General features: G+C 42.3%; 1 long non-coding RNA gene across 1 annotated transcript; it reads right to left on the bottom strand.

The window, feature by feature from the left end:
• Positions 1-26,509: 26,509 nt before the first annotated feature.
• LOC135978181 (uncharacterized) lies at positions 26,510-55,999 on the bottom strand. The gene is made up of 4 exons (XR_010595598.1): positions 55,593-55,999; positions 33,902-34,024; positions 31,763-31,866; positions 26,510-28,918 (listed from the first exon to the last, which is right to left on the bottom strand). It is a non-coding gene; the product is annotated as an uncharacterized LOC135978181 (long non-coding RNA).
• Between the last annotated feature and the right edge of the window lie 16,090 nt (positions 56,000-72,089).

Genomic DNA, 72,089 nt, shown 5'->3' with positions numbered 1-72,089 from the left:
GCTGGGCTTGGTTAGCCCAGGTTCCTGGGGCGGCGAGTTATATGGGCCCATGGTGCCAGTGAGCCATGAAATTCAGGGCCCAGGGGCCCGGCTCCACCAATGTTCGGGGCCTGGTCTCTCCCCCAGCCCCACCTGCTGCCACTGCGTGCCTGCCCCAGAGTGTTCCTGCTTGTCCTGGGCAGTGGGCAGGGAGCCACCACCTGCGGAGGGAGGAGGCGCACATGTGATGGCAGCCCTCCCCCCACCCGGCACCTACCACAGGGGAGGCGAAGGGGCTTCCTGGACATGAAAGCAGCCCGGCCCCTAGGAGCATGTGCGGTGACTGTGCCGGGTGAGTATGCTGCCGGGGGGGAGAGGGCTGGGGGACTGTGGAGTCCTCCTCCTCTCTGGCCCCAGCCCCGGGGCAGCCTGCCTGTGCCCCAAACTCCTCATCACAGCCCCACCCCAGCGCCTGTATGCCCAGCCAGAGACCTCACCCCCCATCGCACCCCAACCCTCTGCCTAGCCCTGAGCCCCCTCCTGCACCCTTTACCTCTCATCCCCGGCCCCACCCCACAGCCCTCACTCCCCACCCCACATTGTGCAATATAGGGAAACTGTGAAACACTTACTGTTTCCAGTCCATTTTTACATTATTTTAAAATATATATATCAGCTTACAAGGCAGGTGGGGGGGCGGGCAGGGGGGAGAGAGAGAGAGAGAGAGGGGAGACTTGGACCTGTTCTGGGCACCACCAAAAATTATACAAACTTGTCACCCCTGCAGGTTCCCACACCCAGGTAAATTCTGCAGTTAAGATATATCATAAATAAACCAGACCCGCCATCCTTCTAGCTGATAGATGGAGTGTGATGAAGAATCTCAAAGTGCTAGATGTGTGAAGTAGAGGAAAATACAACAGGATGGTGATCAGGAATACACCTCTACCCCGATAAAACGCTGTCCTCGGGAGCCAAAAAATCTTACCGCATTATAGGTGAAACCGCGTTATATTGTACTTGCTTTGATCCGCTGGAGTGCGCATCCCCGCCCCCCCAGAGCACTGCTTTACCGCGTTATATCCGAATTCATGTTATATCGGGTCACGTTATATCGAGGTAGAGGTATATTTGGGAAACAAGACAAAATGACTGAAAAAAAAGATAACTACCACAGAATCCCCTTTGGAGGCACAGTAGCTACACATGCCAAGAGAGCTCATAAAAGGTGCATTAGTGGATCCACTGTCCTTAAATCTATTATTAGTAGAGACTGCTACTCATACAAGGACTAAGTTTTCTCCTCAACTACTAGGACAAAACTAATCCATTAAAAAAAAGTCTAATTAGCAATTAACTCCTCTCTCTGCCAGTTAATGTGAGCTGACTAGTGTTGGACGTGTGACTAGATTTAACAGCATCAGTCTTTTACAGGTGATGTTTTGGCACAAGTTTTTCTCTGAGCTGTCTCCATGCCTTGGTGATACATCCAATTCAATAATTTTTTCCTTCCTCACTGTAGATGACTTGTAAATGAGAACCAAAATATATTTAACAGGGACATTACTGCCCCCCAAATGTAGATTTTGTAAAATAAGGTTTTACAAAGCACAATATTAAAATAAATGCTATTAGGCTTTACAAAATTCCATTGAATACAGTTGGTTTGGATTTATTCTGCAGCATTTACAACCTAAAAAAGTGCAGCATTTCTAGGGCATAAGAACCAGAAAATGAAGATGGCCAGTCTGTTTACTTCTTTTTTGCCTACATTATTTTGCTTAGTTCAGGCATTAACAAAGAGCAAAACCGGCCAGAAGTGAAATGAAAAACATTTATAATCTCAGGAGTTATAAATGAGACAGGTGAGGATTTTTTTTTTTTTATCCTGACAGTTCTTTTTAACTGATGTGACACAGTTCCTCCTCTATCTTGGTGGGTCCTGCGCTTATTGGCGGATTTTCTTGCCTCAGAGATTCACCATGTGGGTTGGGGAACAGCCCAGAGACCTTCCCCTCTGGAAGAACCCACAATCCAGGTCAATTGGGAGGTTTGGGGGGAACCTGGGCCCGCCCTCTACTCCGGGTTCCAGCCCAGGGCCCTGTGGACTGCAGCTGTCTATAGTGCCTCCTGTAACAGCTGCATGACAGCTACAACTCCCTGAGCTACTTCCCCATGGCTTCCTCCAAACACCTTCCTTATTCTCACCACAGGACCTTCCTCCTGGTGTCTGATAACGCTTGTGCTCCTCAGTCCTCCAGCAGCACACCCTCTTGCTCCCAGCTCCTCACACCCCCACCACAAACTGAAGTGAGCTCCTTTTTGAAACCCAGGTGCCCTGATTAGCCTGCCTTAATTGATTCTAGCAGCTTCTTCTTAATTGGCTCCAGGTGTCCTAATTAGCCTGCCTGCCTTAACTGGTTCTAGCAGGTTCCTGATTACTCTAGTGCAGCCCCTTCTCTGGTCACTCAGGGAACAGAAAACTACTCATCTAGTGACCAGTATATTTGCCCTCTACCAGACTCCTGTACCCCACTGGTCTGGGTCTGTCACACTGAATATAAGCACTGAGAACCAGTAAGATACCAGAACACTAGTTTCAATTCCTTGCATGCTGAATGGTCCAGAAAATAACTAAGTAGTACAGGGATTAGCAATAAAGTTTTTTTTTTTTCAGCTCTAAACCACTAGTTTATGTCCAGCACAGGTCAATAAGGATCAAAAATAATCAAACAGTTTTTTAGTTGCTCATGTAAAATGAATCTGTGATCTCTGTTTACAGTACAATTCTTACTCTTAGCAAAGGGTTGAATGAATTAGATCAGGGGTGTCAAACTCAATTGCACAGGGGGCCAAAACTCAAAACTCGCGGGCCGAACAGTATAACCATTTATTTAACAGACTAAATATTTATGTTTTTTAACCATTAATATGAACCAAAATACAGGATATCATTCCAAAATAAATACATTTCAACTTAAAATATTTTGCTCTTCATAAAAAAATATCCTGTCAATACAATACATTCAAAATCTGTACATGCTGGAATATTAAAAAATCTGAAAATATAAATAAAAAATTGAATTTAAAGCAAAAGTATAATCATAACAAATCATAACATTCCATTTTCTTGTCCTATTTAGTCAGAGCCTGATACTTGGAGTCTTTTCTTTGCAACAAGTTCGTTTATTTTTGGGGTTAGGTTCTGTGTTGTGAAGATTCTCAGGATCGATTGCAGGTGTTCATCAGTGAAGCGACTCCTGTGTGACGTTTTGTTAATTTTCATCACAGAGAACAGCTGCTCGCACAGATATGTGCTGCCAAACATGGACAGGATTCGAGCCGCATGTTGGCGGAGCTGCGGCATCGCTTCAGGAATGAAGCGAGTGAACTGTGCTGGCCCCGCAGTGTCGTACTTTGCCTTCAGTGTCCCGTTACATTGCAGTTCTATCAGCTCCATCTGCATTTCTACAGGTGCGGTTTCCACATCGACTGCAAATGGGTTGCGAAGCAGCTCGAAGTTACTTTTCTGTGCCTCAAAGTCACTGAAGCGCCGTGCGAACTCAGTGCGCAGCGCGCTGAGTTTTTCAGCAAAGGTGGCATTTGGGAAAACTGTGGCACTTTCTTGGTTCCGTATTACTTGGCAACAGGGAAAGTGAGACAAGTTGCATTGGTGCATTTGTGTCTCCCATAAGCGCAGCTTCACTTGAAATGCCTTCACTGCATCATGCATATCGGTTATTATGTGCTCCCGTCCCTGGAGTTGAAGGTTTAAAGCGCTAAGATGCGACGTTATGTCAGCCAGGAACGCCAACTCACATTTCCACTTTTCATCCTGCAGAACTGTGCAGTCTTTCCCCTTACTGTCCATGAACTGGCAGATTTCCTCTCGCAGCTCAAAGTGTCTTTTGAGAACTTTTCCCCGACTTAGCCACCGGACCTCCGTATGATATGGCATATCGCCAAACTCGCTATCTATTTCCCGCAGAAAAGACGGTGATTTAAACCGTGGGCTCTGATAAAGTTGACGGTTTGTGTTACAGTGTTCATCACATGATCCATTTTTAGGACTTTAGCACTCAGCGATTCCTGGTGTATGATGCAGTGATACACTGTCAACTCACCGGCACAGTTCTCCTCCCGCATCTTTGAGCGCATCCTTCCCACCAGTCCATTTTTTTCACCACACATAGCAGGTGCGCCATCTGTTGTAAGTCCAACGAGTTTTTCCCACGGCAGTTTCATGTCGGTTACACTTTGAAATACATTTCCAAAGATGTCTTCTCCTTTCGTTGTCCCGTGCATCGATTTAATGTCCAGTATTTCCTCTGTTACGCACAAATTGGAATCCACACCACGGATAAATATCGCCAGCTGTGCAGTGTCAGTCGCGTCAGTAGTTTCATCCACGGCAAGGGAGTATGCAACAAAATCTTTTGCTCTTTCAGTCAACTGTGTTTTCAAATCAGTCGCCATCTCACAAACCCGATTAGCAACAGTGTTTCTGCTGAGGCTTACATTTGCAAACGCTCGCGTTTTATCTGGACAAAGGACGTCGCACACTTTCATCATACAATTCTTTACGAATTCCCCCTCGGTAAACGGCCGTCCTGATTTGGCGATCTCTTCGGCCACAATGAAACTTGCTTTCACAGCAGCTTCACTTTGTGATTTTGCTTTGGTGAAAAACGTCTGCTGGGATGTCAAATTCTTCTTCAACTCCTCTACCTTTTGTAGCTTCTGTCCTGCGCTCAGGTTTTTGAATTTGTTCTCATGTTTCGTCTCGTAGTGCCGTCTTAGGTTATACTCCTTCATTACAGCGATATTACTCCCGCAAAGGAGACACACTGGTTTACCTGCAATTTCAGTAAACATATACTCATTCTCCCACCGGCTTTGAAAGCCTCGGTTTTCAGAATCAATTTTTCTCTTGGCCATTGTTGGGGTCTAGCTTTGATTTGATATTAGCGTTGTATACATCAACAGACCGCGAACTTGAACCGCGGCTTGCCGTTGGCGGCAATTGCACTGCATCATGGGATTTGTAGTGTGTGTTATTGGGGCGTCATATCACAGGGCCATTAAAAACAGATATATAAAACGATTTCGCGGGCCGGATATAATTGTATGGCGGGCCGGATGTGGCCCGCGGGCCTTGAGTTTGACACATGTGAATTAGATAAATGTTTATCAGGGATGGTCTAGACAGTATTTGGTCCTGTATGAGGGCAGGGGACTGGATTCGATGACCTCTCGAGGTCCCTTCCAGTCCTAGAATCTATGAATTCTTGGGCAACCATCAAGCTTTTTCCTCACTACTGGTAAAGTTTAGGGTGATGATTTTTATTTATTTATTTTTAAACAGCAATCTCATCTCTCCAAAGCAAAAAGATTTCTTCTCCTTAGAGGAATGCCTAAGAAAACAGATAAATCTTGCTTTGCAGAGTACCTTGAAGACTGCACTGGAGCTCCACTGGACTCAGGGTGGATGTGGAACATGCAGATTTTAGAGTCAAGGACACTCTGAGGAGCATACCCTGCATTAAGCACCTAGATGTACAATTCTGTAGTCTGTTAACTCGATTGCCCTGCTAATCTCATCTACCATACGAACAGAAAATTTCCCCAGCCATCCTCAAAAATGTAACTAAATGTATTCTCTTAAACAATAAAAGGAGATGCAAGTATATTAATGTGCTTTAGCGGCAGACATCTAGTATTCTTAAAAAAACTGCTTTATGTCAGGAATATAATCTCAAATCTACAGATTCTTTACTCGAGGGGGTAAATAATTCAGCTGAAAGCACATTTTTGCTTGTTACCCAAGACCACACCTTTTTTGCACAGAACATTTTATGAAGCGCCCTCCAGACAAAAGTTTTTAATTAGAAGTGTGTCAGAAAACCGTGCCTCAAGCTGTCTAAAATTTTCAAGCATTACTCTTTGGATCTCAAGGTACAAACTATTTCTTGAAATTTAGAAAAAGAACATTAAAAGCAGTACCTGTATCTGGATTAGTAATGACAGACAGAAACACAGCCTGAAACTATTAGTTTCATCTGGGCAGGAAGGAATCTCAGTGTAGAAATTTCTAGCTGGAGCTGTTTTCAACAAGACAATTAAACATTGTCCCACTATAAAGTGTAAGCTGTCTGTGCTGATCACTGCAACATAGTATTCAGGAGGGGAAAAGTTGTATCAGTGCTGCAAATATTTGAATAAAATATGGATTTTTTAAAAAACATGTGGAGTATAAAACACTCTAGTGCTAGACGTGTGAAGTAGAGGAAAATACAATAGGATAGTGATGAGGAATATTTGGGAAACAAAACAAAATGACTGAAAAAAAGATAACTACCACAGAATCCCCTTTAGAGGCACAGTAGCTACACATGCCAAGAGAGCTTATAAAAGGTGCATTAGTCGATCCACTCTCCTTAAATCTATTATTAGTAGAGACTGCTACTCATACAAGGACTAAAAACTCTAGTACCAAAGACTACGTGAAAGTAGTTGGAGTGTCCTGATTTTAATTCATGAAACTTAATTTTCAAGCTGTAAATCTCAAATCTCTGAAAACAGCATGTCTTTACAAATTAAACAACTTTATTACGATATGGAAATATTTCCCCACTAATTTAAGTCTGTTTTTAAAATTTAGCTCTCATAACCTAGGCAGCTGCCCTCGTTTTTTAAAGTAGCAACTGATAAAGTAGGACAGGACAGGGATACAAAATAGAAATGCTGATTTGGTTAGGTGAGTAGCAAAGCACTTTTACTGTACATCTGATATCTCCCTTCCATCTCAAGATATATGCATAACAGGGTATTTCCAGCAAATATTTTTCCTGTTTTATTTCTGAACATGAAAGTAAAAAATGCTACTGTGAAAGAATCTATCGTTTAAGTTTACAGAAATTACGAACTACTTCTCTTCAGACCTTGCACTTAAAATATCAAAGCAAGGCAGTTAATGGCAAGGAACAATAAAAATTCAAGTCAGAGCACTAACAAATCTGATCTAAACATTTCTGCAAACATTGAAAGAAATACATTTACTAACATTGCAATGATCACAGCTCATAAAACTTATAAACATGACTTCTGATTCAGAATGTTTTGTTTGGAGTTTGTGACCATTTAACTGTAAGGTTGCATTCATATTCAGGTGTCTAAACAGGTTGGATAATTAGTTTACCCTGGAGACTATTCTCCCATTAACAAGCTAAGCATTTATAGGCATAAAACTCTTGTCAGCATTATATGCAGTTAAAACCCACACACGTTGATGGGACAACAGACCCCCTTTGTCTACAAAGGTCTCTATCTGCCACAGAAATACAACTCCGTTCAGAGGTGCTGCAAAGGTCTAGATTTTCTACACACATATCCAGCGCAACTCCTTGTAAATAAGCCATGTGATGCAAATGTAACCAAAAATGTTAACAATATCGTGCTAAATGCCTGCAACAGAATAATAAGGCCAATGAGTTGCTTTTATGATTAAACAAAAACTACAGTTAAAGTGAAAAATAAATAAATAAATACAGGTAAAGTGAGGCAACTGTATATTTGGGTATTTAGGTGCTAAATGATTATATAGAGGGAGAGCAATGAAAGCATCCCTCTGTATATAGTTCGTTAAGTATACAAAGTAAAAAAGTTTTTAGGTATTATAATCTTGGATATTACTTGAAACACTAGTAGGCAAACATTTCAAGTAGAACTGTGATTAAGACGATGTCCCTTGAAATGTGTTTTCTTTTAATTTAATTCGGTGTCTTCTTGATAACACTGACATTTCTGCAGACTCACCATTTTGTTGCAATTCCTACACATTGTATTTGCCAAGACTAAAGACAAGCAGTTATTTCTGATTTAAAAACAAAACAAAACGCAGGATTAAGGGCTGTGAAATGCAGCCAGAGATCTGATTCCTATATAGTCTGCACCTGTGACATGGTCATGATTCAATGGTTGAAATTAAGCAGCAGCATGACAGGGACACACAGTGTTGAAGCTATACATACTTTTCTACACTTCCCTGCTTTACCATCATGTGAAAAATGCTAGTTACTGGACACTTGAGAAGGCTGAAGTTACTTGTGAACTTGGGATGCAAAAAAACTCACCAAGCTTCCTCAACCAAAACCACGCTGAGATGCCAGAGACTGGCTCGGTGTAACAAACTCTTGACAATCAATGTAATTACAAATTGCATTTGAAAAAATGAACACTCACATTAAGATTTCAAAGCCAAGCTAGGAAATGAAGAATTGAGGTTGCCAATGCAACCTTAATTTGAGCCTCTTTTGCATGTGCATTACGATACAGTCTTTAGTTAAATGATCACTAGCATGTTTGCCACAGGACCCTTGCCTCGTTCATTTCACAGGATGGACAGTGCTCAATGAATGGGTTGCTATCTAATATTTATTTTTATCTTTATCATTCAATGTGCGCCCTCTTGTCATATTTACAGCACTCTCTTCAGACACTGCTCTAAAGACTGAACTGCTAATTTCCTCATGGGCTTATTTATGGTGTTCATCACCATAGGATCTGAGTGTTTCACAAACACTAATGAATTTAGCTTCACAATTCCCCGGTGAGGTATTGTGGTATTAATATCCCCATTTTAAGGATGGGTAACTGAGGCAGAGAGAGACTAAGATCAAAAATGAGCTTTAATTTTGGGTGTCTGACGTGAGTGTCCAGTAGCTGGAATGCATCTACCAATCAGACTTACGCCCTGATTCTTCACAATATTTTGCAGTTGGCACTTTTTAGGTTCAGAGCACAGGTCCCATTGACTTCAGTTACCCTTATGAGTGTTCAGCACTTCTGTAAACTGGCCCCAGCATCTGAAGGTGGGCACCCAGAAAGAGAGAAACACACAATTAGTAACTCCCTGTAAAAAAAAAAGTTTGGTTTCAGTGACTTTCCTAGAATCATACACAACCCTAATTTATTCCCTGAGCACTATCCATCCTGTGTACTGAATAAGGCAGAGTGTCAGAGTGTCTTGTGGGGGGGAAGGGGCGGAGCATATATCATACTGCATATGCACAAGGGGGTGGACCTTAATTAATCCCCTTGTGCATATGCATAAGGGGATGCAGTCTTAATTCTAGCTCTTCCTAGTTTGAGTTCTTGATTTTGCAACAGTAACGTTCTTTGAACATATTGATCCCCATGTCAGTCATCAGCACAGTTGAAACCTTTAGATCTATACCACAGATCTCTGCCTCTTGTGCCAACAGAGCAACTGATGGCAGTAGGTTCCCATCTTATATGTGGGATGGCGGCCATCCTCTAAAGCGAGATCACATTTTGCCAGGGAGTTTCACAGCTATTTCCTGACAGCTAGGGACTGTTGAGAATGTAAAAGGAAAAATACCCTACTAAATCAAAAAATGGAGCATATTTCAGAGGAAAGATTAAGGATTATCAAGTATACATTTGTTAAAATCTTTTACTATTTGGCAAGTTTTATTCAATTAAACTAGTTGTGAACAGTCAGACAAGCATATGGGCCCAGCCTTCCTCTGTTCATGGAGAGGTTACCGCAATACAGTTCTTCAGAAGGAGCTGATGTAAATCAAAGTGCTCTGTTGGCAAACACAAGCACTTTCTTCTATGAAGAAGTGCAATGAGTGCCACAGGATATCAAACTAATTTAGTTTTCTACATAAGAATTTCTCCTCATTTGGCGAAGGTAGGAATCTACGATAGACGTTTTCTTGGAGTGCTTCATGAGGCAAATTTTCTCTTTTTTTCTGCAGTCCCATTTCTGTAGGTCTCACTACACTTAAAATGCCTTTGAAGAATTAACTGTAGCTACTGCCAGGTAGTGACAGAAGGAAACTTAGCAGAAGGCCAAATCCCAGTCAAACTCAGAGTTGTCCTATTTTACTAAACTGACTATGAGAATTGTTCAGAAGAAGAGATTAGAGAACAGAGACTATAGAAGTAAAAGTTAATTTTCCATATGATCCCGATAACCAAGGCAAAAGAAACGACCTTGAAGGAGTGATATAGGTCTTTCTGCACTAAGGAATCCACTGCTACATGTGCTTTTTGCATGTATCCTATATTAAGAGTGTGTTTTCTAGAACCACACATATCAGGAGATTTTAAGAATGATTTTGGGGGGGGGGAGGGGGGAGGGGCGGGGAAATCAGAGAATTCTCTTGTTTTGCAATTACTCCATGCGCTATTTGTCAAAACTGTTTCAATGCAACTCTCATGACTGCATGTTTTGGCTGTTTTTACTACTATTAATGCCACAAATGCTCATTATCAGATCTTATTCTTAATTTTCTGATGTTTTATTATCTGCTGGGATATTCTATTTTCTGATCAATAGGTAGACATCCATTTTAGCATCTAGGTGAACTGGCAAGAGTGCTTTACAACAACATTTATCTGATTACACTTTTTGGACTTAAGTACCATCTCCACACCAATTACACACAAATCTCTACCTGTCCACTCCTGACCTGTATCCTTCCAATCCCACATCTCGACCTGACTTCAGGGCCAGATTAAGAAAGTTTGGGATCCTAGACACACCATGACACTGCACCCCATCCCCCCGCCCAATGGCTCTGCTCTTTGCTTGATATGATATTAACAGGGGGTCCCCTTCCTTTCCAAAGGGGCAGGGGGCAGCAGAATGGTGCCCTCTTCTCTTTTTCATGAGAGGCAAAGGCTCTCCGCCCTGCCGGAGAAGCAGAAAGGCAGAAGTGGCAGCAAGGGAGACCCCAGCAGGTCAGTGTCAGAGCCAGGAATAGAGCCCAGATTATCTGAGTGACAGACCACTGTTCTCAGCAGGTCTGTTCTCAGCTCCCCATCCAGAGGGAAGGGCTTCTCCAAATGCTAGCTCGGAAGGGGGCCACAGGAAAGGAGAGGAGCTCTGACCCCACCCCCCAAGGACAAGCCCCCCTCCTCCCCGCCAGATCTCACAAGAGGGGAAGGGAAATCAGAAACCCCCAGAACAGTAACCCTTCCCCAGATCTTGGTTCCCACATAGGGAGGAACAGAAAGAGGGGGGCAGATCACCCAAGCATAAGGCCTTCCAACCCACTCACATGAGACAGACAGGGAGAAGGACTCACACACCTCCAGGGCCGCCCCTCCCCCAGATCCCAGTACACCTATGGGAGGGGAGAATATGGGGTTGACAGGTGGCCTCCGTTCCAATCCCTCCCACTGACCCTGTCACCCCTGCCCCCCATGTCAACCCCCAGTGCCCCTCTGTTCCCACTCCCTTAATCCCCACCACCTCTGCCAGGCTAACCCCCGCCCCCAGACTTCCCCACTAACATCCTTTTATTCACACACACCCCCACTGCTGCCTCAAATTCTTCTCTCCCTATTCCCCTGATTCCTCTGCTCCCTAATTCCCACTCCCCTCCCAGCAAGAACTAATATGTGTATTTTTTTTCCCTTTTTCAAAAAGAAGTGGAGCACCTTCTGAACTTTCTGCTATACTCAGATTATATTTCCCCAAAGTAAAATAAAACACCCTACCACAGAGGCAGAGTGTAGCAAGACGCCCCCTTTTTTTTACTTCAGATTTCTACCATGGGTTGGATTTGAATTCTCAGTGCCTAGGTGGTGCACAGATTTGATGACTATAGCATTCCCTCAGAGCTAGGTAGAGTCCTGTGACTCATAAGTGCCTTTCATCACTCTTGGGCTCTCTGCTCACACCTCAGTGATTGCACTGAGAGTGTGAGTAGAGAGCCCAAGAGTGATGAAAGGCACTTATGTTGGCTTCCAAGCATTAGGTTATGTATGAAGCTAAACTCTCTTTTGAATATCATTTTCAGTTTTGGTCAAGTGACTCCAAATTCGGATTGCTAACCCTACACCGCATCTCCTTGAGGCACAGCAAATTTCAAAAATCAATCCCAATGACCATGTGGGAACTTGGAGCATTTAGAAGAATCTACCTTTAAACAAAAAGCTGTTCTTAACCCTACTATATACTGTGCCAACTATTTAGGCCAATGTATGGAATAAGTGGAACTCTGGCTCCTAGACCTCTGTGCATTCCTCCAGATCACATGACCTCTAGGCGAGCACTAGCTCCACTTTATGTATTTTAATTAGGCCATGTCTACACTAGCGAGCTTACAATGGCATAGCTGTACCGATGCAGTTGTGACACTGTAAGATCGCTCAGGTAGCCACTATGCCAACAGGAGAGAGCTCTCCTGTCGACATAATAAAACTGCTTCCACAAATGGCAGAACCTATGTTGGTTTGAGAAGCTCTCCCGCCAACAAAGTGCTGTCCACACCGGCACCTCTGTCAGTGTAATTTATGTCACTCAGGGGTGTGTTTTTTCACACCCCTGAGTGAACTAAGTTATACCGACAAAAGTTGTAATCTAGACATGGCCTTAGTCTGTCCCCACGTGAAAGCTGACTGAACCGTCATACTGCACATCTCTATGCCATGTACTAGTTGGGGACTTTGTATACCACAGCAGGTCCGAGAGCTTTCTAAGGCATGCAAAGCAGCTGTTTCATGTGGAGACCCTCAGGTGTGCACAATACCATTGTACATTTCTGGACTCTCACATCCAGCTAGTGCTGATTTCTTAAGACAGCATGTGACACTAAGAATTTCACAGGGATCATAACATACACAAGTTGGTTTAATATCCAAATTCCAACAGGAAAACACTCAAAAGTAGTCAAGGATACCAATCTTCTCCAAGACAGATTAAAACAAACACAGGGTTTCAAGGCCAAGCTGTTTGGGGGCTATAATAAATCAAAACACTCCAAACAATTAAAATCATCTCCCAAACGCGGTCAGAGTTGCCTCAACGTCTCCAGAAAAATTCTACCATGGTGTGTAAAAAACAAGTCTGATGTTTACGGCAGACTGTTCTAGCGTTGGCAAAACTAGAGCATCTAAAAATCAGATTTAGACTTATAATGGAAAACAATTTTCTCCAACTAGACACAGAGGATAAGAGATGTTCTACATTTACAAAAGTTAAGTTGTAAATACTGTTCTAGAGTGAAGAAAGCTTGTAGTGGGGAAGGAACTCGAGATCAAAATATTTTATGCTTGTGTAACTCAAAGCAAGCTTACAAGTGTGTAGAGAAAAGCATCTAGAAATAAACTGTACATTTTAAATTACTAACCAATTAAGATCATTTGTCTCGGATCATTTGCAATTCCTGACAAATCTGGGTTTGCTGACAACATCATATATCCCACAAGGCTGGGATGAAGGAAAGCCACAGACCTATTATGGCGATGAGATATGTAACCTACAAGGTTAGAACTGCTTGTTAGGAAATTGTCTACAGCCCCTTGAATTGTGATCACTGAAGGCATTTCCTTAATTCACAGGATTTCTTAGATGAAAGAATCACATTGTATAAAACATGTGGCTTCAGGTATACTAAAAGGAGAGATTCAGCACCACTGTGGAGGATTTGAAGGGTACCAGAATTACATATGTTCTGTTAGTCAAAGAAATAGACCTGTTTCAATGGCATAGTATGCTAGTTCAGAGACCATATCTTAGTTAAGACAGAGTTTTTCCTTATTTGGTCCAAGTTGTTTCCTTTTTAATTCCAAATGCAAGTTCCTACTGGGTCAAGCCCCAAGCAACATTCAAGCAAACTCTTGAAGTTTAAATCAAAGAGCAAATCAATTTAAGGAAGAAACCAACCATTACAATAACAGAAATAATCCATGGCCTATGTACGTTTCCCAAAACATTATCTGGGTCTATCTAAGTATAAATATAGCCTTTAAGGGAATGTCTACACTGCCATTAAAACCTTGCGGCAGGCCAGCTGACTTGGGCTCACTGTGCTTGGGTTAAGGGACTATTTAACTGCGGTCTAGACGTTCGAGCTCAGGCCCAGAGCTCATGCTGCAGCATAAGCTTGAATGTCTACGCCGCTAGGCCAGCCACAGGTGTCTAATTACACTGTAGACATACCAGAGCCACTGCCTTCCCGGTCTGCATATCCTCTCCATCCCTGCTCTTTAAGCAGGGCAAACACCAACTAGCCAGCAGTGGAGAAAGAGCCACACCCATTAAACTTTCACTACTATGGATGGCTTTGTCTACACTATCACTTTTGTTGGTCCGGGAGGGAGGGCGTGTTGGGGGGTGGGTGGGGAGAGATATGTTTTTCCACATACAGCTTAAGTTTCACTGACAAAAGTGCTGGTGTGGACAGCGCTATGTCAGGAGGAGAGGCTCTCCTGTCAACATAACTAACATTGCTCAGATGGGGTGGTTTAAATTATATACAAGAGCGGCTACACAGGAGAGCTTTCAGCGGTACAGTTGTGCCACTGTAAGGTCTGTAGTGTAGATATAGCCTAGGTCATGCCTTCAGTTATCTGCTCTGTACTTAATTAGATGGTTGTCAGTCATCATTACCTCACTCGCACTCACCCAAGTGGTTTGTACCCTATCAGCTGCCTGACTGATTAAGAGCAGGTTCAATAGGCAACGATCAATTGATTCTCTCTGCTAAACTGATTATTTATCATATTTAATCTGGCCCAACTTTTTTTTGCTTAGTTGTTTGATCAGCACTTAATCAACTGATTGTCTTGCTAATTAATCAAATTACCTGCCATTACATTGACCTTGTTACTTGATTTGTTTCCTCTCTGCATTTTTAGCTTTGTACCTGTTCTCCCCACACTACCCCGCTGTGCTTGCATAGGAAGAGGGAAGCCCTTACACCAGGCATCCTCACTTCCCTCCTCAGAACACATTTCTTTCACCCTGCCTTCCACTATTAACTTTCATTCCCGTGCTGTCAACTCCTCCACTCTTTCCCTACCTCAAACTCTACCTAAACTATCAGAAGGTTTAATATTCTTTTCCTATAGTAAATGATTCAATCTTGTTTTAGTATTTCTTTCCTTTACTAAACCCCTTTAGCTTCAGATCCTGTGGTGATCTAATTTCGACTGTAAGCTTCTTGGGGCAGTAACCATGTCTTTTTAAAATATCTGTGTTAAGTGCCATGCAAAATGATGGTGCTACAAAAATGTAATACTTGCATTTCTTCAGCTGTTAAATTCCACAGCCATACAAAGTTTTACTTTCTTTTACAAAGAGACTGCTATCTAGCAAAAACTGCTGAATGTTCAACTAAGGACAAATCAATTAAATCTACCTGAATTTGTTTCAAACCGCATATTAGAAGAACACATTCTAATATACCAGAAAATTTGAAAGATCATGATCCAGAGGTGAATTTTTGCACTGAACTACTTTTGGTTTGACACAGTGCTCTGATGTTCTACTGATTGTGGGAACAACACATACATGGTATGAATATAAAACCTTCAGTAAAGGAAGGGTACCTTCATTTGGACACTGTAGTTAGTTGACTTATGAGAAATTGAGAGTAAAAAAAAATTAGAATAAAAATCATCCCAACTATATTTAACTTTACAACATAAATGAAGAGTGATTATATTTTCAACTAGAAGGTAAATACTAAAATAACTATGTATTTGAATCTAATTCTTCCAAATTAAAGGATGTGGAGGCATTAGTATGCAACATTTGTCCCTTCCATACTTTCAATAGGGGATATTGACTTTTTTCACAGATTCATAGATTCTAAGGCCAAAAGGGACCATTCTGATCATCTCCTCTAACCTCCTGTACAACACAGGCCATAGAACTTCCCTAAAATAATTCCTAGACCATATCTTTTAGAAAAACATCCAATCTTGATTTAAAAATTGTCAGTGATGGAGAAACCATCACAGCCCTTGGTAAATTATTTCAGTGGTTACTCTGTTAAAAATTTACACCTTATTTCTAATGTGAATTTGTCGCTAGCTTCAACTTCCAGTCACTGGATTGTGTTATATCTTTTTCTGCTAGATTGAAGAGCCCATTATTAAACGTTTGTTCCCTGTGTAGATTCTTATATACTGTAATTAAGTCACCCCTTAACCTTCTCTTTGTTAACTAAATAGAATGAGCTTCTTGTGCTTAATCCATGTTGATTGCAGAATTTTGATGCACTCTCCACAGGCTTTATGAGAAGCTATAAAAATCAGTTCACAATAACCAGTGATAACACAGACAAGCATTTTGCCAAGGGAGAGCAAGTTTGGATTCTCCTTAATTAACTCAAACTCTTGGGACTAGATCAGTTTTGGATTATTTCACATTATTTCTTTAAATGTTTGAATTCAGAGTTCCAAAGAAACACACACTTCTTATAAGCAGAAATCCACTTTCAACTAAATGAATGAATACCACATTTCTATATTTTTCTGTACATAACTGCATATTCCCCTTAAAAAGAAAAAGTTACACAGCCTTTACAAACTGGGTACATGAGAAACAAAGAGTACAATACAATTCAAAGACACCAGGAAAAGAAACAATGGTTCAACCATGTATAAAAGTTGCAAAACGGTCATGCAGTATAACTTAGGGCTTGTCAAACCTACAATGCTATAGTGGCACAGCTGTGCTGCTGCACCACTGCACTGTTTCAGTGTAGAAACTACCTACACCGATGGGAGGGATTCTCCTGTCGGTATAGGTCATCCATCTCCCCGAGAGGCAGTAGCTATGTTGACAGAAGAATTCCTCTGTCGACCTAGTGCGGTCTACTCTACACCAGCGTGTAGATGCACCAGCAAGCAGTGTGTGGATTTTTCGTGCTCCTGAGAGATGTAGCTATATCGATGTAGACCAGGCCTGACTGTAGATCAGTTTGGCAGCAGCCATCCTCATATAACAAGGCATGATGAACATTTAAAAACAAAAATCAAGTCTAATCATATAAATTGTGAACGTGCCATGAAGATTTCATGAGCTATCCAGACATTCAACCATACTAATGTTACTTCTACTTATTCATACCATATGGGTTTCTGCAAGAGCTTTTTTGTGTTTAGTCAGAAGCAGGGTTACATCATTTTGTCAGTTTCATCACTTTATAGCTCAATATATTCACACGTCCACTTATAATCCAAATAAATTACAATATAGTATTTAGTAATTCCATGTAGATAAAGGAAAACTGCTGTGTTTCATTTTAATACCTTAGGGTTACATTTTCCTTTACAATGCATATTACTGGCTATTCCACTCCCCCGGCATGTGTCAAAATCCCTCAGTGAGTTCATCAGGAGTTTCAACAACACAGGAAGAGTCGAACAGATACCAGGAAAAGCACTGCATGCATTAAAGAAGGAATTTAGCTCTTAGATTGTTAAGGAGGAAGTCTGGATGGTTCACATTAAGGGGATGTGGAGCTTTTTGACTCCAGAACAATCTGTATCCAGTCCTAATCTGTAGTGACTCATAGTTACAACCCTCTTAATGGCCTATAAGAAGCTAGTTCATTCCAGTTTTTAGTGGACCTATATCCATATTAGAATACACACGTAAAAGCCATAAACCTCACACCATTACCCTAATAAGCACTCTTAGTAACAATCTCAGCACAGAGACCAAGGACTGAGTAAGCATAAAACTGAACTAACTTTTCCCGCTGACCCTCTAGGTCAGGGCTAACCAGTTGGGGCAGTCATGCTTCTACTGCTGGACCTGCAGAAAACCTATGGCTATCAATCCAAAATCTGTCTGAAATCTGACAATCATGATTTTCAAAATGGTTTCTACAAATACACGTTACTGTCTGGTATCTCTGCAACAGTGAATGCTGGTCCTGTCTCAGGGCTTGTCTACACTTAAAATCTACAGTGGCTCAGCTGTACCACGGTAGTGTTTCAGCATAGACACTACCTATGCCGGTGGGAGGATTTCTCGCGTTGGCACAGGTAATCTACCTCCCCGAAAGGCAACCTACCATGGTCTACACAGGGACTTAGAATGGCTTAACAATGCCACTAGGGGTATGGATTTTTCACATCCCTGACAGACAGTTAAACCGACCTAATTTTCTAGACCAGGCCTCGCACTCCACTACCATTTTACTGCTTTTCCCAGCAGCAGACTAGTCTGCAGTGCTAACAGTTTTGGATGAAATGCTTCTCAGCATTTGAGAATGAATAAGAAAGAGCTGAAGCTTCATCTACTTTAAGTTAAGTTCTAGAAAGATTTGCAGAGAAAATAGATACTGTTCGTGTTATGCCCTATTAAAATAGAATTTGCCCTAGAACAGCTTTGAAAAATTTCCTGCTTCTCCTGTGCATATTCAGCAGCTGAATATTTCCTTAGTCATAGAGCAAATATAACTCCCTGGTTCATTAGCCATTTTTATTTTATTCGGTTTTTTTTTCCAAATCCGTTTACATTTTTCATAATATAAATCATAAATATTAAAATAAAGTAGCTTGTCTTCTTTATAAGCAAGTTCAGCAAATCCTATCTTTTACCAGCTTCATTTGTTAAGTCTTAAAATGCTTTCCAATTCTGGGGCAGCTTAAAGTTTTGGGAGCCTTTATACAACTATCCAAAAAACACCTCATAAGAAGTGTAATGTCCCTTTAAAAGAGTTATTTGTATTACAGCATGATTATGTCACTGTCTGTTTTGTGGATAATTTATTATTTCACTTTATAAATGCAAGTGTTATTGTAATTGTTTTCCTCTGTTCCTCCCCTCCCAAATCTCCACATATCAGAACACTACACAACGTAATCTTTTGCACTTTAAAAATCCAACATCTTGCTTGGAAACAGCTTTGAAAAGTTGGCATCTGGCCAACTTGCAACTGATACTAGTTTAAATACCTTCCCAGCAAAGTTGCACATTAACTTCAAAATACTCTGGGATCAGCCATTAAAATGTTTTTGTTTCAGTTACAACACTAATGAAAACCAAATGTCTGAATATATTTTAAGCTGGTCTAATGCACTAGGGATTTCACTTAAAAGAGAAAGGTCTGAATCAACTTCCATTTACCCAAATGAACACAGATTAGTCAGTACTACACTATGCAGCTATATGGCCAACACTTGGAGTAAGATTAAATAATTATAAAGAACATTTCAACCACAGATTAAATGAAGAAAGTCTGAGTAATTGGCTGAATTTGATTCTTCTCCTAAATCTTTTAGTTACAGTCTGCTACAGCTATTCAGCTGCAAGCTTACAAAATCCCATTTACAAGTGGATTCAGGACCCTAAACCTCTGCTTTGCTAATGTCTAAGCCAGTGGTTCCCAAACTTGTTCCGCCGCTTGTGCAGGGAAAGCCCCTGGTGGACCGGGCCAGTTTGTTTACCTGCCATGTCGCAGATTCAGCCGATCGCGGCTCCCAGTGGCCGCGGTTCGCTGCTCCAGGCCAATTGGAGCTGCTGGAATCGGCGACCAGTATGTCCCTCGGCCCACACCGCTTCCAGCAGCTCCCACTGGCCTGGAGCAGCGAACCGCGGCCACTGGGAGCCGCGATCGGCCGAACCTGTGGACGTAGCAGGTAAACAAACCGGCCTGGTCTGCCAAGGGCTTTCCCTGCACAAGCAGTGGAACAAGTTTGGGAACCACTGGTCTAAGCCTTTGCAAAATACATATTTTCACCTATCCAGGTAGGGCACATCTACTGATCTTGCTCTGTAAATTTAAGCAAACCCTAAATATTTGCTTTCACAACAAAGACCTAACAGCTTTGGAGGAACCTATACATTCTACCAGAAAAAAAAAATTGTCTAAGCTGACCTCTTTATAGGAATGATTTCAAATACTGAATTTTAAGAAGTCCGACAGCGAGGACAACCATAAAATTAGGATGTACCCCTAAAAGAGTGATTTTATGTACTGGATTATGAACCAGTAAAAGGAAAAGAAACAATTTTAACTTTAGGATTCTGGACTTGTGAGTTTCTACCAGAACTTCTTCAAAATAATTATTTTGACAAGTTCCTATTAAGTGTTTAAAGGGTAGAGGGTAGTCTTGTGGTTAAGGCATAGGACTGGATTTAGGAGATTCATTTCCTTGCTTTGCCAGTGACTTCCTGATGACCTTGGCATATCACTTTATATCCAAAACTCAGTACTCTGTGTGTAAAATAAAGTTAATTCTTCCCTACTTCAGAAAGGTTTTATGAGGATTAATGTTTAAGAATCTCAGATATCACGGTGAAGAGGGCTTCGTAAACAGATTACCCAATTTACTTAAGGCCATACCCATATTTCTGAATATCAGTCCTCTCAGGCTACAGCAGAATTTCTCATCGTTGTCCAAATTACTTCCAATCTAATTCTACCTTTGAATTTTTACTTTAAATTAATGTATTTGTTGCATTCATTTCTTCAAGGTCATTCCCCGCAGCCAAAAGAGAACTCTTTAATCCCCCCAAAAGAGAACAGTTTAATTGTCCAGTGATTGTTATTATTGCAGTCTTGTGGCTAATTAAAGAGAGCATTAGACTGAGAATACAGAGTTAGCTTCTAGCATGTTCATATTTTGATGTGCCACACCTTTATCGAAGCCTCAAGAGTTACCAGGTTTGAAGAGACATTTTAAATAACAATGAAATTAAACATAAGCTATAGGAATAAAGAAGAAAAATTCAGTCCTGAGTAACACTACAGTAGATCACATGCATAAAAGAATTCTCTTTCTTTCTTTCTATAGCAAAATGAACCGCTCTGTCGTTGAAACTAATTAAAAAACCCAGACCTTTAAAAAGTCAACTAATTAATGAAGAGCTACATTTCCATTAACTTTTTAAAAAATAGTCAAGTAATTTAAAAAAGAAGAGTACTTCTCACCATTGTATCAATGCATCTCCAAAAGTCAACCTAAAAATTGCATTCCGTAAACAATGAATACTTTGTGTAGGAGATTTAGCACAAGCTATGAAATGCAAGTTACAAAATAGCTTTTTTAGCCAAGAATCAAGACAACCTGTTGACAATTTATTTCTTTAATAATTAAATTAGAAATTCTAACCTATTTCAAAGCAAGCTATAATGATAATTGGATATGAATCGTAAAGCAATTTTTTTCCCCTGAAGAAATACATTGTAGAAAACCCTGCAGTAAATACTTTACACTTCTCTGAAAGAACCAAAAACTCAGCACAAGCTATCCCAGGACTTATACCAATATCTAATTTTTCATGACATGCTCTGACAACTTTGTTGACTATGGTCCATATTTCAGAAGTTTAGTACATAGACCACCTGTTTCCGACTAGCATTCAAACTGTTTCTATTGTACAATCAACAACAGCTGCTGAAGGGTCTAAAATATCAAGGATTAGGAATGGACAATTATTAATGGCTATATTATACTAAGATAGGTCAAAAAACTTTCTGCTAAAGATGCATTTCACAAATGCATCAATACTTTCTGTAAACATATATGTACATTTCACACTGCCTTCTTCATTTTGTTCTTAAGACCACTTACTGTAATTCAAACTTTAGGGTTGTTTTACCTGCAAGCACAGCAAATAGTAGTGCCACTCTGATTGTGCGAGGGACAGCAGAGGAGTGAGTTGTGCAGAACCCTGCATGTAAGCTTCCAGATCACTGCATGGTTAAGAAGTTCTTAACAGGGGATTTTCAAATTCTCGTGTGTGTAAATTAATACTTGTTAGTCATCCAAGAGGCTGTACAATATCTTACTGTTGGAACATTTTTGTGGAGAGATTAAAAAGTCTGCAGCGACAACAGGAACTGTCTCACCCAAGCAGAGATGCTAAGCATGCACATTCCAAGCCAAGAAGGAAACCAAAGATGCAGGCAAGTGAAAGTTGACAATTTAATCAAGTAAAATCTGGAAAGTAGAATCTGGCAAGAATTAAAGCAAGAATTTTGATGTCATTTATCAAGTGGTTAATTGTTTAAAAATAAAGTTTAAGACCTAACTAGTGCTTTGCTTAAAACGCAAAGCATATTTATAAACTGATATATTCCCATCAGACTTTCAGAAGTGTGATGAACCATAAGGGCTTGTCTCCAGGTCAAATTTGTTGTGGATCAACTTGAAATGTTTCTCATTAAAACATCTTACAGCCATATGCAAAATGTTTTGTTACAAATCTTGCTCTTTAATGCATGTTATAAAACCCACTTTGGAGGTGGGTTTACTTAGATGCAGGAGGAGCTTAATAGCTCCACAGCAAAATATATGTGGATACATCTGCATCCTGTACCATGTGTTGCACATCTATCAAGTCCTCCCACCAGTATCCCATACTGCTTTGCTGTCTACCTTGGTCTCCTATAGACCTCATTCTGCTCTGGGGTCATTCTGACCGGATGTCACCTCACTGTTTAAAAGGTCATCCTGAGCCAGGTGCCATCCTTTGTGATTCCATCATGAGGAGTTCATACATAGCAGTGTTATTCTTGTAATAACTCTCTAGTAATGCCTCATGCTGCTGTTTGGTGATCCCATACTATGATTCTGGCTTTTTAGACCTCTTGGGATAGGAGCTTTATCTAGCCCGGCTGGCTGGCAGTAAGCCGATATGCAAGCATCATGGCAACTGTTCAGTCAGGAGCACAACCAGAACACTTTCCAGTGCTGCAGTATAACAGAGGTGCTCCAGCTGGGACTACAGACATTCAAAGTACTATTTGTCTGAATAGAGAGTGGCACAGTCTGATCTTACTATGCGGACTTTGACTGTTCTTTGCTACATGTGTCACCATTGTACCAGTGTTTGTTGTGAACAGTCTGACTGATCCACAATGACCTAGGTGAACCCTGAGCCAGTCAGTCATGAAGGTCCCACCACCTCTATTTAGAGCAGAAGGATGAGTCTGAACCATAAACAGAGACCCATACTGTGGATAGCATCAATTCCTGGAAGTATTAAAATGATACCTCAAAAGACAACACAATGAGAGGGCAAGTTACATATGTTGGGTACTGCAAGGATGTCTCCATGTTGGCATAACTTTTCACTGATTCATGGGCTTTTAAACTCCATCCCCAATGCTTAACGCAAAGGTGGCACTGGAGACTGCACAAACTCATTTATAGTAATAAAATACCCACAGAAACACTGTGTAACCTTCCTATCTCCTGTCCCATACCCCCATCGCAGGGCTTATTAGTCTTTCCCCCTCCACACAGTCACCTCCCCTTCCTTCACAAAAACAGTGGAATTGCATAGCTTAACAAGAAAGGAGATTCTTACTGAAAATTATCTTTTTTATTTATTTTTTATTTTTCAGCATGTCAGCAGGATCAGGAAGAGAAGAAAAAGACACAAAGCACCTTGGACTATGGAGAGGCAGACTATGTTCCTAGAGCAGATGGCCTACTAACTTTGCACAGCAGTGCAGCAGCTCAATAAAATTTTAAAATGCTTATAAAGTTCATCTTCATTTATTATTTGTATTATTTACAAAAATAATCTGAAAGTGTGTTTTCATTCATGTTTGAATCTTAGACCTTCCTTTCTATTGCAAAGCATCCAGTTAAAACCACCTAACTGGTACAGTAAAATTCCATCAAAACAAGTACTATACTAAAAGCATTGCTTTACAAACTGCACATACAATGCATTAAGAACAAAGAAATATGTGTAGTAATGTTATGACATGCCTTACACAACATACGCATTTCTCATGAGTAGGAGCAAAACATATCCATCACAATTATTCTACACATCGGCCTCCTCCCTCGCTGTTCAAAATGTTCACCACGTGTGCACATCCCACTCCCATCATGTGCAATGCTCTCCCTTGCTCTCACAAAGATTATATCTGGTTGCTGTGTTTTGTACAATCAGAAGATGTCCCTCATCAGCATCCAGACTTGACATCAGGATCCTCCATCTACTTTTCAGTCTTCCAAATGCACATTCCAGTGTCTTTCTGCAACTACTCAGGGTATAACTAAGCAGTTCCTTTTGCCTCTCCAGTGACAGGCTTCCTAGGCCAGGAGAGCAGAGAGTAAACTATCTCCTAGAATGACTGGAGGAATGGCAATGTCATTAATGTTCATATAGACCATCAGTGCAAAAGTTCCATTTGTCGTTACATGAAAGTGTCCAAACCTTCTAAAAATCATGGTGTCGTAGACATTTCCAGACGACCCCACATACATATTAGTGAATGTTCCACACTGATCAACCAAGCCATGCAGCACCACGGAGAAATAATCCTTTCTGTTGATGAACCCTGAAGCCTGATGTGGGAGGCAAAGAATGGGCACATGGGTCCCATCAATGTCCTCTATGCAATTAAGAAACCCCAATCATGCAAAGCCATTAATAGCTACCTGCACATTGCCTAGAATTATGACCTAGAAGGACACCACCTTGATTGTGGTGCACACCTCCATGGCAACAGCCTGATGTTTGATCCACCAACATCAAACTGGCTACTAACTGATCAGTAGCAGCCAGGGGTGAAAAGCTTCCAGATGGCAATAGCCACATGCTTCTCCATGCTGAGGGAAGATCTCATGTACATGGTCTACCACTGCAGCTCCAGGGGCAAGCTCTGCACAAAGTTCTAGGAAAGTGGCTTTTGACATCTTGAAGTTATGCCACCACTGCTGGTCATCTCAGGTCTTTCCCACCAGTCAGTACTACATGGCAAAACCAAAAAAGCAGTGTTCTGAGTGAGCCGAGGAAGTGTGATTATTTTCAGTCTCCTCCTTCTCAGGTTCCCTTATTATTCTGGTTGTACAGCCATTGCACAACTTGAGATGATATACCAGCAGTCTTTATATGTATGACAACAAGGATTGCAGTGCTCAACAACACTTCCTCCATGCTGTCTGACAGTGCTTTAAAAGTGTCACTGGATCAGAGAAACAAGGAGGCTGATGCGGTGAAACAAGATGAAAAATAAAAGTTATTCTGTTTGACCACAAACCCCAGAATTCCATTGCTTTCTGGTACAAAAAACTCTAAATGTAGAGTGCAAAAAAAAAAAAAAAAAAAAAAATCCCAGAAGGCATGCAACAGCGTGGCAGAACAATGATGCGATGTCTGACCAGAATGCTGAGTGCTCATTGCAAAATAGTACTGTAAATGGCCACAAAGATATGAAGCAACATTAACTATTTACTCCGGGGGGGATTCTGTGCCAAAAAGTTAAAAATTCTGCCAAATTCTGCATATTTTATTTGTCAAAACAACACTATATAATCATGCCAGTTTCAATTATTTTGGTAATTTATTTCAAAATACCTGTCAGCAAGTATGTCTGTAACAATACAGACGCACACAAAACCTCCCCCAGGAGTAGAGAGTTAAAGAAACCCCTATGACAACCCAGTACCTATTTCTCTGCCCCCTGTCCCCCCCCCAGAGCCCAGCTGTGCCCCCCCAGCCCAGACACCTGCACCTCCACCCACCCCAGAACCCAGCCATACCCCTTCTCCCCCAGAGCCCAGCTGCAGGCCCCCCCAGCCTAGACACCCACACCCCTCCTCCCCCAGAGCCCATCTGCGGGCTCCCCCCCAGCCCAGACACCTACACCGCTCCCCCCCCAGAACCCAGACATGGGGCACCCAGACACTTGCATCCCTCTCCCACAGAGTCCAGGGATCAAGAGGGAGAAACAGCCTGATACTAGGTCCCGGGCTTGCGTGGAGTTTCCTGCATGCTGCTTTTCTTTCTTCAGGGCAGGCCAGGAATTGCAGCTGTCAGGAACCCTCCAACTCCCTCTACCTTCCCCCAGCAGCGTCTTCAATTTGCGAGCTGGACTCTGAAGGGTCCCGCTGCCCCTAGTGGCTGCCAGCAGCTCTGCAGCCCATTTCGGGGGAGGGAGGAAGGGAATTCTGCGTGCACATTAATTTCTGTGCAAATTCTGCATGTGCAGTGGCGCAAAATTCCCCCAAGAGTAATTTAACTTGATTGCAGGATAACAATGCAGGGTGTAGAAATTAATTGTGCAACAGTTGTTGCGAATCACTTAACATGGATAAACAAAATCTGCACCAAGTTAAAAATGTAGACATACTCTCAGTTGCTTTCTCTCTTCTGTAGCCCTCCTGCATTCTAAACATAGTTAGAAGCTGCAATAGTCATAACAAAAGGCCATTTTTGTTTTTTTCAGAAGGTTCCAGGTCACATTTACTAAAAATCTAGAAGTTATCTTGCACTTACTGCTAACAGTTGTGTCACTGTGCTCACAACAATCCAATCAATTTAATTGGTTTGTATAGTTTAGCTTTTCTCCTCCATCAAAGCCAGAAGATAGAATTTCAATATTGAACTTAATGTAAAAACATTTAGCAGCTGTTTTATCTCCCAAAGGGAGGAAAAGGAGAATGACAGCGAACAGGTGAAATTTTCTAGTGTTGATACATGTGAACACCTTGTCACATCTTACAAAGAACAATTCGTGCTGCAAGAACATTGAAAATGTTTTACAGTGTCACACACATTAAGAAGTTGAGCCTGGGTTATTGTGACCTTTTAGCCAGATGCCAATCATCTCTACCCTCACTACAGACACCAGTTAAAGGAACTTCAAACTTCTAGCTACATTTCTACCAATAGAAGTAGCAAGTGTCATTAAGAAGCTAAGTTGGTTGCAGCATGAGACTAGTACTCCTCCATCCCAAACATGTCACCTCTAAAACACACTTGCTGTCCGCCACTCTAAGGAAAGGAAGACCCAATAAATTTCTTAATTGTGTAATAAGTTTGAACAGTAACTGTACAAGACAATAAAAGCCACAGAGACTCAGTGTACTGTAGTATGATTCTACAACTACCCCACCTCCCCAAAAAGATTCTGTGCACCCAAAACCATTACAAAGTCACTTCTAAGTTTCAGTTCTCTGAAAACCTGAAGACATACTAACAAAACACTCAGATAGTTTTAACTAGACAAAAGGTCCTTGATTAATGATCCCACCCCACTGCGTGAATGTCTTCAATTCCCATTAAGGAAGTTTAACTGCGCTTCGTATGCCAACGCTTAACATTTAGAATGGGACTGGGAAAATACTTATTTTGTACATTCCCTGTAGGATGCCAATATGAAGCATTTTGGATTAAATGAGTAGTCTTCCCAAAGGTTAGTCTAGTTAAATAGGTCACTGCACTGACTCAGGGAGAGAGGGGAGGGGGAAAAAGCACAACAGAACTAAGAACGGCCATACTGGGTCAGACCAATGGTCCGCCTAGCCCAGTATCCTGTCTTCCAACAGTTGCTAGTGCCAAAGTCTTCAGAGAGAATGAACAAAACAGGGCAACTTTCAAGTGATCCATCCCCTGTTGTCCAGTCCCAGCTTCTGGCAGTTGGAGGCTTAGGGATATCTAAGGGCAAGAGGTTACATTCCCAGACCTTCCTGGCTAATAGCCATTTCTGGATCTATACTCCATGAACATATCTAATTCTTTTTTTAAACAAGCCCCGGTATACCTTTAGCATTCAAAAAAGCCTTGGCAATGAGTTCCACAGGTTGGCTGTGCGTTGTGTGAAGAAGTATTTCCTTGTTTGTTTTAAACGTGCTCCCTATTAATGTCACTGGGTGACCCCTGGTTCTTTTGTTGTGTGAAAGGGTAAATAACACTTCCTTATTAAATTTTCTCCACACCAGTCAACATTTGATAGACCTCTGTCATATTCTCCTTAGTTGTCTCTTTTCTAAGCTTAACAGTCACAGTCTCTCTCCCCGCCCATCGGGAAGCTGTTCCATACCCCTATTCATTTTTGTTGCCCTTCTCTATACCTGTTTCAATTCTAATATATATTTTTTGAGATATGGCAACCAGAAACGAACACAATATTTAAGGCGTGGGCGTACCATGGATTTATATAGTGGCACTGTGATATTTTCTGTCTTATCTATTCCTTTCCTAATGGTTCCTAACATTCTATTGGCTTTTTTGACTGCTGCTGTAGTTTGAGCAGATGTTTTCAGAGAACTATCCTTAATGACTCCAAGATCTCTTTCTTGAGTGGTAACAGCTAATTTAGAACCATCATTTTGTATGTATAGCTCGGATTATGTTTTCCAATGTTCATTACTTTGAATTAACAACAATGAATTTCATCTGCCCTTTTGTTGCCTAGTCTCCCAGTTTTGCAAGATCCCTTTGCAACTCTTCTCAGGCAGCTTTAGACTTAACTGTCTTAAATAATTTTGTATCATCTGCAAACTTTGCCACCTCACTGTTTACCCCCCTTTCCAGATCATTTATGAGAATGTTAAATGGCATTGGTCCCAGGACAGATCCTTGGGAGACCCTGCTATTTACCTCTCTCCACTATGAGAGCTGACCATTTATTCCTACCCTTTGTTTCCTATCTTTTAACCAGTTACTGAGCCAGGAAAGGACCTTCCCTCTTATCCCACAACTGTTTACTTTGCTTAAGAGCCTTTGGTGAAGGACCCTGTCAAAGGCTCTTTGAAAGTCCAAGTGCACTATATCAATGGGATCCCCCTTGTCCACAAGCTTGTTGACACCCTGGAAGAATTCTAATAGATTGGGGAGGTATGGATTTCCCTTTACAAAAGCCATGTTGACTCTTCCCCAACATAGAGTGTTCATCTATTGTTGAAACTATAGTGAACAACAGACTATCAAACTGCCTGGTATTGAAGTTAGGCTTTTCAGCTTGTAATTGCCACATCACTCTGCAGTAGTTTTTAAAAATTGGGCTTACATTAGTTATCCTCCGAGAGTCCTCGGGTACAAGGGGCTGATTTTAGGGATAGGTTACATACCACAGTTAGTAGATCTGCAATTTCATATTTGAATTCATTCACAACTCTTGGCTGAATACCATCTGGTCCTGGCGACTTATTACAGTTTAATATATCAAGCTGTTTCAAAACCTCCTCTACTGACACCTCAATCTGGGACAGTTCCTCAGATCTGTCACTTTAAAATGGTTCAGGTGTGAGAATCTCCCTCACATCCTCTGCAGTGAAAACGGATTAATAGAATTTGTTTAGCTTTTCCACAGTGGTTTTGTCTTCCTTGAGCGCTCTTTTAGCGCTTCTTCATCCAGTGATCCCCACTAATTGTCTGGCAGGCTTTCTGCTTTTGATGGATGTCCTCGGGAGCCCAAAAAAAAAAAAATCTTACAGCATTATAGGTGAAACCGCGCTATATCAAACTTGCTTTGATCTGCCAGAGTGCGCAGTCCCGCCCCCCCCAGAGCACTGCTTTACCACGTTCTATCTGAATTCATGTTATATCGGGTCGCGTTATATCGGGGTAGCGGTATACTTGACTTGCCAGAGTTTATGCTCCTTTCTACTTTCCTCAGTACAATTTGACTTCCAATTTTTAAAGGACGTCTTTTTGCCTTTAACTGCCTCTTTTACTTTGTTGGTTAGCCATGGTGGCGTTTTTTTAAAAATTTGGGATATACATTTAGCTTGAAGGCAATTCATTCTTGTGACTGTTCCTTTTAATTTATGTTCAATTAGCATCATCATTTTTGTGTAGTTCGCCTTTCTGAAGTTAAATGCTATTGTGGTGGGTTTCATTAGTATTTTGCCCCTACAAGGGGGAATTTAATTATGTGATGGTCGCTTTTAATAAGCGGTTCAGCTACAGTCACCTCTTGGATCAGCTCCTGTGCTGCACTTAGGACTCTCCCCTTGTGGGTTCCAGGAGCGACTGCTCTAAGAAGCAGTAATGAATGATGTCTAGAAATTTTATTTCGTGTCCTTCTATCTTGCATCCCTTCCTCAAGTGACATATATCCAATCAATATGGGGATAGTTGAAATCCCACATTAATGTTGGGGTTTCTGTTTTTGTAGCCTGTCTAATCTCCCTGAGCATTTCACAATCACCATACTGGTCAGGTGGTCAGTAGTATATTCCTTCCGCTATATTCTAATTATTTAAGCATGGAATTTCTATCCACAGAGATTCAATGATCTAGTTTGATTAATTTAAGATTTTTGCTACGTTTGACTCTATGATTTCTTTCACAGGTAATGCCACTCCCCCCTGAGTATGATCTATTCTGTCATTCCCACATATTTTGTACCCTGGAATCACCATGTCCCATTGAGTATCATCATTTCACCAAGTTTCTGTGATGCCTATTATATCAATATTCTCATTCACAACCAGGCACTCAAGTTCACCCATCTTAGTATTTAGACTTCTAGCATTTGTGAATAAGCAATTATAAAGTTTGTCAATATTTAGTTGTCTGCCTTCATGTGATGTAATTGAAGGAGATTCATTTGACTGTTTCGCTTCATTTCCCATCTGTACTTTATCAGTTTCTATCCTCTCCTCTTTTCTAGAGTATTCCCTTTAATAAATCCTCCCTTAAGGGATGTCTTTGTCCCAACAGTGTGCTCCTCCACTCCTGCTTTCCCCCAGCCCTTAGTTTAAAAAGTGCTCTACAAACTTTTTAATTTTACATGCCAGCAACCTGATTCCATTTTGGTTTAGGTGGAGCCAACCCTTCCTGTATAGGCACCTCCTTTCCCAAAAGGTTCCCCAGTTCCTGACAAACTTAAATCCCTCCTCTGAATACCTGTCTTATCCACACATTGAGACCCTGCAGTTGTTTGTGTGTCTAACTGGTCCTGCAGATGGAACTGGGAGCATTGCAGAAAACGCTACAATAGAGGTCCTGGACTTTAATCTCTTACCTAGCAGATTAAATTTGGCCTCCAGCACCTCTTTCCTACCTTTCCCTATTATCGGTGCCTACATGTACCACAACCACTGGCTTCTCTCCAGCATTGCCCATATGTCTATATAGATGTCTCAAGAGGTCTGCACCCACCAGACAATTCACCGTGTGGCTCTCCTCATCATCACAAACCCAACTATCTAATATTTCTAATAATTTAATCCCCCATGATTATTAACTGTCTCTTCCTAATAACTGGAGTTCCTTCCCCTAGATGGGTATCCTCAGTGCAAGAGGATATCATGACATCTGGAAGGAGGGTCCCAACTATGCGATCATTTCCCTGCGCTACAGCTTCATGTTCTCCTTCCCCAACACTGTCATCCTCAACTGTGTCCCTGAAAGTTTCATCTGTCTACCTCTGTCTCCCTTAGTTCCTCCAGCTTAGCTACTCTGGTCTCAAGGGCCTGTACTCAGTCTCTGAGGTTCATGAGCTGATTGCACCAAATGTACATATTTGCCATGTGCCCACAGGCAGGTAATCGATCATAAATGCTGCATTCAATACAACAAACTGGATAGCCCCCAGTCTGCTGCTGGACTTCTGCCCGAGTTATTTTTACTCTTGCAGGGGTTTTTGTTTGTTCGTGCTACGATTTGTTTGTTTGTTTGTTTTGGGGGGGCATCACTGGCCTAAGTTTAGAGTATGTTTGTTAGGTCTATCTGGCTCTCACACTCCTTCTCTAAACTCCCCTGTTTCCTAGCTCCTCTGGGTGCTTAGAAGCTGGTTTTTTAAACCCCTGTTGTCCATGATTTAGCCCCGCCCCCAAGGATAGCAGACTAGAGCCTCATTAGGAAGCTTTCAGCCTAGCCTAGCAGGAATCTAGGCTCAGCACACAGCCCCCCAAAAGAGACCACACTATAAAATTCAATCAAGCAGGCACATGGCAAGAAAGCACATAACAAAAAACTAAGACAACAAACTCACTCCAAGGATCACATAGTTGCTCCTCTTTCACGTGGAGCACTCCTTCACAAAACTCCCATTTGCTGCTCCTGTTTGCTAGCTAACTGTCATGTATTGCTTCTAGCCCAATCAGGTAGTGCATGGGTGCAGACCCTGGACTTTCAAAAGACCTATTTTTGCCTCAACTGAGAGTACAAAGACATCTGCAACCAACTAAATTATTCCAAATACTCAAATATGTGCTTATTCCTTTCATGCAAAAGGTACCCCTGAAAAAAGGGAGGCAACTATAGAAGAGTCAGATTAATAATACAAATTAAAAATACCTCCAAAATATTGGATCTGTGCCCAAGCTGGCTCACTGAAGCAGTTTATCTGGTTTTCTGGCTTAGATAAGGAGTCACCATGGGAACTATAAAATGAAGAGGGACTAAAAGGGGGAAATAAAATTTATAAAGCGACAATGAAATTCTCTTCAGCATAACAGACTGATTTGATTTTTTTTCATTTCTATAACAGCTCTGTCACTTTAACAATCTGATAGATCCATAGGAATTGTGTTACAGGAACCACAAGAACCCTCGCACAACCATTTTCCTATTATCAGTTGCTCCAAGCAGGGTTTGTTCAATTAACTAACACCACTGTGGGGAGGGGGAAGCAGATTTGAATGCAAGCCACAGTGGAAGTCTATATTTAAAAACATTTGGACAAAGAAAGCTACATAGACAGTAACAGGCATGCTTGAATTTGAAAACGAGGACTTCCTGCCCCTTTCAGGACCCTGCAAACACTGGAAGTTCAGCACTAAGACCTTGTCTACCTGGAAAAGTTTTAGCAGTTATATTGGTAAAACCACCACCCCAGACACTTCCTATTACAGTATACGAGTGGCTTTTTTTTTTTTTTTTAATTTAGCTTAAGTCCCTACCCAAGCAACAAGAGCTAAACCGAAAAAAGCAACTATTACACATACAGGGATTACACCAATACAACTATATCAGCTTAAATACACATCCTAACTTATACTGGTATGAATCTCACATGTAGACAAGCCCTAAATGTGACAGAACGGTAGCTCTTCAAATATTCTGTTGCAATCTTTACATAGATTTTTGTATATATTGCCATAGTCAGCCAACTGAAAATATGCACTGCATTCTGCAGAAGTTTTTTTTTTTTCAAAGTAACAAGGGAAATATCCTGGAGCAAATTTTTTTTTTTTTATCACCACCATTTAAAGAAGCAGCAAAAACAGGTAAAGATAATTAGAAAAACGTGTGCCATCATGGTAAATGTTACAACTGTAGTGGTTTTTAGCTAGCAAAATCTTAACTACCGGTACTCATTCTCTGCAACTAAAAAGCCAAAGAAGGAAGTCTCAAATATGCTTAGTCAGTCTCAAGTGAAGGGCTCTGGTTTTCACTATGTTAGATATTAATTCATTTTTTCTGCATAAAAAGGTTTATTGGGGGACTTCTAATCTTTAAAGAGCTGGACAAAATTAATTCTCAGAGCACCCACCTGAGGCATTAGCCACATTCTATAGGCGAAGAGAGGCAGATAAATTAAATGACTTGCCTAAGGCCACTCAGTAATTTAAGATCAGAGTTGAGATTAGATTTCAGGGGGTTCTGTCTCCCAGGCCTAGTCTCCCTCCAGTGATCCATACTGTCTCTTATTTTTGCATCTTTTACTTTTAATTGTTAGTCCAAGATAAAAAGACCAGCATTTGCAAATTAAGAGATTGAGATATGAAATATAACAACTCCAAGTAGAGCAATAAGTAAATCAGACTAGAACCTTGAAATTTGACAGATTGTACCCAACATAATTTGATAAGAGATGTGATTTTTCAAAGGCAGCTCTGGGGGTAAACTTGCTCTGGGGGTCTACAGTGCAGCAGCAATGTGTACCTCACTGATTGATCCCAAGATATCATTTGTTTGTGGCAACAGTTTCAGTAAAAGGTTCTTGTCCTGTCCTCCTAGCTGGAGGAAAGATGCAGTAGTTCTCTTTGAGAAGGAGGGAGTAGGAATACCAGATATATAATAAAGATGTGACACTTATTCAGATACCCGAGGCCCAACATCATCACAAGAGGAGAAAATGCATGATGAGGACCTGAGATTAACAACCACCACTGTATCCTTTTTATTTATATTTGTTGCAATGAGCCGTATTCTGATTCTATGTACAGTGACATAGAAGAAAAGGCCTTGTGCTCAAAGAGTGCATCATAATGTGCCCATTGAATTCAGATATAGCGAACCTTGATTTAGAGAGAAGTCGGCCAGTGAAAAAAGAAAATTGATTTCAAGACAAAAGAGTCACTGAAACTTGAGATGTCTATTAAATACCTGTTTTATTGCATAATGAATTCCAGCATACAATATTTAAATCAGATCAAGATTAAACCTTAAATTTTCTGAAGAAGGGAACTTTCAGAATTCTGCATGACCTACCTTTAGATCAATGTCACAGCTCCGATCTCAGCTGAAATTGCTATTTCCCAACGTCGTAAAACACACCCTCTAAGATAGTTAAGAGTACAAAGCCAAGATCCTGTGCCAATTGCTTTTAGATACCTAAAAGGGAAAACAGTATACATTTAGTCATACAATTGTACACAAGAGGCCCTTGATTGTTACTTCTTATAGTACTAAAAAATTATATCTGAAGGTTTTTCCCCCTCCAAAGTATGCACAAAACCAGTCAGAATCTACAGGTATACAGTGACTCAAGTTGTGTGGGAAATGATTTTGCCATCCCGGGAAATTTTTTAATATTGCAAAAAGTTTTCCCTTTCCAAATTGGGACAAGATCAAAATCTTGAAAAATTTTAAACTGAAACTAAAAAAACCCCACAGTTCGTTCAAACATTATTTCATTTAAATACTTTTGAAATGTTTTGTTTGACTTTTATTATTATTTAAATTTCACTACAAATTAAATTTCAAAACAAAAGGTATTTCAAACGAAAAGATGGAACTTCTGCTTTGAAAGTGCCCAAAAAGGACAGAACACCAAACATTGAAAAACTTTTGACATGGAAATGTTTAGTTGAAGAATTCCCAACCAGCTCTACTTATGACAACTGTTCATCTGGTCATCTGCATCGTAGTAAACTGAGTGCTCAACAGCATGCAGTCTTCATATGCGACCAGTCGACTTTGGTACAAGGAACTTGTTAAATAAAGTTGCTAAAAATATTTGGCCCTGCCTGAATACTGTAATAGTACATTTCTGTTCTAAAACTCATACTAACTAAAGGACTGAGTTTAGGTTACATCACTAAACTGAACAGCATGGGTATCAGTTTCTAAATAATAACCGGCCTCCTGCGCAGGAGGAAGCATGTGCAGTCAGACTATAACATGGAAACATTATTAGTATTAATTAATAAATAACAATAATAAATAATAATAGCTAAAATTACTTGATTTTAACTGACTGAAGATTTATGAATTAATAACCAATGCAGATTCAAATACATAAAGAAGGGCGAGGGGATGAGAAGTGGAAGAGTTAAAACTACAAAAAGGGAAAAAAATGCTGCATAATTTTCCTATTGAGTGAAACAGTGCAAGCAATACTGGTACAGGTTAGTCTTTTCCCATGTGTGTTAATTAAACATGAAACCAAAGCTCTTTCCTCCCACCCCCAACTGGGACAAGCTCAAATAAGGCAACTTCAAAATAATTAATGCCCAGTACGAAACAGTTACCTTTAGTTTCACAATTGAGATTACATTGTAACACAACACAGTTTTCTTTTGCATAATTTTATTATTGATACAACACTCGTCATACGAGTCCACAATAATAAAAGAAAGAAAATTTGTCACAGAAGTATGAAATAAAGGAAGACCTACACACAGTCAGTCTTGGTACTAAGTCTAGCTGGGGACCTTAGCAAAGCCACATAACCTTCTTGGTGACATAGTTCAGTCTTAAAAGAACTAGTCAACGTTAGTACCATTATCAGTTAATATAGTGAACTACTGAAGCAGCTGTTCACATAACCCTGCTTACAAAAAAAGAAAGAACAACACTGCAAGACAGAGTGGACAGACAGGAACTTTGTTGGCCAAGTTTATATACTGCTAAACATCACTGGACTCCCAGAGCAGAGAGATGTCTTAGGGCTTTCAACACTTAAAATGCTACAGCAGCACAGCTGCACCACTACAGTTGCAATGCTTCAGTTGTAAACACCGCTTACACTGACAAGAGGGTTCTCCCGTTGGTGTAGGTAATGCACGTCCCTGAGAGGCAGTAGCTAGGTCAACGGAAGAATTCTTCCATTTACTCAGCTCTGTCTACATGGGGATTTAGGTCATCTTAATGCCACTCAGAGGTATGGATTTTTCATGTCCCTGACCAACATAGTTAAACTGACCTAATTTTCTAGTGTAGACCAGGCATTAGTCTGGTCATCCCATCATCATAGCTTCAGCCTGGGCTTCTTACAGCACAAGAAGTCAAAGTCACAACTGCACCAGGAAGCTCTAGACAAACAATATATCCAGACCATCTCTCTTTAGGGCTAGTGGGGAAGAAGATCAAGATAATTCCAAAAAGAAACCCTGAGATCATAAGCTCACAGATGCTATGTTACTTGTACATACTTGAATGATAGCCAAATACCAGCCCCACTGTTGAATTTTTCTGAAACTCAACCTATTATCTTTGTTGTTAAGTGTGTTGATCGGAAAAGTCAATATAAAAAGCATTGTGGTAATTTCTGCAAGGTAACTGTTTTTTAAAAGATAAAATGATACGGCTGAGAAAATACCAACAACTTTCTTTTCATTTTACTGACCATACACACACGCCCCCACTATAAGCAAAAGAACCCTTTAAAACAGCTGCTTAATTTCATGGTCAAGATATTTGGTTTGTAGAACTTGAAGGTATTCAAGGCAAAGATAAAACACAGTCACATCATCCCCTTATGGAAAGACCATGGAAAAGTCTATGTTTGGATGTATGTTGGCTGGACAAATGAACGTACTTAATCATTATTCAACACCACCACTCACAAAGCAAGTACCGGTAATTGTTTCCTCAAATTGTTTCCACAGTCTCTATCGCTTTTAACAGAAAACAAAATTACCAAGGTACCAAATTTAACCTTAAACTGACAATGTCCACTACTAACAGTAAATTAATGCAAAAAGCTAGGTTAATGCAACAGTTAAGTATCTACATCAGAAAATGTCTAGCTAAAGTTGTATGTTCATCATAGCATCTTGTAATTTTTTCTTCATTCTTGCATGCTTACATTACTTTTGTTGTCATAATTGACCATTATATCTTTGTTGACTTAGGTCCACATGGAGCTCCTTGTAGGATCAGGGTCTCAGACTTTTTATATGATCAGGAACATCTCTAAACTAGGTATTTTAATAACTTTATCAGACTACCACAGAAACACACAATGAGCTGTACTAAAAATGTTAGTAAGTATAAAAATAAAAAAGTAATAAAATTAATAAAATAAAACATTTATGATTTTTGTTTTACCATGTTACTTGTGTAAAATGGTCATGGTGTATACGTCATGTACCCTAGTTTCAAAGGGTCTTAATAAAATTAAAATATTATATTCTCCTAGTGTTTGATGCATTGACTTTATTGTTGACAGTTTCTATAATAAGTGAGAACGTGTTTATAGGGTTAGAATGAAATCTGTTCTGAATGGCAGAAATTCTCCTGGTACTTTTTCACAATGGTTTAGCATACTGTGTCTAAGAGAGAGTTATTTTAGTCCACATGCAAAGTTATCTGTAATTTTTCAAGTAAATCATGCCAGTAGCAGCCTTAACTGAATTGCCTTACTTCTATTTGTCTCAAAACCTTAAAAAAAAATAAAAAAAAATTGGTCCCTGAGTGCTCCTATTATAAGTACCTACATGCCAAGTAGGTCCAGCGGTTAGGGTTCTAGCCTAGGACTTTGGGAAACCTGGGTTCAAGTCCCTGCTCTGCACAGATTTCCTGTGGGAGTTTAACTAAGGGCTAGCCTACACTAGAAGTGCTGTAGCTCATCTCGTGAAGATGTTCTATGCCGACAGCATAATAAATCCACCTGCGAGAGAGGTGGTAGCAGCTCGACCACCGACATAGCCCTGTCCGTACCAGTGCTTAGGTTGATGTAATTTATGTTGGTCAGAGGGGTGGCTTATTCACACCCCTGAGCAACGCAAGTTATACCGAAATTAAGTGATAGCGTAGACCTAGCCTTAATCTCTATGCCATGGTTCCCCATCTGTAAAACAGGGATAATACTTCTGTACCTCACAGGTGTCTCAAAGATAAATACACTGAAGATTGTGAGGTGCTCAAATATTATCATAATGAAAGCCATATAAGTATCTTAGATTAAAAAATCTATTAGATACATTTTTAAATTTGAGACATAAAATCTATCCAAAAGTTTATTTCAAGTCTAGAAACTTCTTCACTCTCTGAAACCGGAGGTGTCCGAGAACCCACCATACCTATTACAGTTGACAGTAATTTATGGCTGTGAAAGTAATAAAAGACTTGAAGGGGGATTTTTAAAATCACATCTTCAATTTCAGCCTTGCCCTTCAGCACAGTTGTAATTTGAGATATACTATGCCCCTAACATTCCAGGTGAATTGAAGTTTTATGTGAACAGTTCCCATGCTTAATCTGCTTTGTCTAGTCTCACTGTTGATATTCCATCCCCTAACTAGAAATTTAATCAGGTACAAACATTTAACTATCAAACGATTTAAAGATACAGACAAATGCAGACTTTCCACATTTTCCAGTCCAGAAAAAAAATATTTTATGGCAAAAATAAATTAAAGTTTTTGATACAGTAAAGAGATGCAAAGTTAAATATGACATTACCATGGAATCCCTAGAGAAGTTTTTAAGGGTGAAAAGGATCTTTTAATTATGTTGGTGTCATGAGATTCTATGTACGTTGGATTTATAGTTTGAGTACACACAATTCTAAATGCAAAGAGGTTCAAATAGCTCCATGTCCATCTTTCTGAAAGTATTGTTTTTTAAAGTCCACTTATTGTTGGGACAAGTATGAGTAATAGGAAGATGATGGTACTGCGGATACAGTTAGATGCCCTTCATCTTAGACAAGACACTTACCAACATTCTATTCAAACTCATCTGAGTGGTGAGCTTCCTACTTTGGGAATAGGGAGTGACAGGCATAGCACTAGCTGTGGCACCAGATACTTTAGAAATTAGCCCCATACTACAGTCAATAAGAGTGCATTCGTCTACTCTTGAGGTGCCAATGGCATAGAGGACTATTATGAAGTCCACATTAGAAGTGTGTTTGCAACCTCCTTGCCAATCTTAGATCAAGAATAAAAGCACTGGAAGTCTATATTGATTCTTGACAATCCAGGAGCAGCAATGACCTTGATTTCATAAATGTTATTTATGGCTAAAGATAAGAAAGCTCTCTTTGCTTAAATGCATGCTTAGCTAGGAATATAAATATTTTCTGACACAAGCGAGTAAAACTCATTCCATTAGGGCCAAAACTTCCTTCCCTACCATTTCACCTGCACATGGTGACCACTGACAAAAGTTATGAGAATAGAGGCAAGATGCATCCAGGTACTAACAATTTCAGCAAAGATTCACGAGTGTTCTGATTAATTGGTGCTCTACAATATTCAAGTCACACTTGAGTATTGCATATGCTGATTCTGTGCAAGACATAATTATGATCAAATCTGTTTTCTCTATTGTGTTGAATTAGTCTGATTTTATGGAAAACAATTGCCATCAATATTCTTTAGAGCAGCAGATCACGAGTAAACAGCTCTTATTTGGGCATGAAAGACAGAGAAAGACACACAGCTATACCTGGGTATCTGCGAGTGTATTAGAAATATTTCACTTTCTATATGTGCCTATGTTTTCTAACCACACAAGGTTATAAAATATATGACGTGCGGCAAGACCTGTGCCCAGAGAGTAAACGTAGTAGAGCGGAGGGCTGATTTACTTCCATTTTCAGTCTCAGGATGAACATGCCAGTCTACCATTGCATTTGGCATTTTTAAGTTTAGATTAGTCACTTTTCCAGCAGACAGTAACCTAGTGGATCAGACACTCAATAGCTCTGCTAGCCTGGGCACATTGTGCCCATGATGGGCTCCTTCCGTCCTTCCATTCCCCTCATGGGCACAGTGTGCTCAGGCTACAACTGCTCTCTGTTCTGTTCTCCCCTCCCCCCGGTGGACAATCTGTGTGGCTCCTCCATTTCCCCCTTCCCATCTCTCTTACCCCCCACCCCCATACACAGTGACCCTGATATCTCCCATTTTCATCTCATTTCACCCACCTCTGGTTCCATGCCATTCCTGGGGACCCTGCTTTTCTCTATCCATCTCCACTTCCCACCCCCTTCATCTGCACCTCCCCCAACTCCAGCTCCCCACTGCTACATCTGTCTACCCATCCACCCCTGGGCTGCCTGCTTTCTTCATCATCATCATCACCACCATTCCCCCTGCTCCCACTCCTTTGCAGGTTCCAGCTCTGTTCCCTTTGGGATCCTGCTTCCACTGACAACACTTTCCCCCTCCGGATCCCTGCTCATATTACTCTCCCTCCCAGTAAGGCTTTCCTATTTCCGTTAGAGTCTAGGCTACGGACAATATCTCCACACAGGAAGTTAAGCTGCTGCCTCTGGTATGTGTAGGCAGCAGCAGGGGGCAGCAGAAAGAGTCCTCTGCTTGCAGCACAAGGCTGCCTTGGCCCCCCAATTTTCCTGTCAATCAGGCTTTTCTGTGTTCCGATTTCCACGAAAAATTAATAAGGTTGTGCCCATTGATGCCTAGAAATTTCCCTGACATTTCTGAATTGGTCAGACGCAGCATGACAGGCAAACAGGAGTCAGTGAGTTGAGCGTTAGACCACGCTTCACCCGGCTAGTAATTAAATTTCACTTGCCCAGATTAGATTTCTGTAGTCTAGGGATGTGTGGAAAAAAGGATTTTTCCTAGCTTGACCCTATCTCGTGGCTAATAGAAACTTACTCTTCTCAGATGGAATGTTTATCATTACCAGCTACATTTCTGATGACCATCACCATAGTTTTGGATACTTAGTCATTCATTTTACCTACACAAGATCAAAACAGACATCTCACTGGCCAAGCTTGCAAAGGCCTAATATTCAATTCAATGGCATTTCAGTGTTTGTCTGCCTGTAACACCATACCTTTTGAATGCCGCAGCCAATCAGTTCCCAAATTTCAGGCAACGTTACAGGCATCAATGAGCAGAACCCTATTGATTTGGGGGAAAATGGGAGACACATGGAGTCCTTGACATCAGAGTACTACAGCCAGGGGCTCAAGCACCTCTGCAGTTGTCTACAGAATAAACAACTGGTTGATGACCCCTATGGCTTCCAGAATAACAATATTCCTATATCATCTCGCTCTGCCTAGCCTCCCAAAGTGGACACCCTGAATGATTTCTCCCCCGGACAGAAAATATAATAATGGGTTGGAGGAGTGCACACAGCCTCTGGTATGGTGGAGAATAGGGAACCCTGCTATGGGGAGGGGAGGGGGACAGGATAATGGGGAGCACACAAACTATGGGAGGAGGGAAGCATGAAGGAAAAAGGGGAGAATATGGGTGCACAAAGAGCCCCTGCCATGTAGGGGGAGAATGGGAAACCCTGGAATGGATGAGGGGGGCATGGGGGACACTCAGAACCCTGATGGAGGGGAGATTGGGGGAACCTGGTACAGGGGATACGGAGAACATCCCCTGCCATGGGGAGAAAGCGGCGGCATAGGGGTGCTAGTATGGGGGAGAGTTGTGGACCTCTGTATGGGAGGAAAGGGTAATGGGGGGACACAGAGTCACAGACAGAGGTGAGATTGAGGGTAGTTGCAGGGAGTCCCTAGAAAAAGGGGGTGGGGGAATGAGAGATTGGCTCACAGGGAGTTTGTGGGGTAGTACGGAAGAATACAAAGAGCCCATCCTATGTGTAATAAGATCAGTCTACCCAACCCATGAAGCATGCAAACCTGCGACCCTAAGAGCACTCCAGTGCCAATTGGTACACTGTTGTCATGATATATACAAAAAAGCTCGCATGTAATAAATCACTGCTGGAAAACTAATAATTCACTGATCATTAATATTCTTGCATGATGTATGAACAGTAAACTCACAAAGGGCGTTATAGAGATGTGCTGCAAATAGGTTATTAAAACGTATTTACCAAGCCGTGCCTACCCCTGTTCCAAACAAAGGACTGTGTCTCTGATGTGAATTAAGCAAGATGTGACCAAAGAGAAAGAAAAGCGCATTTACATGCAAGATAAATAAAGTCATCAAGAGAGCAAGTGGGGAAAAATGACTAACTATCTTGATGGGGGAGGGAGACTGCATCTTCCAGAAGCCTTCCTGCCTCTTGAAGCAGGGCCACTAAACTCTGGGAAGATATAAGGAGAGAGAAAAAGCCATTTTGGGCATCCATCACTTGAGGGACTAAAGGGGCCAGAGCTCTTCAAATCACAGAATGATTGATCCTTCAACTAAGGGGACTGAATATAGGTGAGAAACCTGTTTAGGAAAAGATTGTAACTTGCTGAAATTCAGTTTTAGTGTTAGATGCATATTTTTGCTTTTGTTTGTAACCTTTTCTATCCTTATTCCTTATACTTGTTGTCACTTAAACCTACAACATTCTGTTTAATAAATTTGTTTTACTTTTACTGTAAGCCAGTTCAGTACTTTGATTGAAATAAGAGCGTTTGACAAACCCCAGCAAAATTAATGAGTTGCTGTTTACTGTCTCTTTAAAGGAGCAGCAAATGTAACTTCTAAGAGTGTTCCAGGAGAGGGCTGGACACAACAGGGCAGATGGTTTTGGGGAAACCAGGACTGAGGGATGGGGTCATGCTGCAAAAAGCAACTGGATGGTGGAAGCCAGGATGTGACCTACATCCTTGTAAGGCTGACTGTTGGTGTCCTGGCTGTGAGCCACAGTAGCATAGCATTTAAGGTATCCAGAATTGCAGGGCAGGTGGTGAAAACCCCTTAGTGGTCTGGTTGAACGCCAAAGCATCACAGACCCCCTCTCTAAACTTGAATAAAGACTGTTAATCTTGGTTTTTTTAGCATATGGTTGTGGAATTAATACTTTCTCTAGTCTAAAGAAAGACTGAGGGCTCCGCTGTTGGCTTCATATTGCCCTTCTATAGGACAGATGGGAGGGGTTCAACAGTTAGGTGTGAAGTAGCACTTAATATATTAAGAGCTGTTCAGGATTTTATCCCATGTGCATCTTATCTAAGTAGCCTCTTTCCCTAAGAGTGAAATTTACTATATGTCATCAATGACTAAAGTGTAACTCAGATAGTTTTCAGATCCTCATTATTATTTCTACAAAATATCTCAAATATATTTTAGTCAAACTGATTAAAGTGAAATATTTAGCTTTTATAATAAAGTTTCCTCACTCCTCAGATATTTAACCGTTCATTTTGCATAATTCCATGTAATTTCAAAGCTGTGTCAGAGATAGCAAGCTAAAGTAAAAATAGCATTAACGGTCTTCCCAATTAGCATCTACAGTCACACCCTTTTCAGGTTACTATAACCACAAAATTTAGAATGTGCATCCATAAAATTCTGTACCAATTCTAGTCAAGAGACAATGTTAAATTGTAAGTGACAAAGGAATTAGAAGTGTATTAATTTACAGACTTCATGAGAAAGATCATTTAAGAGGGCAAACTATTAGAACCGAGAAGCCTCCAAAGCTTAAAAATAAGTTATGAAATATTTTACTTACTGCTGAAGAGGGATTCTGTCACGCAACTTTTTGATAATAAGCACTTAACATCTTCAAAGTGTTACACATGCAGTAGTAATTAATGCTTAGTTCGGAAATGCTTAAAAAAATTATTATAATCTTGTTGGAAATAGTCTTCTTAATCTACTCTTATGCTGCAAACTGAAAATTATCTGTTCATATAGGACTTAGCCAAAAAAGTGCTTTTATTCCCACTTATAGGTGCAGCAAAAGTTAAACACTATTACCAAAGAACAGCTGACATTATAAAAACTGGTCCCAGGCAAGCAAGTCACGCTAAATGTTAGAAATCCCATACGTTCACTGAACTAGAGAATAATAGCAGTTGCTAAACCAAATGAATGCTATTGATCAATTCAAAGAGAGATCTCTGTACTTTATTATTTTTGCATTTTATTGAAATGACCACTAAACTTAATGTTCAACAATATTAACAACTCAGATGTCTGATTAACTCTACAACCTTATCACAGTTTTAAGGGTTTGGCGGAAAAGGAATGCATACTACTCAGACCTACAGTTAACATATGAGAAACATTACTGAGAGTCATTCAGCAGCCTCCTCATGGGAAAGGGTAACATTATGAGAACTGTAAGTGTTTGCATATGTTGTTTTACCTTTGTTCTTTTATTGTCTTATTTCTCACCTCTTACATGTTAAGAGTTTTGGGAACTACTAATTTGACTGCCTTCTCTTTCTTTCTAGGGCCCTCTGGGATCACCCCTTTCATTTCACTCTCTTTTGTTCCTGCTACAGTGACCCTCCCACCAGTCAAGGAGAGCCAGACATGCCATTCTCTGGGGACATTGATAGCCACCAAAGAGCTGGTCATGGCAGGGATTTGGAAAGGACAAGGTGAAAGAAGAGAAAGAGAGGGCAACGAAAACAGATACATAGTTCAATTTCTCTCCATTTCCCTCCCCACACCAACAGGCTCCCAACTCACTCTCAATCATCCAGGGAGCAGAAGCATAACCTTGATATTGAACTCACATTTCTTGTACACCTCTACCCCAATATAACGCTGTCCTCGGGAGCCAAAAAAAAAATCTTACTGCGTTATAGGTGAAACCGCGTTATATCGAACTTGCTTTGATCCGCCGGAGTGCGCAGCCCCGCCCCACTGGAGCACTTCTTTTACAGTGTTATATCCAAATTCAGGTTATTATATCTGGGTCGCATTATATCGGGGTAGAGGTGTATTAGGTAGAGCTGGCCAAAATTTAGGGGTTTTTATTCGCAGGAGATTTTGCTACTTACAAATCTGCTTTCCTTCTGATTTAGAATGAAACCAAATTTACCAAAATTTCCCATCAAAACCAAAGATCCCCCAAAATTTTATTTTAGAAACATTGAAATATGGTGTTCTTGAAACAAAACATGAAATTTATTTCTTGTCAATTTCACAGCTGCTATTCAGGCTCCCAGGGCTGCTTGCTGGAGTGAGGGGAGCCTGCCAGCACCCAGAGTCCCAGCTCTAGACGGGGCTCCAGGAGTTGGCAGGTTTTCTGCCATAGCTGCAGACCCTGAAACCTGCCTTTGTTTCAGCAAAAGTTTAGTCAAGTCTGTAGTAGATTCATCAAAACATTTCTCTACAATGAATTGGCATTTTCTGAATAAATGTTTTGCTGGAAAATTTCTGATCAGCTCTAGTATTAAGAGAGCTAAAAAAAATAAAAAAAACCCACTCACACCTTTTACATAAGTAATGGCTGTTGCTATGCTACAACAAAAATTTGAGCGTTTAAGGTAGAAATTAACAGCTAGGGGAGGAGAGGCATACATTCAAATACAATCACAGCTCATACAGTCTTTTAATTATCACATTGCAAAATGCAAAACCAAACTTAACTCTGCTCCCATAGCCACATCCAGTCTCAAAACTACAGATAAGAAATCCTGGCATCTTATTCTCCATATGGAAACAATATTTTCAACCCATCCATCAGAAAGTAGAAAGATTTCATATCATTCTCTTCATATACTCTCAAAGTCCCATTATACGATCCATATTTCACACCCTTATTGTATAGGACCTCACTTTCCACCTGTCCATCCACCTTCAACCAGCTCCTCGTCACCCGCCTCAGTGTAACATCATCCAGAGTGAGGACAACCTAAAGGGGATGTAGAGGTGATTATTATCCATCTCGCCCCAGATTCACCCCACTAACCCCTCCAAAACCACATAAGCACATCCAAGGCACAGCAAAGCCAGACCAGGAACATACTTTCCAACTCCATCCCTGCCCCAAGCCACACATCATATGAAGCATAGACAACAAACCCACAGCACACACCACTTACCCAGTCTCGGAGAATCCTCGGGATGGAAGAATCTCAAGGAGGTAAAGGCAGAAATGCATGGAAAAAAAAGTTATCAGAGCCTCCCTAGACGAGGAACAATAACTGCTTTTTTTTTTTAAATATATAATGTCCCCACAGCAATGACACCTGCATGGGACAGACTCAAGGACAGGACCCTTATCAACAGCAGAATGGCTGGCAAACCTGAGGGGGAGAAAGCTTATGATAAAATGTTTGTGGCATCATTACAGAGCCCCCCCCCCAAAAGCCCAAAATGCAGAGAGTTGGAAACAATATCTGAGGACTGAGAGATTGTTGCAATGGCAAAGGACAGCCTGGCCGTTGCCAGGGAAAGCACTGCCATGTCCAAAAATAGTATAGAAAGAGTGAGATGCAGAGGCAACTCCTGGGGGCAATACAAAGCCAAAATGCCCTACTGCAGTGCTCCCAGGCCATTCCCCTCTCAGGCCTGGTCTACACTACGAGTTTAGGTCGAATTTAGCAGCGTTAAATCGAATTAAGCCTGGACACGTCCACACGACGAAGCCCTTTTTTTCAACTTAAAGGGTCCTTTAAACCGGTTTCTTTACTCCACCTTCAATGAGGGGATTAGTGCTGAAATCGGCCTTTCCGGGTCGGATTTGGGGTAGTGTGGACGGAATTTGACGGTATTGCCCTCCGGGAGCTATCATTGTGACCGCTCTGGACAGCGCTCTCAACTCAGATGCACTGACCAGGTAGACAGGAAAAACCCCACGAACGTTTGAATTTCATTTCCTGTTTGCCCAGCGTGGAAAGCACAGGTGACCACGCAGAGCTCATCAGCACAGGTAACCATGATGGAGTCCCAGGATCGCAAAAGAGCTCCAGCATGGACCGAACGGGAGGTACGGGATCTGCTTGCCATATGGGGAGACGAATCAGTGCTAGCTGAACTCCGTAGCAGTAAACAAATTGGCAAAATATTAGAAAAAGTCTCAAAGGCCATGAAGGACAGAGGCCGTAACAGGGACGCACAGCAGTGCCGCGTGAAAATTAAGGAGCTAAGGCAAGCCTACCACAAAGCCAGAGAGGCAAATGGAAGGTCCGGGGCAGAGCCACAGACTTGCCGCTTCTACGCGGAGTTGCATGCCATGCTGGGGGTGCAGCCACCACTACCCCAACCGTGTGCTTTGACTCCATCAATGGAGAAGCACGCAACAGGGAAGCGGGTTCGGGGTACAAGGAAGATGATGATGAAGACAATGAAGACAGCTCACAGCAAGGAAGCGGAGAAACCGGTTTCCCCAACAGCCAGGATATGTTTATCACCCTGGACCTGGAACCAGTAACCCCCAAACTCACCCAAGGCGTGCTCCCAGACCCTGAGGGCACACAAGGGACCTCTGGTGAGTGTACCTTTGTAAATATTACACACGGTTTAAAAGCAAGCGTGTTTAATGATTAATTTGCCCTGGCAATCACGGCCAGTACAGCTACTGGAAAAGTCTGTTAACGTGTATGAGAATGGAGCGGAAATCCTCCAGGGACATCTCCAGAAAGCTCTCCTTGATGTACTCCCAAAGCCTTTGCAAAAGATTTCTGGGGAGGGCTGCCTTATCCCGTCCGCCATGGTAGGACACTTTACCACGCCAGGCCTGTAGCACGTAGTCTGGAATCATTGCATAACAAAGCATGGCAGCGTATGGTCCCGGTGTTTGCTGGCATGCAGACAACATCCATTCCTTATCTCTCTTTGTTATCCTCAGGAGAGTGATATCATTCACGGTCACCTGGTTGAAATGGGGTGATTTTATTAAGGGGACATTCAGAGGTGCCTGTTCCTGCTCGGCTGAACAGAAATATTCCCCGCTGTTAGCTACAAAAGGGGGGGGGGGGGAGGGGCGAAGTTATCATCCCAGAGAATTGGGGGGGGGGGGGGAGGAAGGGGGTTAGTTGGGTTTGTGCTGTATGTTAACCCAGAAACCGCAGCCCCTCCTTTTACATTGCAAACCCATTTTAAATGGCCAACCCAACGGGTGCTTGGTATGGGAAATGAGGGCGCTGCTGTTTGAAACCATTCCCACATGTTATGAAGGTTAAAAAAGCCAAAAGACTGTGGCTTACCAAGGCTCCCTGCAAGCCGAATTTTGTTGCCTGGCACTGCGTGAGTGATCTCTCACATCAAACCGGCAGGCCCTCAATATAAGAGGAAAAATGCGACCTTGTAACGAAAGCACATGTGCTGTGTAATGTGAACAGCAAAATTTAACGTGAAAGAGTGTACCCATTGTTCTCTAAAACGTGTCTTTTTTAGCCACCTCTCCCTTCTCCTCCACCAGCTGCAAATGTTTCTCCTTCTCAGAGGCTAGTGAAGATTAGAAGGAGAAAACGGCAGACTCGGGATGATATGTTCTCGGAGCTCCAGATGTCCTCCCCCGCTGACAGAGCACAGCAGAATGCATGGAGGCAGTCAATGTCAGAGTGCAAAAAAGCATAATATGAACGAGAGGAGAGACGGTGGGCTGAATCGCGGGCTGAAGAGGATAGGTGGCATCAGATTGCTGACAGAAGGCAAGAGTCGATGCTCCGGCTGCTGAAGCATCAAACTGATATGCTCCAGCGTATGGCTGAGCTGCAGGAAAGGCAGCAGGAGCAGAGACCGCCGCTACAGCCCCTGTGTAACCAACAGCCCTCCTCCCCAAGTTCCATAGCCTCCTCACCCAGACGCCCAAGAACGCGGTGGGCGGGGGGGGCCTCCGGCCACTCCACCCCAGATGATTGCCCAAGCATCAGAAGGCTGGCCTTCAATAAGAGTTAAAGTTTTAAAGTTTTAAACTGCAGTGTGTCCTTGTCCTTCACTCCTCCCCTACCCCTCCCGGGCTACCTTGGCAGTTATCCCCCTAGCTGTGTGATGAATTAATAAAGAATGTATGAATGTGAAGTAACAATGACTTTATTGCCTCTGCAAGCGGTGCTCGAAGGGGGGAGGGGAGGGTGGTTAGCTTACAGGGAAGTAGAGTGAACCGGGGGTGTGGGGGAGGTTCATCAAGGAGAAACAAACAGAAGTTTCACACCGTAGCCTGGCCAGTCACAAAACTGGTTTTCAAAGCTTCTCTGATGCATACTCTTCTAACCGCCCTGGTCTCTGGCTGCGCCTAATCAGCGGCGAGGCGATTTGCCTCAACCTCCCACCCCGCCATAAATGTTTCCCCCCTTACTCTCACAGATATTGTGGAGTTCACAACAAGCAGCAATAACAATTGGAATATTGGTTTCGCCGAGGTCTAGCAGAGTCAGTAAACTGCGCCACAGCGCTTTTAAACATCCAAATGCACATTCTACCACCATTCTGCACTTGCTCAGCCTATAGTTGAACAGGTCCTGACTACTGTACAGGCTGCCTGTGTACGGTTTCATGAGCCATGGCATTAAGGGTAGGCTGGGTCCCCAAGGATAACGATAGGCATTTCAATATCCCCAACGCTTATTTTCTGGTCCAGGAAGAAAGTCCCTTCCTCCAGCTTTTGAAACAGACCAGAGTTCCTGAAGACGCGAGCATCATGTACCTTTCCCGGCCATCCCACGTTGATGTTAGAGAAACGTCCCTTGTGATCCACCAGGGCTTGCAGCAGCGTTGAAAAGTACCCTTTTCGGTTTATGTACTTGGTGGCTTGGTGTTCCGGTGACAAGATAGACGGAACCCATATCCCTATCGCCCCCCCCTCCACAGTTAGGGAATCCCATTGCAGCAAAGCCATCTACTATGACCTGCACGTTTCCCAGAGTCACTACCCTTGATATCAGTAGGTCTTTGATTGCGTTGGCTACTTGGATCACAGCAGCCCCCACAGTAGATTTGCCCACTCCAAATTGATTTCCGACTGACTGGTAGCTGTCTGGCGTTGCAAGCTTCCACAGGGCTATCGCCACTCGCTTCTCAACTGTGAGGGCTGCTCTCATCCTGGTATTCTGGCGCTTCAGGGCAGGGGAAAGCAAGTCACAAAGTTCCATGAAAGTGCCCTTACGCATGCGGAAGTTTCGCAGCCACTGGGAATCGTCCCACACCTGCAACACGATGCGGTTCCACCAGTCTGTGCTTGTTTCCCAGGCCCAGAATCGGCATTCCACGGCATGAACCTGGCCCCAGTAACACCATGATTTGCACATTGCTGGGGCCCGTACTTTGTGAGAGATCTATGTCTATGTCAATTTCTTCATCACTCTCGTCGCCGCGCTGCAATCGCCTCCTCGCCTGGTTTTGCTTTGGCATGTTCTGGCTCTGCATATACTCCAGGACAATGTGCATGGTGTTCATAGTGCTCATAATTGCCGCGGTGATCTGAGCAGGCTCCATGACCCCAGCGCTATGGCGTCTGGGCTGAAAAAAGGCGCAAAACTATTGTCTGACAGAGGGAGGGAGGGGCGAGTGACGACGTGGCTTACAGGGAATTAAAATCAACAATGGTGGCTGTGCATCAGGGAGAAACACAAACAACTGTCACACACAATGGCCCCCACAAAGATTGAACTCACAACCCTGGGTTTAGCAGGCCGTTGATTTCATGGAGGGAGGGGGAAGCAAATGAATACAGAACAAATCTGGTCCATCTATCCTTTACATCTTAGGCTAGCAGCAGATGGTGCAGCATGACTGATAGCCATCGGCATCTTCTGGGTGCTTGGCAGAAATGCTGCATTACAATTGCTAGCCATCATCGTCAAGACAGTGCAATAGGACTGCTGGCAGGACTGAGTCGCCAGGAGACAAAACATGTCTGCCCAGGCGCCTCTGACCGAACTCACTGAGGAGTACGACAACCATGGATGCCAATCTTAATACACCATCGACTGCCAAAAGGCAAGGAGCTGCTGCTGTATAGCAATGCAGTCCCACGTCTGCCAGCACCCAGATAGCCAATGACGGCTACCAGTCATACTGCTCAATCTCCTGCTAAAAGGCAATTAGCTGCTGCTATGTAGCTATGCAGTACCACGTCTGCAGGTACCCAGATGACATATGGTGACGGTGAGCTGAGCGGGCTCCATGCTTGCCGTGGTATGTCGTCTGCACAGGTAACCCAGGAAAAAAGGCACGAAATGACTGTCTGCCGTTGCTCTCACGGGGCGGGGGGGAGGCCTGACGACATGTACCCAGAATCCCCCGCGACACTGTTTTTGCCCCATCAGGCATTGGGATCTCAACCCAGAATTCCAATGGGCGGCGGAGACTGCGGGATAGCTACCCACAGTGCAATGCTCCGGAAGCCGATGCTAGCCTCGGTACTGTGGACACGGTCCGCCGACTTAATGCCCTTAGCGCATTTTATGTGGGGACACACACAATCGACTGTATAAAAACCGGCTTCTATAAATTCGACCTAATTTCGTAGTGTAGACATACCCTCAGACCCAAGCTGAGGGCGCTGAGAACAATGGCAATTGGGATCCCAGCTCATTTGAGCCCTCTATTGCCCCTTGTAACTTCAAACATCAGCATGCCACACCAGAAGGCCCACAAACCTGAAGAGGTTGAGCAAAGACATATACTCACCTGTAAATTTAACCCTTGCCCCTTTGTGTTGTGCCCGCATTGCACTGTTGCACTTGACTGTTTTGTTTCACTGGTGATATAATGAAAGGGTTCTTTGTAGTTAGATAATAGATTGCTGTTTAATATATGTCATAATTAAAAGCTGTTTTTCAGCTTTGTTTCAGTTGAATGTTCGCTTCTGCTTATTATAGAATAGATTAATAAAAACCTTCATATGGAGTTGACGACAGTTCATTTTACACAGAAAGTTATGTTGGCATTAATTGATAGGGCTTTACAAACACATGCAGGCAAAGACAATAGGTGCAATAGGGGCTGCTGGCTCTGTTGCGCTTCCACCACCCATAAACTACACTGAACTGAACAAAAGACTTCAAACACCCCTCCTCTCCAGGAGTTAGTAGCTGGATGTACAGCTGCACAATTCAGGCCCGAGCCTCCAAATAACAGCAACAGGCATCCCTGATAATACTGTCCCGGCTGTTTGCATTTTGTATTGGATGCTTTGCTGGTTGCTCAAATCACGGAGCAAGTCTCTGCACCTCAGCCTCCCACCCTTCTCCTTTACTCTCACAAATATTGTGCAAAATACAACATGATGCTATAATCGCTTATGTGTTTTTCTTTTGCTTCCAACCTATTCAACAAATAGCACTAACTCCCTTTGAAACAATGTAAAACTTTAGAGCCTACAAGTCCAATCAGTCCTATTTCTTGTTCAGCCAATCACTCGGACAAACACATTTGTTTACATTTTCAAAACATAATGCTGCCTGCTTCTTGTTTAGAAGGTCACCTGAAAGTGAGAACAGGCATTCGCATGGCACTGTTGTAGCCGGAGTCGCAAGCTATTTACATGCCAGATACGCTAAAGATTCATGTGTCCCTTGATGCTTCAACCACCATTCCAGAGGATGTGTCCATGCTGATGACAGGTTCTGCTCAATAACAATCCAAAGCAGTGCGGACCAATGCATGTTCGTTTTCAGCATCGAGTCAGATGCCACCAGCACAAGGTTGATTTTCTTTTTATTGGTGGCTTGGGTTCTGTAGTTTCCACATCAGAGTGTTGCTCTTTTAAGACTTCCGAAAGCATGCTCCACACCTCATCCCTCTCAGATTTTGGAAGGCACTTCAGATTCTTAAGTCTTGGGTCGAGTGCTGTAGCTAACTTTAAAAATTGCACATTGGTATCTTCTTTGCATTTTGTCAAATTTGCAGTGAAAGTGTTCTTAAAACGAACGACATGCTGGGTCATCACCCGAGACTGCTATAACATGAAATATATGGCAGAACGTGGGTAAAACAGAGCAGGAGACGTACAATTCCAGCATAGGAAATTATGCCTGGTGAAGAAGGGAGCTCTTGGCGTTGTCTAATTTCTGGGAATTTTTAATCCAATACAGTTCCCATGAAAAGAGAACTGCTCGCTGGTTTACGTTTCATATTGTTGTTAAGTAGTTGGCCACCTCCTGGAAATCAGCCTTTCCAACACACACTACTGGGCATATATGCCAATAATTATTCCATGCAGTGGTGTTGTAGCCGTGTTGGTCCCAGGATATTAGAGACACAAGATGGGGTGGGTAATAAAAAAAAGAGGGGAAAAAAAGGGCGGGGGAGGTGGTTTGAGCATTGGTCTGCTAAACCCAGGGTTCTGAGTTCAATCCTTGAAGGGGCCACTTGGGGATCTAGGGCAAAATCAGTACTTGGTCCTGCTAGTGAAGGCAGGGGGCTGGACTCGATGACCTTTCAAGGTCCCTTCCAGTTCTAGGAGATGGGATAGCTCCATTAAAAAAAAAAAAAAAAAAAATCTCCCCCAAGGAGTTCAGTCACAAATTTAATTAATGCATTTTTTTAACGAGTGTCATCAGCATGGAAGCATGTTCTCTGGAACGATGGCCAAAGCATGAAGAAGTATATGAATTTTTAGCACATCTGGCACATCAATATCTTGCAACACCAGCTATAACAGTGCCATGCGAATGCCTGTTCTCATTTTCAGGTGCATTGTAATTAAGAAGTGGGCAGCATTATCTCCCATAAATATAAACAAGCTTGTTTCTCTTAGTGATTGGCTGAACAAGAAGTAGGATTAAGTGGACTTATAGACTAAAGTTTTACACTGTTTTGTTTTTGAGTGCAGTTACATAATAAAAAGAACCTACATTTGTAAGTTGCGCTTTCATGATAAAGAGATTGCACTACAGTACTTGTATGAGGTGAATTGAAAAATACTATTTCTTTTGTTTACAAATATTTGCACTGTAAAAATGATAATAAAAAATAATACAAGTGAGCACTGTACACTTTGTATTCTGTGTTGTAACTGAAACAGATTATATTTAAAAATGTAGAAAAACATCCCTAAATATTTAATACATTTCAATTGGTATTCTATTGTTTAACAGTGCGATCAATCGCAATTAAATGTTTTGAGTTAATCGCATGAGTTAACTGCGATTAATTGACAGCCCTAATTTAAAGTGAAGCATGTGTGAGAGTACTGTAGTCCCATTGACCACCCAGGTGCTTAGAGTGTTAGCATTTGCTGGTCTAGTGCTTGTAGCAGTATTTTTGCCATAACTAAAGATGTTAACCGGTTTTACAACTTGTATCTAGAACAGCAGTGCAGTGTTTTAGAGAAAAATGACATATACCTAAAGGCTAATATAAGATCCCGTCCCCGCCAAGAGTCCAGGAACAATAGGAATCCTAGCACCCTTTCCCTTCATCTTCTCAGCAGAGGAAGGAAGGGAGAACAGGTTGTTCTTTCCATCAGGACATCATCCTTTAACAGTGCCCCTACTCCATCTTTCATGTTTGCTCCTAACTAGCAGGTGCCTGAAGTTTTTCAAGCCCTGCTTTTACACATGAGAAGGTGTCATGAGAAACTATTATACAAGAGAAGAGATATGATGTGTCCCTAAATGAAGCAGCCTGCCAAATTATACAGTTTCTAATTCATTCATGCAGCCTCACAACCACATTGTCTCCTGAAATATAAACTGGGGGAAAGGATCAGGAGGTAGTCCTGTTAGTCTGTATCCACAACTTGTTTTGGGGGAAAAGGAGAGTAACTTTTCAAAAAATAACCAGCATCCAAAAGCATGTTCAAGTCTCATCAGATTTCAGTACTATCCACGTTATATGAATGCTAAAGACTAAATTCTTAATTTACACACATATTTAGGAAGGAATGCAAAAATCAAGTCACTTCTTATGCATGGCTTTTTAGGGACAGCCTTGGTTCTTTCTTCTATTCATTTAGCACTGCTTTAAACATAGTAATATTTCCTGTGTCCTATCTTAGGCCCAGGTGGTTGTCAGGTAAGTTCCTCCCTCCCCATCACCTGACAAGTACTAAGTATTCAGTACTTCACACATACACAAGAGGTCTCCATCGCTCCCATCAGTGACTAACTTGATGCTGGAATCACTGCAAAGATAGAAATATTATTTTTCCTACAGCAGTGACAGCCGCAATTAAAGTATCATTCAGAGGCATTGCTAATGTCTCCCAAGCTAGAATTTCAACCTATTTGGGAAGAGGGTTACAAAAGGACGAGGAGACTAGGCAAACGAGTGGAAAATCTTATCAATGGGATACTATCCACAGAAAATCTCTCTCAGAAGTACTTCTAAATCCATGACAAACCCAAGTACCCTAGTATTATTACCGGTTCTGAGATGGGGGAGAAAGGGAAAAGAGATCTGATAAGGCTAAGGCCACCCCTATTGCTACCCCAAGTCTTGAGGCACTTGCACCTACACATGAAACAGATACTCCAACACACACAGTGAAGGAGCCATGAAGCCAACAAAACACCACATATGCCGGTTTCAAGACACATCCACACACGTTGCTTACACGCCGTTGCTACAAGAAACACCTGGGGTCGTGTCCGGGTTCCTGACCCGGGACCAGCGCAGGGGGACGCGCTCAAGCCCAGCTCGGAGCCGAACTCGCGGTCACGGGGCGGGGTGCCCGGTCACGGCACAGCCACCCCTCAGCCCGGCTGCCCCCACGCAGGGCGGTGCAGGGACCGGGGCGGGGCACATCCCACAGCCGGGCAGCGAGTCACGCCCGGCGGACTAAGCCCCCCCCCGTGCCCACGAAACAGGAGCCTGGGGGGATCGGGCGGCTCGGCCAGGCCTACGCCGGGCAGGGCTCAGGACCAGGGACCAGCCCGCCACCGACCCGCCGCAGCGGGGCACCCGGCTCGGGCAGCCCTGGCCCCACCACGCCGAGGAGGCGAGGGCAGCCCCGCGAGACCCCGATCCCGCCCGAGAGGAGCCCCCAGGGTGGGAGTGCGGGGGTGACACCCCCCCCCCCCCGCCGGGCAATGCAGCCAGGGGGCGTCTCGCTCTCAGCCCCGCCGGGCGGGGGCGGGGCGCACCTGGCATCTGCCCGGTGCGGGGCCCCCCGGGGGGGCGGGGCCCTCCTTTCTCTCTCTTACCCCCGCCCCGCTCCGCGGTTGTCTCTGTGCGGCAGGAAGCGTTGAGCGGCCCCGGTAGCGTCCCCAGCGCGGCGCAGTTACCATGGGACGGGCGCCCGCTCGCTCTCCGGAAGTCACTGCCGGGAACGGGGAGGGAGAGATGCGGGGCGAGCCGCCATCTTGAGTGTGGCGCAGCGGGGCCTCTCGGCTCTGGCAGGCCCGGCCCGCCGGGGGCGTGTAGGGATGTGATGGCGCAGCCCGCCCGCCGGTCCTGCCCTGCGCTCCGCTCGGGGAAGGGGCCCAGCAGCGCGGACTCCCAGGCCCCGGGGCCCTACGCCTGAGCTCCAGGCGCCCCTGTCCGCATGCCCAGGAGGATGGGGAGCCGAAGGCCACAGGGCTGCGCTGCAGCAAAGGGCCATTGGCTGCAGGGGGTTGGTGAGGACGGAGGCTCAGCCCCACCCGCGCTAGCTGTGGCACAGGGCACAAGCCAGAGAGAGCAGCGTAGCCCCTGGGCCTTAACTCCCACCCTGCCTGGGCCAGAGGGCAACTACAGACAGGCTCTTCTCACCCCTTCAGCCCCCCTTCCCCCCGTGAGAGTTGTGACCCTAACAGCATCCCCCTGCAAGCGGCTCCCTGGCATCTGGTTAGGGTGACCAGAGAGCAAGCGTGAAAAACCAGGACAGGGGGGGGGGGGGCGTAATAGGCACTCATAGAAGACAAAGCCTCAAATATCAGGACTGTCCCTATAAAATTGGGACTTCTGGTCACCCTACATTGGGTAGTGAGTTTCAGCTGGCCTGCTGCGTTCTGTGCACGCCAGTTGATTAATGTCATCAACTGCATTCGATGTGTGTCATCATTGGAAAGCTGATAACATACTCATCAATACTTTGCATGGTGCATGTATCGTAAATACCCAACGGGACCATACACAGGAAATATGGTACTAAAAGGTATTTTGGAACTACTGGAACTACTGACTTATCTTTTCTCTGGGAGAAACCTGTTTTCCCACTCCCCAGATTTGTCTCACAAATAATAAATAATAATAAATTTATTATTATTATTATTATTTATTATTTGTGAGACAAATCTGGGGAGTGGTAAAACAGGTTTCTCCCAGAGAAAAGATAAGTCAGTAGTTCCAGTCCAGTGCTTCTATATCCTGGGAAATTTCCCAAAACCTAGGAATTTGTGAGTAAAATGTTTCAACTTGGGAAATAGGGAATTTTCATTCAAAACATTTTACTCACAAATTCCCAGATTTTGAGAAATTTCCCAGGATATAGAAGCACTGTAAAAGAACGTTATCTGGGAATTTTTCACCAGATTTGGGACATTTTTAGCACGAGGTTGGGAAAAGTTGGCATCAAGCTATAGAAGCACTGTTCCAGTCCCGTGTTCATCAGAATCAATCAGCAATCACATGTCAAGCAGTAATTCGTTTGAATCAGAGGGCAGAAACAGCTCAATTTGCATTTTAGCAAACAGGAGGCAGGAAGAAGCCACCCCCACAGAATTTCCTTCAGCCCCAGCCTCTGTCCTTACAGCTTGAATGAACTTTCCTTTGGAAGGTAATCTTCAGAAGGATCCATTTCAAAGGTTCACTGGACTATAAAAGACAAAGGGCAAAGAGCCCCATGTTATCTTTTCACCTAAAATGACAAAGAAACTGAGCACTTTAGTCTTTGAGGAGAGATCTTCACCATGGGGCAGTCAGCTGTCTTGCTGTAAGAAGTTTGTGGTAAAAATCTTACCTGATACCTAGACCATTCTTATTAAAGTTTTAGCATCAGAAAATGTATTTTTACTTTTGTTTGTAACCCTTTCTAACTTAATTCCTTCTACATGGTATCACTTAAAATCTGGTCTCCTTTTGTTAATAAGCTTGCTTTACTTTTTATCTGAACCAACCCAGTGCTATGTTTGAATGGTAAGCCACTTGAAATGATAAAGCTGGGCATTTTGTCTCTTCAGAGGACCAAACAAACGATTGTTCCTCTGCAAGGTCCAAGAAAGGGCTGGAAACTGCAAACCACACAGTTTTGTGAAAATGAGAGACTGGGGCATGTTGTGGTCCTCTTGCCGGGTGTAACCAAAGCTGGTGGATACTGGAGTGTAACAAGGAGGCTGCCAGAATCAGAACTGGTGAACCACAGCTGGTTAACTCAGTCTTTGCTTGTCTACTGGTATTCAGGCTGTGAGCTACAGCAGCAGAGCATTTATGGCACCCAAGGTTACAGGCAGTAACACAACCACTTACTGGTGTGGATTGCACCCCACAATGTGAGTATCCATATCCCTGCAACTAGAGTCTCTGGAAACAAGAGTGGTTTGTCAGAGTTTTTTAATTGTTAGTTTCCCCAAGAGCGCTTCCTTATTTGCTTTTTGAGTTTGGGTGCTAGAAGAGAAGGAGATTAGGATTATTTGAAGGACAGCAGGGTAGTCCGCTAGTTAGAAAAGATAAGGAATCAGGACTCTTGAGTTCATTTACTTTCATCATAGGGAAGTCAAATAAACTCTTTATGCTTCTGTTTCACAAACAGTCAAATAAGGCCTCAAAGAAATCCTGTGAGGATTAATACATTCAACAAGCAGGTTTGTAAGGCTCTTTGAGATCCTTCAATGAAGGGCGCTACATAGAGTATTGGTGATCAGGCCCACTGCCTCCCAATCACCCTCTCCTTGCCTGGGGTCACCCTACAGCCAGTCTGCCTCATTTCCCTCACCTTTCCCCAAAGGACTTCTTAAATTCCACACCCTTTTGTCCACTCACAACATCCCTTCTTGAGGTCTGGGTTTATTCAGATAAAATATACTAAAAAAAAAAAAAAAAATTCAAATTGCTGAAGCAATCTATTCATTTTATCTTCTTGTCAGATCACTCCCCAGCCTTTCCCACCTGTAGCCTCAGCCCCACACCCCAGGACTCTATGCTGGAGCCTGATCACTCCTAGCAGTCTCTGATCACTGTGCTCCCAGGCCTTCCCTGCTTTAATAGGTGACTCCCAGACCCTGCCTGGCTGAGTTCAGCTTCCTGGCCCAAACCCAGTCAGGATTTCCTACTGGAACCTCATACTCACTAGGTTCTAGCTTCAAAACTCCACTGACCTCAGGATCTTTGCTACAGGAGCCTCTCTCTTTCTTTGCAATTTCCTGCTGATCGATAAAGGAAACCACCTGATCCAACCCAGGTGTGCCTTTTGAGTAATCAGGGTTGGCTAGCCCCAGTACCTCTAGCCTTTAAGAGTCAAGCTACCCTGTTGTTCAATGGTATTGTTGGCTTTGCTGATGGTGTTTCTCTTCTTTGTGCTTGCTGACATACTACTGGTCAGTTATTTCAAGATTGCATGTGCCTGAGATAATTCAGTCTGGGTAACAAGTTTTTCATAGTACTCACACTTACCGTAAAGATAGCAAATAGCACTGGATGTATGTCGCCATGTCAAATTACAAACAGCAGTTGACTTTGAGGGGTTTTAGACATTTCAAGTGCAAACAGTGAAATGGGAAGAGGAGTGTGGGGCTCTGTTCTTTAATGGCTTTTGGAGGCTGTTAATCGAGTTGTGCTTCAAGAGGGTCTCTTTAGTTAGCCCCCCAGCAACACTAGGCATGACAGCAACATTTACAGAAGTAATAATACTAGTTTCTAAACCAAGATTGGGCCTTAACCTACAGATAGTGTAAGTAGGACACCTAGGAGTACACTTTTTTCGACTTGTTTTATGGATCTAAACTGGTGATTTATGGGCTTAAATGGGTGAATAAACCAGAAGAAACCATCGCTATAAATTTCTGCAATAGACACTCAAGCGCAGTGCAGTCCAAACTACATCTTTCAAAAAGTAAGGCATGAAAGACATGATTTGTACGTTGAGCACGTAATTGACATTTTCTGTCGTTTAATCTTAGGCGCAATTGCTGTAACCAGATGCCACAGTTCAGTCGCTTACTGGTTATATTTATATAATTGTCTGAAAGCTATACAAACAAAGATCTGGAAAAAGGTTTGTTTCTTTAGATTCTGGACTGCAAGTCTGAAACAAGAGCTGAATTTTCCTCGGCCAAGAGGCCAGTGTAAATCCAAAAATATTGTCAATTTATATTTTGAGATGCTGGAAAGAGAGATGGTTCAATTATGCAGCCCATAGAATACACAGAAGTGGATACTGTTTTCTTTAATTCTGTAAAGAACAAGTATTTCTGAGATACATGTTAGAGATAAACAGACATTTATAGCTGTGTGTGGAATTAAAGGGGGGAATTAGAGTCACATAAACAGAAGTTATACCACATCTGGTATTAAAATTACTGTTTTCAATTTAAAGATTTTTAAAAGTACAGCGATGTTTTAAAAAGAAAATATCTCAGGGGCGGGGGGGGGGGGGGGGAGGCTCTGCACTGGGAACGGTAGGGAGCTGTTAGAGGAGTTGTTGCAAGGGTGGTGGTAGGGGGAGAGAAATAGGCTGGGCTCCCCATGACCACTCCACCAACAACCACGCTGGAATGGATCATGGCCCCAGTGATCTAACCACATGGGGCAGGAACTACTCCATCCTAGGGGGCTGAGAAAACAGCAGGAAGAGAGAGAACAATACTGGGCTCCCTCCAGTCACCCCTCTTAGCCATTGTACATGTCTCTAGCAGCCCATCCCTCCAATTGGGGCACCACATGGGGTAGATACCCCGCACTCCTGGAAGTGGGGAGAAAGAGAGACAGATCAGTCTCGCCCACCCACCTCTGGACCCAGTACACAGTCTCTGGGCTAACAGCCTTCTCTGGCTGCCTGCTAATGTGAGCTCTGGAGCTAAACTTGTTCTGCAATACTGAAGATTCAGTGTGCATTATGTGAGGGTTGTTTCATTGCACAGAATAGAAATTGTTTTAAAACTTTTTCCAATTAAAAAAATACGTAAAATTACACACAAAAACTACACTAGAAGGACATGACTTAGATTGCAAAGTCAAACACAAAATGTTAAGCAATGCCAGTTTTACAGTTGTCCATGCCACCTTAGTTCAGCCTCCTTGTACATATGCCTTATGACAGTCTTTAATTACATGGTCACATACTGTTTTTTCCGTAGGACCCTTCCTTCATTCAGTGCACACAATGGTCACACAAGAGGGCAGAGCTTAGATTGCACTGACCTCTATTAATCCGACTACGTTTCCCAGACCTGAAGAAGAGCTTGGTGTAAGCTCAAAAGCTTATCTCTCGCTCACCAACAGAAATTGGTCCAATAAAAGGTATTGCCTCACCCACCTTGTCTCTCTAATATCCATAAATCTGGCATTTCCAAATTAAGTACTTAACTTTATAACTTAAAGTTCTTTTGACATCTTTTTGTATGTTATGTATTAATAGATGATATGCAGTGTTGTAGCCATGTCAGTCCCAGGATATTAGGGAGACAAGGCGGGTGAGGCAATATCTTTTATTGGGCCAGCTTCTGTTGGAGAGAAAGACATGCTTTTGAACTACACAGAGTTCTTCTTCAGGTCTGGGAAAGGCACTAAGGCCATGTCTACACTAGCGAGCTTACAGTGGCACAGCTGTGATGCAGCTGCGCTGCTGTAAGATCACTTGTGTAGCCGCTCTATGCCGATGGGCGAGAGCTTCTCCTGTTGATATAGCGCTGTGCACACTACCACTTATGCTGGCGAAACTTACGTTTTTTTCATACCCTGGAGTGACATAAATTTTGCCGACATAAGTGGTAGTGTAGACATAATCCAAGTGTGGCGTGCTAAACTATCTGTTCCATCTTGTATTTAGCTGTAAGTAGTTAGCACATATTCTAAGGGACCATTCAAGGTGAAGTGGCCCATTAACATATGACTACAGCGGGGTTAATGGGCCACTTCACCTTGAATGATCCCTTAGAATATACACTATCTGTTCCATCTTGTGTTTTAGTGGTGGGCATGACTACACTAGAGAGTTTACAGTATCATGCAGCTGCGCCGCTGTAAGCTCTCTGCCAATGGGAGAGAGCTCTCCCGTCAGCTTAATTAATCCACCCGCAACGAGAGGCAGTAGCTATGTCAGTGGGAGAAGCTCTCCCACCACCATAGAGCGGTCCACACTGGGGCTTAGGTTGGTGTAACATATGTCGCTCAGGTTGGTTTATTCACACCCCTAAGCAATATAAGTTATGCCGACATAAGCTGTAGTGTAGACATAACGTCAGTTTCTTTCCCGGACCTGAAGAATTGCTCTGTGTAGCTCGAAAGCTTGTCTTTCTCACCAACAGAAGTTGGTCCAATAAAATATATTAACTCACCCACCTTGTCTCATATATTCATAGAGTTTAAGGCCAGAAGGGACCATCAGATCATCTAGCCTGACCTGTATGTAACAGGCTGTTAAATTTCACCTTGTTGCATCTGTTGTTGAGCCCAGTAACTTATGTTTGACATACTAGTCATTAAGTTAAGCAAATAAGACTTTGAATACATCCAGGAAGTAGAATTGCTGCGGAAGAAAGTTACATTTTAATGTAGTCACTTTTTGGGGTGGAGCTACACTTGAAGAGTGTGGAGGTAAATTAGAAAAAGCAAGTGAATTTAGAAAGCCATAATTCAATTAATTTGAGGTGAATAAGGAGAATTCCAGTTTTGTCTGGTTCTACAGAAACTTTGCCCACCAAAGCTTCTCAGAAGGATAACCAGTTACATCATGAGAACAATGTTTCATTGGCTAATTACAGCCAGAGGGTGGGATGCTGTTCCTCTCAGATCTTCCTAGATGTCTCTAGCTTTTCTTACAGATTGGAGTCTGTTTCCCCCTACCTATCACAATCATTTTAATAGATTATGTAATTCTCATTGCCTTTTCACTAAATTTAATGAAGTGTATCTAGTGAATATAACTTGGGCTTCAGTGTCTTTCTTTTGCTAACTCTTTGTGGCAGAACACGTCACGTTTTCGGAAATTTAAAATGGTCTGTTAAGAAATATTTATCTCCTATCAGACAGTGCCATCTAGTGACTAGATGTAGAAACGGATATAAGTATAATGTAACTAATGGAGCTTCTTGTCAGATAAATAAGTAGTTTCAGGATAAATAAGTAACATTTTCGAAATGAATGAGTTTTACAAATTGAGTTTATCATTGTAAGTTAATAGCATTTTGGCAGATGCAAAAATGTTATGCTTGTGCATACAGTATGTTGCTTGTATGGGGATCATCAATGGGTAGTAACATTTACTTATTTAGATTTTTATGGCACTAATTTCTGACACTGACACTTTGCAATATTTGAAATCAATTCTAGTAATGTATCAAATGTGTATATCGATAATTTGCTTCTGGCTCCACCATTATCAGTAGTTAAGCAACCTTTTCCATAGCAGAGGCAACAATCACAAAAGAAACCCACCACCTCAAGCCTGTCACCAAACTTCACCCTGAAGCCCCTGAAAAGATTGGGATCATAAAGGTCAAAGGCCCAATCCAAGGCTTATTGGATATATAGGCCCTAAATTAGTCTAGAAGAAGTTGATTGTAAATGTTAATGTCTTCATAATGATCTCATTTCATCTGGCCACGCTCTGCCTATCCCTCCTGCACTACTTCTATTGTTGGGCCACACCCCAGGCTGCCCTTTTATGCCTGACACAAAATGCTGCCATTCTCTCTTCATTCAAATCCCTCCGTAAAATACAATTCTTCCTCCATTCCCACCCCGAGTTAGCACACGCAACTTGTATGTGCTGCTACACGCACAATACCAGGGGTACTCAAACTGGGGGTCGGGACCCCTCAAGGAGTTGTGAGGCTATTACATGGGGGGGGGTGAGTTGTCAGCCTCTACCCCAAACCCCGCTTTGCTTCCAGCATTTACAATGGTGTTCAATATATTAAAAAGCCTTTTTATTTTATAAAGGGGGGGGTGTCACACTCAGACGCTTGCTATGGGAAAGGAGTCACCAGTACAAAAGTTTGAGAACCACTGCACAATACTTTTTATTTTCTAGTTAAACCACTCTGATAGAATTCCACTGGTGATCCAAGGGAATTTGTATTGTTCTGCTTATCCATTTAGATGCTGATCTCCATAAGTAGGGACCGTGTCTTCCCGTGGCTTTTATGGCACCACACATGGAATAAGAATTTAACAAATATTAATATTTGTATTTAAAAGCGACAATAAAGGGACATTATTTCTCCTGTACCTTAGAGTTGCATTCAGCATTAATCAATGGGAAAAGATGCTCCCCTTTAGGCCCAAAGCTATTTCTGCTTTTTCCCCCTTCTTTCTTCCCCACGTTCCTTTCTTGTTTCTCTCTGCACCTTAGCTGAGGCTATGTCTACACTACTTATGTCGGGATAACTTATGTCGCTCGGGGATATGAATAAGCCACCCCGTGAGCGATATAAGTTACACCGACCTAAGCACCAATGTGGGCAGCGCTATGTCAGCGGGAGAGCTTCTCTTGCGGACACAGCTACTGCCGCTCATTGGGGGAGGATTAATTAAGTTGACGGAAGAGAGCTCTCCCATCAGCTTAGAATGGCTACACTTGAGAATGGCACAGCTGCATCAGTGCAGCCATTGTGCTGCTGTAGTGCTTCAGTATAGCCACTCACGGCAGAGATGGGAGGGGTCCTCCCATTGCTCTAGTTAATCCATCTCCCCACAAGTCAGGAGCTAGGTTGACAGCAGAATTCTCCCGCTGACCTAGTGCTGTCTACACCGGGGGAGCGGGGGGGAGATTAGATCAGTTTAACTACGTCACCCAGGGGTGTGGTTTTATCACACCCCTAAGCGATGTAGATGGGTATACTTAACTTTTTATTGGCCTTAGTTTTCTATATTTCCTTCCATGCAGCAACTCCCAGCTCCTGTCCCCAGCTCCAGTCCTATTTCATCCACTAAATGACCAGCAATGAAATAGTTCATGCTTACATTAAAGTGTCCTTGTTGGACCTTAGCATTAACACTTCATCGAGATTACTTGGGGGGGGGTGAAATCTGACGATGTTCATACCCCCCAGCCTCATTGTTTCAAGCTGGCTGCAGACTCAGGAAGACAACACTACTTTGTTTACCCTTGGTTACATTTAGAAAGAAGGTTCTCTCTCTGACCATAAGGCCTAGTAACTTCTGTTTTGTTTTATTTAAATCTTAAATTCCAAACATTATCTGGGTCCCGTGTAGCCTGCCCACCAAGCGTTTGACACCACTGACACAGAGGGAGAGTCCCTACCCTGAAGAGTTTGTAACCTTGATTAAGATATAAAACATGAATGTATTAAATAAACGAAGAGAAAGAGAGGGTGAGAGTAAAAGTGAAAGGAAAACTTGGCTCCATCAGTAGCTTTGTGAACAATTAGATCATCTCAACGCAAAAAAAATTAATTATAAGAAATAAACAAAAACCAAAATAGATTTCACTAATGGCTGCTGGCCCCCTGCCTAGCCATGGAAGAAAAAGTCATTATCATTTGAGTTACTCTGGTTACAAAAAATAGACTACAAGGTGCACAGCTACTCTCATTCCAGTGGGAATTTAATTTAATTAGTGTCTAATTTCAGATCACATTTCTGGCAGCTGTGTTTATTGCACATTCTTTAAAGCCAGAAATTAGCATGCATTGAAGTTACCATCAAAGCTCATTTATCCGTATGTCTACATCCTGCCGGCTTGTAGCAATCTGGGCTTGTGTGTTTATTTAGCACTTTATTAAAGTTACAGTAAATAAGATTTCAGTAGATATTCTGGGTTTGTCACAGTATTTAGTATGGACTTGTTACACTGTCATGTTACAGCCTTCATTGGAAGTTTGATCAGAGAAATGCTGTTCAGTATAGTAGATGGTATATTAATATGGTGGCATATTGGTAACAAGAATATGCTCCGATCTTGATAACAGCATGCTCGCTCTCTCACACACCCCTCTCCTGCTCTCTCATTAACAATAAAAGCTCTAGTTGACCTTTCACTCCTAAAGCTACTGAAAACTTTATGAAACTGTAAGTTGATCACGTTGTTGGTCTTTGTAACTTCTTATAGGTTTAGGAGAAAGATTTGCTCTGTAGTCAACCCAGCAGTCCCTGTCATAGCTGCTTGGTCTATTTGCCAGCACTTGCAGAGGCACTATCTGATGAAACAAGGCAGTGTGACAGACAAGGAACTGATATATATTAATTTATGAATATTGATATGGAATAATGGTTTGAATATTGTAAATGACCTAGTCAATCAGGTAAAATTATTGTATAACTATGTTGGGTTATTAGAATTACCTGTATGGATCTAACTTAATAGGGGGTAGTGGGAAAAGCAAACAAGAAAGCAACACAATATATCTAAATAAGAACACACCACCAGCACACATTTTAAACTCTGCGACAAACTATCATCTCCAAGGATGCTGTCTCCATCAAGTTGCAAGCCTTTTTTTTGCCAACGCTAGGAGCCTTGAAATGAAATAAACACTAAAGAGTTTAAAAGTACTTCTCAAGGGAAGAAAGGAGTGTCAGCAGCTGTTTAGGAAGACAGGTAGAGAGAGAAAGATGCTGTTGAGGGAGCCTAAAGAAGGTTTCCTTCCCAGATCCAGGGAATGGTAAGACTTAGGGAAAAGCCAGAAATGCTTTCAGTATATTTGTTGTTTTAAGATCCATTTTCTCTTAAATGTTTTTGTTCAAAATAAATAATACTTTGCTCCAAGGAGGCTGTTCACTCCCAGTCACTGCTGTCATTGCTCGTGGAGAGAATAAAACTTCAGAGTCTGAGCCTAAGTCAGGCCTGCTGAGGTCTGGTTAATGCCTGGGGACTGCAGCCAAGGCCCAGTCTCGGAGTGGGAGAATTGCATGACTCCACTCAAAGCCAGGTGACAGCTGGAGGCCTAAAAACACGAAGGGGATGCACTCGACAAGACCAGAGGTCAGGGATGCAGTTTGCCTGGGAACTGTGACAGACAGCGTAAGCTGTATTAGGCTAGCAGGGTTGGGGAGAAATACAGCTTTCTGTCTGATGTAAACAATAATCTTCATTGAGGTAGTAAAGAACTCCCCATAGCTTCATTACAGCTGAGTCCTGTCTCTTCTTTTACACGAGGGATGCTCCAGGCCCAAATAGAAACATCAAATCCAGTTCTCCTTGAATCCTGAGGAAGTCCTAATTTGGGTCTACATCTGAAAATAACTGTTCTAGCCAGGAATGGCACTAATGGAGGAACATGAGAGTGTCCAACAACCTAATCCCAAATATGTATCTATAGGGGGATGTGACAGGGAGGCATCACACCCTCTACATTTTAAAGTTTGCTGGCACATCAGTGATTGTGTTGGTACACTTAGAAATCCTCCAGAGGGAAACAAAATCAGTTACCAGTATTGTGCATTCCAGATTTTTGTATAGATTTATATTTGTTGTATTGTCCAGAACCACTGTTCTACAAACAAGGCTCAGGACCTTGTGTTTATTTGTGGCCTGCTCCTCTCTGCATAGTAGGCCCCTGTTGACACACAAACTTTCCAGTGGAAAGAGGGGGGGAAATGAAGATGTTCTGTGTTATCAAGGGGCTTATAAAGGGGATGGGTGGAGAAGAGGAAATCAGAACTTTTACAGATGAAGTCTGCATCTGACCCACTAACCTCCTGTCTCACCACACTCAGCACCTTGTTTAACTTGCAATCCTGGGTTAAGCTCTTACCCTCTGTAACACACTGCTGGGGATACGCAGAACTGTGAGTCACTGTGTTACCTCTCTGCCTGAGCAAGAATGAGTTTAGCTGGCAATTAGAGTGTGTGTCAGCTCCCTGCCACACCAGCCTGTCTTCCTCAGTAGCAAACTCCTCAAGGTTCGCCCAGCCCAGACTTTGCCTAGCAGATAACCATCAGTGAACTCCAGCCCCCCAAGTTCCTCAAAGATGTTTCTCTGCAATGCACAGTCCCTACATTCTTCAGTCTTCATTCACAGAAGAGATTGTTTGCTGCTCTGTTAAAGAGTCAGTACGTCACAGCTTATTAATTTAACTGAGGTAAATACTCCCTTCCCTTCAAACACAGCGCTGAATTGGTTTATAGTAAAAGTGAAAAGTTTATTAACAGAAGAGTATGGATTAAGTATATCAAGTAAAAGAGATAAAGATAGAAATGGTTACAAGCAAATAAAAGTGAAAACACACATTTAAAAGTCAAAAACTTGATCTAGCAAGATAGTTTCTCTTACCCCGAGTCTCCTTTCCAGCTTTTTACTGCCTGGCCTGGCCTGGCCAGGACCCATCACAGAGATCCGATCACTTGGTTTAATTGTCTCCTCAAGGTGCAGGATCAAGATGGAGAGTCTCTCTGTTCTTTCTATTCCCAAAGGGATATCTTCGTTTTACAGGTCAGAAAGGTGTCCTGGGACTCAGTCACCTGTGTTCCTCTGGGGTGCAAGAGCCAGATTAATTCTCTGTCTTTCAAGTTCAGTCTCAAGATAACCCCCACTGCTTTCAATGATTTCAATGAAATCCTAGTGAACTTTAAAAATCCAAAGTACTAGAATCTAACTCAAAACATTCATCCTTGGTAATAATCCTACAAAGGAGCAGCAGCCAAACAAATCTCAGTTTTGTGCTTTTTCTTTCATTACTAGGTAAAAATGAGAAGACTATTTCAAGACCTGAAGGATGAGCTGAACCGCACTTATCAACTAGACCCTTCCATCAGCTACACTGGCATACAGCATAGTGATACCAGCACCTTTAAAACATGTTTTTAGCGTATTACTATCAAGTCACATTGATTTTTTTTCCATTTCCAGACACTTCAGGAGACAAACATAGAAAGACAGCAAACTAGACTAATTAGCATGAATTGTACTGCGAGCCTTGCACAAAAAGGAAAAATCCAGCCAATGCATTCTCTGCAACAGAATATACAATTGTTTAATATCACTGTTGTAATACTCAGATTACTGTACACAGAACAATACTGGAGTGCCAATGACAGCATTTGTATGGAGACTTTCATAAATCAAAATGGAGTGCTCAGGACAAGTGTGCTTTCACTGATGATTTATCAGCCCTGGCTCAGAAAGTTGCCTTAATTTATACAACCACCTTACCAGGAATTTACTCTAGGAATTCTTCTTGTTTTATGTACCACACACCTGATTAGAGATAGATTAGAAATTAAGAACTGAGGGTAAAATGTTCAAAATCACCTAAACAACTCAGGAGATCATGTCCCATTTGTTTCCAGAGACTTAAGCTCCTAAGCAATTTGGGAGCCTTTGAAAATTTTATCATACAAAAAAATTAAGTTTAGAGGGAGTTAAGGTAGAGAGTCCATAGCACTAAATCACATTACAGGAATGCTTTAAATTTTCCCAAAACTAAGCACCACAAATGCAGGAAATTCAATGTTAAAGTTACATTTAAAAAGTAGTACAAATAGATTAAGAAATGAAAATACACAGTTAACACAACCTTAACTCTTCCCTGTAGTGACACCATGCAATAACCGTAGGACAATACTCGTCTCCCTCCTGTCGTCACTACAAAGTCAAGATGGGTTGGGAAAAATTATAAAACCCCTATAATCTTTTTTACCCTTACATTACTGATATATACTCACAACCATAACTTCATCTTAATGTACATTTTGTATGAGTTTCGTTAATTTTTAATTACCAAAAATTTCACACATGATCACCAAACAAGGAATCAAAAGAAAATGGTACTACGATATTTCTAATTATTAGACGATATGCAGTGTCAATCTTTAATCATTTTATTTTAATTTTAACTTTCAAGGTCAGATTTGCTGGCATACCAGAACAGCCTAAAGCAGCCAGGACGCATTGGCCATTTAAACTTAATGCTAATTGGCATCACTAGAACAACACAAAGCCGATAAAGTATAGCGGTGAATCTGTCTCTTAATTTGCAATTGACTTGTTGCTTTAGAGAGCGGTATTATTGAGATTCATGCTATGTGAAAAGGGGGTGGGTAAAGCACAGTCTGCAAGTCTCAATATCTGTGAAATTTAAAGACTCCTCCTATGCGCCTCAGTTTCCCTGCAGGGGCTGCCTGGGTGCACAATAGAGCTAAGGCAGCAGTGTCATCGGGAGCCTTTCAGGCATTGATACCCAAGCTCGTGTGCCAGCATGGAACCTTCAAAGAGCTGTGAAATTGGGCCAACTAATCTAACAATGAGCACTCCACTCATGTCCAGTCTCCTTCATCCAGAGTCATTACACCCCATAGAACTATTGCATGAAAAATAACTTGAGAGAAAGGGGGGTGGGATTGGTGAAATTGCATCTGATGTCACAATGGTCCCAATTAAAAGTTACCTGACCGGTTGAACTGACCCTGTGTGTAGTCTATATAACAATTAGATTAAAAAAATCCTTAAAATAGCTTAATTGCAACCTAATTTCTTGCAATATAGCCTACACACAAGTTTTCAATTAATTTTAACTATATAAAACATTTGAAGAGTTTGTGTTAAGATCATTTGGGACATAGAAGAGAGTGATACAAATGCTAAATTTCTTAAGGGTCCCAGTTTTCAGTTAATTTAACTAATTAATTTATTTTCTTGTAATTCTCAGAAAATTCATTCTGTGCTCAAAAGGAAAGTACTGTAAGTTTGAGCAGGCAGGATAATGCTGTGTTTTCCATACATAAAAGACGTTGAATCCTTATTTGAGTCTAAAGCTCAACCTGAATTATGCTTAATTTTTTCTTCCAACTCAGATCAGTAACAACTGAAGAAGAGAGACTGTAAAAAGTAGAAGATACAAAGAAAAAATGAAATCATCTATATATATTATGCAAGTTACAGTCTTACAGTGTTAATATTAGTGTCATAGCCGATCTGATTTTTCTAATACATGGCCTGGATAGGGAAACATGATCAGCAGTGCTTTGGGAAAAGTCATTTCTACTCAGTTGGACAATTATTGATTTTAATTGATTCGGCTGATGTGACCCTTTATATGTTCCACTGCACTGCGGTGGGCTGCTACATTGAGCCCACTGAGGCCTTTTGAAGTGATGAATACATTTTTTTAATGTAGAGTTTATTTGGAATGATTTATCCCAAACTCAAGTGCATTATGATGAACAAAGTGGAATTCCCATTTTTACTGAAATGCAGCTAGGCTTGTAGACATTCTACTGTGGACTTAATCATCCACTTGTATGTCATCCTTTGTCCATTAAACTTTGTTATATTTACAGTACATTCTATTAATAGCCTCAGGTAAAGATGGACTGAGAAGTTGAAATGATAAGAGCTGGAGGCCAAGACCTCTGGGAAACCCTTGCTCAGAGGTTTAGCCGTTAGATGGTATCTTCTGCCTTTCCAAGTAACTGGAAGGAGTCCAACACCATTCTGCTGTGCAAGAAGTGATCGTGAAGATCTAAAGAACTTTTGTCCAATATGCCTGCTCTCACATGTCTACAAGCGGTTCACCAAAATAATAACAAACCGACTCTCACAGAGTCTGGACGAGCAACAGCCCAGAGAACAGGCAGGTTTTCGGAGGAATTTCAGCACATGGACCATATTTTCACTATATTCCCTTTATGTATACGCCAACACGTGCCAGCCTCTTCAGCTAAACAGTACAGTAACTCCTCACTTAAAGTCATCCCTGTTAACGGTGTTTCATTGTTATGTTGCTGATTAATTACAGAACACGCTCGTTTAAAGTTGTGCAATTGTTAGTGGGGGAATGGTCCCGCTATTGTGGGGAACTTTCCTGGCTTCTGAACTACCCCGGTGAAGTGGGCTAGCGAAAGGATCTGAGTCCTCGCTCCCACTCCCTTTACCCAGAGGCCTCCCTGCCCTTGAGGGCTCCCCTTCCACTCTCCTGTCTGGCAGAGTCCTCGTAACCCTAACAAGGCTGGGCCCAGGATTGCTGTGCCCAGGATTCCTGGGGGGCTCAACCCCCAACCCTGCTGTGGTCACCTAGGACAGGGGTTAGGGTGTCCCCACTCTGGGGTACCCTCTCTGCACTGGGCACCTCCCTGACCCACTGATTATTCCATACAATTTAAAGCAAATACAAGTTGTTTAATTAACAATTAATCTAAAGAAAAGAACAAGGAAAAATGGGAAAGGTTAAAGGAAAACACATCACCCTGCTCTGTGGCAGGGAACATCACAAACAGCGTCTCTGGACATCAGGGCACTTCGCAGTCTGTTCCTTGTAGGTCCCAGATTTCCTTCTCAGGCCCTGGCTGTGCTGCAGGTATGCTGCGGGTTGGACACTTGCAATGGTGGTGGCCACACACCTCCGGGCTTTGAGTGGTGGGACCCTTCTTTCCAGCGTCAGCCCCCCGTCAGGTTAAGGTCCCCCGCCCGGTCTGGCGTGCAAGGGCCCTTGGCTAGGGGTGTCTTTCTGTGCTGGGCCCTTTGCCCGAGGTCCCCCTTTGGCTGGTCCCAGTTGCTCACCACACCTGGCTCTGTGGCTGCAGCTCTGCTCCCAGCACAGGATCTGCTCTCCCTGGGCTGCGTCTCTGGCTGCGCCTCTGGCCCCTCTGGGTCTGGCACAGTTCT

This window comes from Chrysemys picta, unplaced genomic scaffold, assembly GCF_011386835.1.
Source record: "Chrysemys picta bellii isolate R12L10 unplaced genomic scaffold, ASM1138683v2 scaf156, whole genome shotgun sequence".
Lineage (NCBI taxonomy): Eukaryota > Metazoa > Chordata > Testudines > Emydidae > Chrysemys > Chrysemys picta.
This window is presented reverse-complemented; position numbering and strand designations above follow the sequence as displayed.